We start from the raw sequence: 72089 nt of genomic DNA, 5'->3' as shown, positions 1-72089 counted from the left end.
CTTAGGTTAGTTAAGTTTAAGGAGTTCTTCGTCTAGGTGACTGATGACCTCAGGTGTTAACTGCCATAGTGCTTAGAGCCATTTGAACCATTTTTTGAACTGAATGTGTTGAATGGAATGAACAGTCTAATGAGTACAGAATATGGACTGAGAGTACATGAAAGAAAGATTAAGGTAATGAGAAGTAGCAGTAATGAGAACAGCGAGACATTTAACATCAAAATTGTGGAGCACGAAGTTAACGAAGTTACTGAATTCTACTACCTAGGAAGCAAAATAACCCATGATGGACGAAAAAAGAGGATACGAAACGCAGACAAGCACTCACTGACAAAGAGAAGTGTACTAGTATCAAACATAGGTCTGAATTTGAGGAAGAAATTTCTTAGAATTTACGTTTGGAGCACAGCATTGTATTGGTAGTGAGGCACTGACAGTGGTAAAAACGGAACAGAAGAGAATGGAAACCTTTGCGACGTGGTACTACAAAAGAACGTAGCAAATTAGGTGGACTGATGATATAAGAAATGAGGAGGTTCGGTTCTCCGCACAATCGGGGAGGAAAGTAACATAGGGAAAATACTGACAAGAAGAAGGGACAGTATGATATGAAGTCTATTAAAACATCAGGGAGTAACTTCCAGGGTATTAGAGGGAGCTGCAGAGGGTGAATACTATAGAGGAAGACAGGGATTGGGATACATCCAGCAAATAATTGAGGACGTAGGTTGCAGTTGTTACTCTGAGATGAAAAGATTTGCACAGGAGAGGAATTCGTGGCGGGCCGCATCAAACCAGACAGAAGACTGATGACACAAAAAAAAGTGATGCTTCTCCACGCGAATGAGGGGAGTCTCTCTATCATGTCCAGAGCGCTTTCCGTGGAGTTGTTGCTTTCTTGACTTGAAGCATAAGGTGAAGGCAAGCCCATCGAAGTGTGGGTGGTTATCTCCACTCTGTTTTCCTCAATGCAGTTTTATAATATATTCTGTCAGCGAATCCTTTTTAGATACAGTTGGATGTGCACTTGCGCCTCCAGAGGCAATAGCTATTGCTATGATTTTAGTTGGAGTGCAACCTGTTTTCCGCGAACATCAAACTCGGTTTCTTTAGACGAAAAGTTTAGAGTCTCACCGAGCGGTTCTAGGCGCTTCAGTCTGGAACCGTGCGACCACTACGATCGCAGGTTCGAATCCTGCCTCGGGCATGAATGTGTATGATGTCCTTAGGTTAGTTAGGTTTAAGTAGTTCTAAGTTCTAGGGGACTGATGACCTCAGATGTTAAGTCCCATTGTGCTCAGAGCCATTTTAACCATTTTAGGGTCTTAGATATATCTTTTAAATCGGAAACAATTTCATTTAGATTTTTTTTCCTTGTTAGTCCCACTGACTTATTTTGTTTGCAGAAAGTTGATAGCAGGCGAACTACTTGTTGCGTTACTTACAGTAGAATTAGTAGAAGCTTCGGTGCGTTCTTCTGTATCGTCATCGTTTGTATGAAGACAAATGTAAAAAGTGGTAGCATCTTATAAATACTACTCACATTACTACACATTGCTTCATGATTTCTGTGTAGAAGTAAATTGCGGGTATACGGAAAGCAAGTCAAAGTGTAGAGTTTCAGGAGAACCTTAAAATATTTTTTCTCACCCGATGATACGATTGGATTGTTTGAGGGAAGAGACCAAACAGCGAGGTCATCGGTCTCATTGGATAAGGGAAGGACGAGGAAGGAAGTCGACCGTGCCCTTTCAAAGGAACCATCCCGGCATTTGCCTGGAGTGATTTAGGGAAATCACGGAAAACCTAAATCAGGATGGCCGGACGCGGGATCACCCGATGACATCGCTAACGATTACATATTATGTTGATATTATAACAGTCATCGTAGCATAGAATATTAGGATCATACACAGCTTTATTATTCAGTGAATTGCAGGCCATACGAATCGACACATTGTTGTAACATGCTTTCAGGTTACTGATGCAACTGAGTGGATTACTACTGATTCTGGCTTTCGAAAACAATGGAACTTCTCCAGGATGCTGTGGAGCTATTGATTGGAAACAATTGTCGTTAAGTACCCTCCTGATTCACGAAGGTTGTACTTCAGCTACAAGAAATCAGTATCGTTTTAATGGGAGTTTTTGATCATAAGTAAGGTACTACTTCACTCACGTACACTTCAAGCCTGGCCATTCCTATTTTGTATGAGAAATTGTAAACAGAAGAAAAATTCATAAAAAAGGAGTCGTTTTACGGATAAAAAATACCATAAAATTCCAAACTAAGCTTCGAATATTATTTATTTAATTAAATGCTGTTCATTTTCACTTGCACAATGTGAAAGCCGAGTTGCGCTTTGAGTGTCACGAAATAAATACACTACTGGCCATTAAAATTCCTACACCACGAAGATGACGTGTTACAGACGAGAAATTTAACCGGCAGGAAGAAGATGCTGTGATATGCAAATGATTAGCTTTTCAGAGCATTTTCACAAGGCTGGCGCCGGTGGCGACACCTACAACGTACTGACATGAAGAAAGTTTCCAACCGATTTCTCATACACAAACAGCAGCTGACTGGCGTTGCCTGGTGAAACGTTTTTGTCATGCCTCGTGTAAGGAGGAGAAATGCGTACCATCACGTTTCCGACTTTGATTAAGATCGGATTGTAGCCTATCGCTATCGCGACATTGCTGCTCGCGTTGGTCGAGATCCTATGACTGTTGGCAGAATATGGGATCGGTGGGTTCAGGAGGGTAATACGGAACGCCGTGCTGGATCCCAACAGCCTCGTATCACTAGCAGTCGAGATGACAGGCATCTTATCCGCATGACTGTAACGGATCGTGCAGCCACGTCTCGATCCCTGAGTCAACAAATGGGGACGTTTGCAAGACAACAACCATCTGCACGAACAGTTCGACGACGTCTGCAGCAGCATGGACTATCAGCTCGGAGACCATCGCTGCGGTTACCCTTGACGCTGCATCACGGACAGGAGCGCCGGCGATGGTGTACTCAACGACGAACCTGGGTGCACGAATGGCAAAACGTCATTTTTTCGGATGAATCCAGGTTACAGCATCATGATGGTCGTATCCGTGATTGGCGACATCGCGATGAACGCACATTGGAAGCGTGTATTCATCATCGCCGTACTGGCGTATCACCCGGCGTGATGGTATGGGGTGCCATTGGTTACACGTCTCGGTCACCTCTTGTTCGCATTGACGGCACTTTGAACAGTGGACGTTACATTTCTGATGTGTTACGACCCGTGGCTCTACCCTTCATTCGATCCCTGCGAAACTCTATATTTCAGCAGGATAATGCACGACCGCATGTTGCAGGTCCTGTACGGGCCTTTCGGGATACTGAAAATGTTCGACTGCTGCCCTGGCCAGCGCATTCTCCAGATCTCTCACGAACTGAAAACGTCTAGTCATTGGTGGCCGAGCAACTGGCTCGTCACAATACGCCAGTCACTACTCTTGATGAACTGTGGTATTGTGTTGTAGCTGTATGGGCAGCTGTACCTGTACACGCCATCCAATCTCTGTATGCCTCAATGCCCAGGCGTATCAAGGCCGTTATTACGGCCAGAGGTGGTTGTTACGGGTACTGATTTCTCAGGATTTATGCACCCAAATTGCGAGAAAATGTAATCATATATCAGTTCTAGTACAATATATTTGTCCGAGGAATACCCGTTTATCATCTGCATTTCGTCATGGTGCAGCAATTTTAATGGCCAGTAGTGTATATTTAACATATCATGTACATATAGTTTATTGGTTATGTCGCAGCAAACATGTAACACAGTGACATGACTAAGTCGAGCTGTTGATCTGTTGATCTTAAATAGATTTTGAGTCGACGTAAATAAGAAAAACATCATCCATTATAACTTGATGATCCAGAAATCATAATAAGCATACTAACATAGCGCTTGTCTCTGGAATTACTTCATTTGTCCATTCATATTTGTTAAAAGCTCCACAAGTTCCCTCAAGTATCCTAACTGCTCATTTTATCTCTTCAGTAGTTACAAAAGATGACGTCTACTCTATCTTCGCGCCAGTCGCATAAGAGTGGCGGTAGTAGTACCACAGTGAGGAAGCAAATCAGGTTTGCTTTAAATACATCCTGTAAGGGTCGTGAGCGTTAGTTACCTTGGAGACTGGGCATGGTGAGTTGATGTTAGTCAAGAATACATTTAAGGCAACAAAGACCCCATTATCAGCACCTAACTGAGTTTGAACACAGTCGTGTAATAGGGCTACGTGAAGTTGGATGTTCCTTCTGTGATAATGCAGAGAGACTTGGCAGGAATGCAGCCACCGTACACGACCGCTGGCAGCTGTGGTTACGAGAATGTACAGTCACAAGAACACCAGGCTCCGGACGGCCACGTGGCCCACTACTCCCCATCGCACCACCCTCAGATTCAGTTATAAGTTGGCACAGTGGATAGGCCTTGAAAAACTGAACACAGATCAATCGAGAAAACAGGAAGAAGTTGTGTGGAACTATGAAAAAAAATAAGCAAAATATACAAACTGAGTAGGCCATGCGCAACATAAGCAACATCAAGGGCAGTGTGAGAACAGGAGCGCCGTGGTCCCGCGGTTAGCGTGAGCTCCTGTGGAACGATAGGTCCTGGGTTCAAGTCTTCCCTCGAGTGAAAAATTTATTTTCTTTATTTTCGCAAAGTTATGATCTGTCCGTTCTTTCAGTGACGTCTCTGTTCACTGTAATAAGTTTAGTGTCTGTGTTTTGCGACCGCACCGCAAAACCGTGTGATTCCTAGACAGGAAAACACGTCTGATACTTTCTATACGACACTGGTGACGGCATGTGCGTCACATGACAGGAATATGTTGTCGACCCATCTAACTTGTACACTTGGCGAATGGGTAAAAAGATTCTTCTACCTTGCCCGATTTAGGTTTCCTTGTGGATGTGATAATCACTCCCAAAAAAGTGATGAAAACGTAAGAGTTTGTCACATAAACTGCAACAAATGAATGCAACAGTTTCACAGTCGCACAGTTTTCCCTGTCATCTGTCAAAACATGTTTTTAACGTTTTCAAATTTTTCTGTGTGTAGACCGTCAATTCCTGCATATGTCCAAGCAAATTTTAACATGTCCTGGAATTTTTGAGAGCGAAGTTGATTATTTGTGAGTGCCTGAACTTTCATAATTGACACACGATCACGTAAACAATACTGCTCTGTGTACCTGTGCAGCTTCGCAAAATAATTGTCTGAAAAAAAAATTTTCACTCTAGGGAAGACTTGAACCAAGGACCTCTCGTTCCCCAGCTGCTCACGCTAACTACGAGACAACGGCTCTCTTGGGCTAACATTACCCTTACTCAGTTTATATATTTTGCTTATTTTTTTCATAGTTCCATACAACTTCTTCTTGTTTTCTCAAGTGATCTGTGTTCAGTTTTTCAAGGCCTATCCACTGTGCCAACCTATAACTAAATCTGAGGGGGTTGCGATGAGGAGGTTCCCTTGTGAGAGGGAAGACCATCGTGTTCGGCTTATGGCTCTGGCGCATTGTACTGCATCTGCAGCAGCAGTTTGTGCCGCAGGTGGCACCACAGTGACACAACGAACTGTCAAAAATCGGCTACTTCAAGGACAGCTCCGAGCCAGATGTCCTGTAGTATGGATTCCACTGGCCCAAACCACCGCCATTTGCGAGTTCAGTGGTGTGAAGCGAGAGCTCATTGGAGAACAGTAAGGCGATCTGTTGTGTTTCCTGATGACAGCTGATCCTGCCTCGATGTCAGTGATGGCCGTATGTTAGTTAGAAGGAGGTCAGTTGTTGGCCTGCAAACAAACTGCCTTCATACTAGACACACTGTACCTACAGATCGAGTTTTGGTCTGGGTGCGATTTCGTATGACAGCAGGAACACTCTCGTGGTTGTCCCGAGCTCCCTGACTGCAAAGTTGTACGTCAATCTGGTATTGCGCTGCCATATATGAACAGCATTCAGAGGGTGTTTTCCAACACAATAATGCTCGACCACCTACCGCTGTAGTAACCCAACATGCACTACAGAGTAGCGACATGTTGCCTTGGCCTGTTGATCGCCAGATCTGTCTCCAATCGAGCACATGTGGGACATAATCGGACGACAATTCGAGCATCGTCACAACTAGCATGAACCGTCCCTCTGTTGACCGACCAAGCTTAACAGCCATGGAATTCCATCGCACGAACTGACATCTGTCACCTGTGCAACACAACACATGCACGTTCGCATGCTTGCATTCAACATTCTACTGGTTACACCAGTTATTGATATACCAGCATTTCACATTTGCAAAGGCTTATCTTGCACTTACATTAACCTGTGGTCTTGCAATTTTACCCGATTATCTTTTGGTGCTGTGAGTTTTCTTCTGTGTGTGTGTGGGAGGGGGGGGGCGGGTGTAGAAAAGATACCCTGTTTGAACAACAGCTATATAACTAATTGTTCAAAGCTTTCAGAAATGTTAGCCATTTTTGTGCATCAAAATGAATCAGTCTAATAGGTGAAAACTTGTGCCAGACCACTTAACACAAGCAGTCACTTTAGCCACCTCAGCCATCCAAGCATGCCTCTGCTCTGACTCAAATTCCCAGTCTGTTACACACTGCGTATGTAGTGTCACCTAGCCATGAACCTCTTACTCAGTGATCCATGATTCCCATAAGAGATCAGGCACAGTGTGCTTCTGTACTGAAAGAAAGGGTCTTTGGACGTCTTCACCTTGCTGACATACATACATATGTGGGGTCTGTTCTTCCAGACATGTTAAAAAAGACAGACACCTTGTTTGACCATGCATAATCTCTTAAATCAGTAATGCTGTATCCTTGCCAAACTGAACCCCTTTTTCGTCAGAAGTTGAAACTTTGCATCATCAGGATAGGCAGCTCTGGTGATATATATATATAGTCCTCCTCACACAATGTCTCAGCAAGTTTCTGAAGAGGCATGTGCATGAAGTGAAGCAAATCCAAGGATTGGAGCGATATTCTTGGTGTTATTCTCTTGGAAAAAAGGACTGTTCAAAGGTACCAGGAGTGACACCGAGTATATCATCCTCCAAACCGAAGCGCTGAATGAGAAAATGAGCACCATACCCATTCAAATTGTGAAAAAAGACAAGTAGGTGCCATGGCAGATGGTAGTTCAAGTTCCATCTATTCTGGTCTGCATTGCGTTACTTCCTCTTTAGATGACAGTGGTCTCTACATAGAGGTTCCACTTCAGCATCCAATGGTAGCCCACAAATATTACACTCAATTGCCTGTTCATACATCGTTCTCCTGTGATTCGGTCATGATAAAAGAGCCAAGATCATGGTAGCCCACATTTGAGTTATCAGTGAGGACTTGTGAGATCCTGTCCCCATAAGCGTCTGCAACCACAGCAGTCCAGTGTGTCTGCAGGACTTGTTTGGTGATCAATAATAGAAAGGGCAGGGGTAGTGCTGCTGCTGGTGTTAGCCCCAGAGTGATGTTGAAGAGATGTTCAATACCATGAAGGTCGATGATGATAGCAAGATGATCCAAGGCATAGCTGCAATGGCAAAGACGCTGGTATCATCAATAATGCCCGCCCCCGGTAGCTGAGTGGTCAGCGCGACAGAATGTCAATCCTAAGGGCCCAGGTTCGATTCCCCGCTGGGTCGGAGATTTTCTCCGCTCAGGGACTGGGTGTTGTGTTGTCCTAATAATCACCATTTCATCCCCATCGACGCGCAAGTCGCCGAAGTGGCACCAAATCAAAAGACTTGCACCCGTCAGTCACACGACATTTACATTTTTTATCATCAACAATATCACATTGATGATGATGATGGATTCGGCTGCGGTGATGGTGTTTGTAGATGCGATGAGTACATCATAGGCAAACTGGTCTGTATGTAAGCGTAATGTAAGCAGTCTCTTCAGTGACCTGTTGCATTTTCTAAGTGTTCGTGGGGACATTGTTATCACAAATTTCATCAGTTTCCCATGCAAGATTTTCGAGCTCAGCAAGCACCACCCTTGGAAAATTATCCCCAATGTAGGATGTTTGAATCTGTTGCGGCTAGAGTCATACAAGCATACAGCTTGATACGATATCATATACAGTATGTGTCATCGTGTGAATGTAGTATGGAAGGCAGAAGGGTTGCCCCCTCAACTCACCACACAAAAAGTAGGAGGCACTCGAAGTTTGTGTATCCAACAAACGGACATCACTCCAGATGGTGGACACTCTGAAACCTTACGAACTTTTTATGCATTTCCACACATACTGGTTCCTGGCTCAAGCAGTCAATGAGGTGCCTTTCATGAACGCTCCCATGGTATATGAGTTGAGGCGTCTATGGCAAAATGCTGTTTATATTCTTGTTTCCTCAGCTGTGCCGAAAAGAACCAGGACACGCTTTCCACTTACATGTAGTGTTACTTCTGGTCCTCAGAGAACAACAACAAACCAACATGTTTTGGTCTAAATTACTTTTTGCTTAACTTCTTTGTTCAACACAGTGTGCTCATGGTCGTCTCCTGGCTTATCATCATCCAGGATGTATACATAAATTGAACAATAAGGGTCCAGTATCTCGAATTTTCGTAGGTCCTGGGGTTGTATAAGGAATTACATGCCTTGAAAATTGCATTGCTCTGCTCAGGATGACCCTATAATTTCTATCGCTAGCCAGAACAGACCATGCAAAGCAAAATATATCTGTCTCGTCTAAATCCTGGACTTTAATGCATGCCTGTTTAGTAGCAATATCTTTCAGAAGAGGGATAAAACTGGACCCCCCCCCCTCCAATAAGTGAATCGTAGACAGGCAAGTATATATCGAAGTAGAGTACATGGCTGAGTACCTCACCAGACCTTCTTTCCTACAGGTTGCAAAATGTCTGAGTATGGCAATCTCGACAAAAGTTCTGAAACACTCTGCAATCAAATTGCCCTGTGACATCACAACAGTTCTCCCCAAAATTTGGACGATACTCTTCTGCTTGTCAGAATCACTGTCCTCTTTCAGGTTTGGATGAGTGCGCAGTGTAGGGCTTTCTTACAGTTAATGGAAGCATACTGTGAGTTGTTGACAATTTTGGGGATCATCCTTTCCAAAACTCCTTGTTAGGCATTGAGAAAAGTGGGAGGATCTTGGTAGTCTGCATTTGAGTTATCAGAGAGGACTTGTGAGATCCTGTCCCCAAAAACGTCTGCAACCACAGCAGTCCAATGTATCTGCAGGACTTATTTGGTGATCCATAACAGAAAGGGCAGGGGTAGTGCTGCTGCTGCTGTTAGCCCCAGAGTGATGTTGAAGAGATCTTCAATACCATGAAGGTCGATGATGATAGCAAGATGATCCAGGGCATAGCTGCAGTCGCAAACAAGCTGGTGTCATCAGCAATACCACATTCATCATGATGATGGATTGGGCTCTGGCGATTGTGCTTGTAGATGCAGTGCGTACATCAAAGACAAACTGGGCAGTATATAAGCGTAATGTAATCAGTCTCTTTAATGACCTGTTGCATTTTCTAGGTGTTCTGCCAATAACTCACAGTCTTTTATTAGCTTTCCCCACAGCATTATGTACACTGCCAGAAAAAAAAATAGTACACCCTTTTAGACGTTTCCAATTCACTCAAGATCTATTGTTGCAACAGTGCATAGGAATACATGAAATGATTACATTTTCAGGGGGTAGGACGTCAAACGAGCCGACTTAGAACAGGACAGGCACCAAAGGACATTTTAAATTCCACTGTCTATACTTTTGCACAGCATACAAATCAAACTTACAGGTGTATGAAACTCTCAAATTTATTTAATTTGTGAAAAATGAATGAGCTGTTACATTTTAAACTTCATATTTAGAAAAAACTCAAATTTTATAGTTAATTATCTCAATTTTACCACAGTTTTTACTAGATTTGGAAAATTCTAGAGTTCCATACACCTGTAAGCAGGATTTGTATGCTCTGCAAAATTAATCGAAGAATCTCTCTTACGTATGAAGAAAAGTCTACCTACAGCAACAAATGCAGCAAACAGTAAGTAAAAAAATGATGAAATTTCACATGTAAAAAAATTTATTTTGTTATGTTTTTGAACTTCCACTGCTATGAGTGTGAATCCTGAAGCCTTCTTGGTCATGCTGACAAAGTTTTATGAATTTATTTGTAAAAGTATAGACAGTGGAAATTAAAATGTCCTGTGGCACCTCTCCTGCTCCAAGTCGGTCCGTTTGACGTCCTACCCCGCTTAGATATGTCACAGTAAACGCATGCGGCTAATGCTATACGAAAATTGGAGCCTCTGGATATTGCAGAATTAAGGTTATAGTCAAAATGCCTTATGTACGTCAAATTCCCCCAATTTCCCCTACTTTCAATTTGATAAGAAGTCGCTTGTGAGTAACGTTGTAAATAGTCTTTTGGAAATAAAAAAAAATGTGAACTGAATTTGGCGTCGTCTGTCGATAGCACTCATTACTTCGTGAAAATAAAGAACTAGCTGTGTTTCACAAGAACGATATTTCCTGAATTCGTGTTTGCTGTTTGCCAGTGAATTATTTTCTTCGGAGTAATCCACAATGTTCGAACATAGTATATGTTCCAAAATACTACTGCAGATTGACGGTAGTGATATATGTCTGTAATTCAAGATTACCCCTATTTTCTTTCCTAAGTATTGGTGTGACCTGTGCAACTTTCCAGTCTTTAAGAATGCTTCTTTCGACAGTTGAGAGACTATATATGATTGCTGAGTGTGGAGCTATGGTAGAGTTTTGATAGAACTTCGTCTTCCGATCTCATGGTGATGCCCACAGGCTCGTATTCAGGCCCTGTACCATAGCAGCTGCCCAATACCTCTGGACGTTGTGCAAGGCCCTCGCTGGCAGATTAAAAAGATTATGCTATCTTCCATTACTATCATTATTATTATTATTGTGGAAGTGGGCACGGAGCGATGTCTGACGTTTACAGTGATGGCTCTCGCACCAGCGAGCGTCTGCAGAAGGTGTGTAACTAAAATATGTATGGTATACTTTGACAGTGGCGCCTGATGAGTGGTTAGTGGGCTACAGACAATGGTCGAGGTGCGCAGAGCTTCTCAAAAGCATCAGTAAATTCCTCTTCTGACTCTGAAGAGCAGAAGCGGCGTTTTAGGGATGGATCATCGTGCGTACATGCATCGAAATACAGGGCGAGTCAAAAGTCCTTGGACACCTTTATAAGTTGGAAGATTAAAGGGAAAATTGAAAGGTGATGATGGGAACATAGGTTTGATGTGGGGCCGCAACTTTTCGAGTGAAAGTCATTCATGGCCGCCATCTTGAAATCCGCCATTCTGGATTCAAGTCTTTTTTTTTTTAATGGCAAGGGGGGGGGGGAGGGTGTATGACACATCAAATAACACTCGCTTGAGCTCTGGAATTTAGTGGTGTAATTTGTTTTTGTCTATCTTGTACAGTTTCGATGTTTATTAACGTTCACCTTATTAATGATCACCTGGAACAAAGAGAGACATGAGTCGGTATCAAGGTAACTTTGAATATTAATAACTTCAAAACTGTACAAGATAGACAAAAACAAATTACACCACTCAATTCCAGAGCTCAAGCGAGTGTTATTTGACGTGTCATACACCCCCTGATTTCAAGATGGCGGTCATGAATGACATTCACTGCAAAAGTTGCAGCCCCACGTCAAACCTATGTTCCCATCATCACATTTCAATTTTCCCTTTAATCTTCCAACTTATGAAGATGTCAAAAATGTTCCCATGTGTGTGAAATCTTATGGGACTTAACTAAAATGGCTCTGAGCACTATGGGACTCAACTGCCGAGGTCATTAGTCCCCTAGAACGTAGAACTAGTTAAACCTAAGGACATCACACACATCCATGCCCGAGGCAGGATTCGAAGCTGCGACCGTAGCGGTCTCGCGGTTCCAGACTGCAGCGCCAGAACCGCGCGGCCACTTCGGCCGGCTGGGACTTAACTGCTAAGGTCATCAGTCCCTAAGCTTACACACTACCTGACCGAAATTATCCTAAGGACAAACACACACACCCATGCCCGAGGGAGGACTCGAACCTCCACCGGGACCAGCCGCACAGTCCATGACTGTAGCGCTCTAGACCGCTCGGCTAATCCCTCGCGGCTATGAAGATGTCCAAGGACTTGTGACTCTCTCTGTATAATCGATTATATCAGAATACCGGAGGAAGCGGTGTGAGATAGCCACCCTGCCTAAAACCACGTGACTAGAGATTAATATACTCGGTTCCTACTGGTTGAAATAAGCAAAGAAATGTGGCATTCTGCCACTAATGTGAGTTGTTTCGGCGCGAGAAAACATTCCAGTCCCAGACTTGCTAGCAGGAACGTCAACATTGCTGACAGTTAGCAGAGATGAAACGGCGTAATGGAAATGATGGTTCAACATCGATCCTGATTTGCTCCAGTAATACTACAATTATGTAAGTAGGATGATTTTATTTCTTATTTTTTCCCATGTTTGTGTGCGCTCATTGTAGCCGCAATCTGATGATTAATTTCTTCCTCTTAACAAATCTCTATTTGCAATGTGAATCGTGTCAGACATAGGGGATATAAAAATGAAAAAGCTGACATACTATGCTTACTTTCATTCCATAATGTCATATGGGACTATTTTTTGGGGTAATTTATCAACCCAAGCTAAAATTTTCCAGGTACAAAAACGTGCAGTAAGAGTTATATGTGGTGTGAATTCAAGAACATCCTGCAGAAGCCTGTTTAGGGAACTAGGGGTACTAACTACTGCTTCCCAATATATTTATTCCTTAATGAAATTTGTCATTAAAACTATATCACTTTTTCAAACCAACAGCTCAATTCATGGAATCAATACTAGAAATGAGAATAATCTTCACAAGGATTTAAAGTCACTTACTCTTGTACAAAAAGGTGTGCATTATTCAGGAATACACATTTTCAATAACTTACCAGCAGCCATAAAAAGCTTAACAGCCAATGAAATTCAGTTTAAGAGAACCCTAAGGGATTTATTGGTGGCCAACTTCTTCTACTCCACTGATGAATTTCTCAGCAGTACCAAGTGATTTGTGTGTGTATAAAGTAAAATCTAACTTCTGCACCATTTCAGTGCAATAATGTGTTCATTGTAAATAAGTGTGTGTGTGTGTGTGTGTGTGTGTGTGTGTGTGTGTAAGTACAATCTAACTCATGCAAAATTTCAGTGCAGTAATATGTTCATTGTAAAAAAGTATTGTAGTAGTTTTTAATTTTAAATTCAGTGCATTAATGCGATCTCAGTAAAAGAGTGTTTGTGAACTGATTCTGTCATATAGTGTTCATTAAAAAAATGACGATCATTACACTTGGGTCCTGTGGAAGGTATATTAGCTTATTTGTTTCAGTTGTAAATATTTATCATGTATTATTGTTTTTTTGACATTTTCTACATCCTGGAGGACATCCTCACTACGGATCAATTGGAATGAAAGTTAATCTAATCTAATCTCTTCTTCCTCTGTTGCGGATGTGATGGGCGTGTGCAGAGTCGGAGATGCACCAGTAACAACTATTCTACGACCTGGCAAGATGATGACGCGTTCATTACGCTTGTCCACCATGTTCTGGACTAGTGCTGTGCTGCGCAGGATCAGTACCAGGTAGCGCTGGTGGAGTTTATAGAAAAAGTTCAAAGAGAGGCAGGTCGTTTTGTACTATCGAGAAATAGGGGAGAGAGTGTCACAGGCATGATACAGGATATGGGGTGGCAATAATTAAAACAAAGGTGTTTTTCGTTGCGGCAGGATCCTCTCATGAAATTTCAATCAGTAACTTTTTCTTCAGAGTGTGAAAATATTTTTTTGACGCCGACCTACGTAGGGGAGAATCATAATAAAAAAAAAGAAAAATCAGAGCTCGCAAGAAAAGATTACAGTGTTCGCATTTCACGTGGTGTTCAAAAGTGGTTCGATGAATCCCCTGCCAGGAAATCCACAATTGTAGATGTAGTATATGATGTAACTAGTCGGCACGTTGCATATTTTTCGGTGAGAAAGTGTACTAAAATTGTGAACCTGACTGATTTCACAAAATAGAGAGACGTCGTAGTTATGATTCACGAAAAAATGTGATTTACTAACTACACTACTGGCCATTAAAATTGCTACACCACGAAGATGACGTGCTACAGACGCGAAATTTAACCGACACAAAGAAGATGCTGTGATATGCAAATGATTAGCTTTTCATAGCATTCACACAAGGTTGGCGCCGGTGGCGACACCTACAACGTGCTGAAATGAGGAAAGTTTCCAACCGATTTCTCATACACAATCAGCAGTTAACCGGCGTTCCCAGGTGAAACGTTGTTGTGATGCCTCGTGTAAGGAGGAGAAATACGTACCATCACGTTTCCGACTTTGATAAAGGTCGGACTGTAGCCTATCGCGATTGCGGTTTGTCGTATCGCGACATTGCTGGTAGCGTTGGTCGAGATCCAATGATTGTTAGCAGAATATGGAATCGGTGGGTTCAGGAGGGTAATACGGAACGCCGTGCTCGATCCCAACGGCCTCGTACCACTAGCAGTCGAGATGACAGACATCTTATCCGCATGGCTGTAACGGATCGTAGAGGCCACGTCTAGATCCCTGAGTCAACAGATGGGGACGTCTGCAAGACAACAACCATCTGCACGAACAGTTCGACGACGTCTGCAGCAGCATGGACTATCAGCTCGGAGACCATCGCTGCGGTTACCCTTGACGCTGCATCACAGACAGGAGCGCCTGCGATGGTGTACTCAACGACGAACCTGGGTGCACGAATGGCAAAACGTCATTTTTTCGGATGAATCCAGGTTACAGCATCGTGATGGTCGCATCCGTGATTGGCGACACCGCGATGAACGCACATTGGAAGCGTGTATTCATCATCGCCGTACTGGCGTATCACCTGGCGTGATGGTATGGGGTACCACTGGTTACACGTCACGCTCACCTTTTGTTCGCACTGACGGCACTTTGAACAGTGGATGTTACATTTCAGATGTGTTACGACCCGTGGATCTACTCTTCATTCGATCCCTGCGAAACCCTACATTTCAGCAGGATAATGCACGACCGCATGTTGCATGTCCTGTACGAGCCTTTCTGGATACAGAAAATGCTGGACTGCTGCCCTGGCCAGCACAGTCTCCAGATCTCTCACCAACTGAAAACGTCTGGTCAATGGTGGCCGAGCAACGGGCTCGTCACAATACGCCAATCACAACTCTTAATGAGCTGTGGTATCGTGTTGAAGCTGCATGGGCAGCTGTACCTGTACATGCCATACAAGCTCTGTTTGACTCAATGTCCAGGCGCATCAAGGCCGTTATTACGGCCAGAGGTGGTTGTTCAGGGTACTGATTTCTCAGGATCTATGCACCCAAATTGCGTGGAAATGTAGTCACATGTCAGTTCTAGTATAATACACTCCTGGAAATGGAAAAAAGAACACATTGACACCGGTGTGTCAGACCCACCATACTTGCTCCGGACACTGCGAGAGGGCTGTACAAGCAATGATCACACGCACGGCACAGCGGACACACCAAGAACCGCGGTGTTGGCCGTCGAATGGCGCTAGCTGCGCAGCATTTGTGCACCGCCGCCGTCAGTGTCAGCCAGTTTGCCGTGGCATACGGAGCTCCATCGCAGTCTTTAACACTGGTAGCATGCCGCGACAGCGTGGACGTGAACCGTATGTGCAGTTGACGGACTTTGAGCGAGGGCGTATTGTGGGCATGCGGGAGGCCGGGTGGACGTACCGCCGAATTGCTCAACACGTGGGGCGTGAGGTCTCCACAGTACATCGATGTTGTCGCCAGTGGTCGGTGGAAGGTGCACGTGCCCGTCGACCTGGGACCGGACCGCAGCGACGCACGGATGCACGCCAAGACCGTAGGATCCTACGCAGTGCCGTAGGGGACCGCACCGCCACTTCCCAGCAAATTAGGGACACTGTTGCTCCTGGGGTATCGGCGAGGACCATTCGCAACCGTCTCCATGAAGCTGGGCTACGGTCCCGCACACCGTTAGGCCGTCTTCCGCTCACGCCCCAACATCGTGCAGCCCGCCTCCAGTGGTGTCGCGACAGGCGTGAATGGAGGGACGAATGGAGACGTGTCGTCTTCAGCGATGAGAGTCGCTTCTGCCTTGGTGCCAATGATGGTCGTATGCGTGTTTGGCGCCGTGCAGGTGAGCGCCACAATCAGGACTGCATACGACCGAGGCACACAAGGCAACACCAGGCATCATGGTGTGGGGAGCGATCTCCTACACTGGCCGTACACCACTGGTGATCGTCGAGGGGACACTGAATAGTGCACGGTACATCCAAACCGTCATCGAACCCATCGTTCTACCATTCCTAGACCGGCAAGGGAACTTGCTGTTCCAACAGGACAATGCACGTCCGCATGTATCCCGTGCCACCCAACGTGCTCTAGAAGGTGTAAGTCAACTACCCTGGCCAGCAAGATCTCCGGATCTGTCCCCCATTGAGCATGTTTGGGACTGGATGAAGCGTCGTCTCACGCGGTCTGCACGTCCAGCACGAACGCTGATCCAACTGAGGCGCCAGGTGGAAATGGCATGGCAAGCCGTTCCACAGGACTACATCCAGCATCTCTACGATCGTCTCCATGGGAGAATAGCAGCCTGCATTGCTGCGAAAGGTGGATATACACTGTACTAGTGCCGACATTGTGCATGCTCTGTTGCCTGTGTCTATGTGCCTGTGGTTCTGTCAGTGTGATCATGTGATGTATCTGACCCCAGGAATGTGTCAATAAAGTTTCCCCTTCCTGGGACAATGAATTCACGGTGTTCTTATTTCAATTTCCAGGAGTGTATATTTGTCCAATGAATACCCGTTAATCATCTGCATTTCTTCTTGGTGTATCAATTTTAATGGCCAGTAGTGTAGCTTCAGAATGATCTTGTATGCCTCAATGTAAAAAAATAAAATACAACAAAAAACATTTTTGTGGCGAGTTTGGCGTATTTAACCTATAACTGAAAATGTTTCAGATTTTTTTGACTTATGCCCTATCCACGAGAATTATTACACCTAGGATCTGTGGAAAGAACATTAGCATATCCACTTTTTTGTAAACACATGTGATGTGTTCTTGTTTTATAACATGTTCTACATCCTTGAGGATCTCCTCACTATGGATGTGGCAACAAAAAACTTTATTTAATCTAATTCATTAGCGTGCGCTATCGCCTACAAAAATATTGTATCTCTTGCACAACTGCGTCTTCCCTTCTCTCCATTGCGCCTTTCCCCTCCCAACAGGCCACCCCCCCCCCTGCAATGCTGATTATCCAGCCCCCAACTTCCCTCCCCCTCCCCACCCCCCTCGGCCAGCGAACATAACCCCCAACTATCTGTGAGAACGGTATTCTGCAGAAAGCGGTACACGCTTCCCTGTGAGTAACGAACTCAATTGGCTTTTATTAAATCGGACGGCCGATACACACACACTCACATACACACACACACACACACTCATACATACACACACACACACTCATACATACACACATACACATATATATATACTAGCTTGACGCGAAAAAGGGCTGAAAGGCACACGCTGCTGGCGCATGGTGTTGTCCTGCTACCCGGAAAAAAATATAAAAAGTTAAATAATACTGAGTTCGAATTTAATAAAGCCGGGGTCTAGTGTAATTAGCAGAGAAATCCTTTCTCCCCTTGCGAGGGAAAAACAATAGCCGGGAAAACATAACAGAACAAAGATGAAAACGAAACTCGCCTCTATCACTGAGGGAAAATTAATTACTGCGTCAGGAGGGTAGCTTGTTGTGCCGAGGAACTGGGTGTTGGGCGAGCTGGCGGTGGAGGGAGAGGGGGAGAAGAGGGGGACGGGCAGATTGCTGAGGGAGGCACGAATTTTTCGGACATTCGAGCCAGACGTGTGGCCCCTCGGTAGACGCACCACAAGCTTCGCGGAAATGTACGCATCTTCCACTGCGTCCATTCTAGCTGGTAAATAATTAAGACATGGGTCCAAATTTCAGTGTGTTACACTCTTCAAGTTTAAATGCAGCCCAGTACAGATCACTGGTCGTCTTAGGTTTCAGCTACAATTATTTTTGCATGTTCCCTACGCATGTGTCCGCATCCTGTAACTGCATTTTTTATCTTTCTGTACAATGTATTTGTAGAACCTGTTCTGCAAAGAAGAAAGACAAAAGACAGGCAAATAAAACACACCCTGCTTTGTCCAGTGGCCTCGATACTACCTGGACGCAGAACTCTGATTTCTGGGCACAGAACTTACACGTTCTTGTAGATTCCTGTGCTTTGCCATACCGAGTGAGGTAGCGCAGTGGCTAGAAAAACTGGCATTGTATTCGGAAGGACGACGGTTCGAATTCGTGTCCTGCCATCCAGATTTAGGTTTTCCGTGAGTTCTCTAAATCTGTCCAGCCAAATGTCTGGATGATTCCTTTAACAAAGGGCACGGCTGATTTCTTTTCCCATCCTTGAAAGATCCGATCTCGTGCTTCATCTCTAATCACGTTGATGTCGGTGGGATATTAAATCCTAATCTCCATTTTTTTTTGTCTGCCATATCGTAGTTGGGCAAAAACATTCCATCGGTCTGTACGTGATTAAGGATTGAGATTATAAACTCTGTGTCATGGACTATAACAGTAACTAAAGCAGGCAAATATCAGATTAGCAGGATTAGACTTTTTACGTGAGAGGTTACCTGAACAGGGCTGCTACTCAAAACTCGGAGCACTAATATTCACTTTTTACAACTGCTACGGCGTTACGATTAACCCCATATTTAACAATCAGCTCTACTCAGTTGTCGGCAAGTCAAATCAAACTTTATTGGTGCACAGATAAATATACAGAACCATTGAAAGCTGATGTTTGTAATGCGCCAAAAATTTTTGTTACGATTATTTCGCTTCTCATTATGTAATAGAGCCGACTCAACTTAGTCTCGACAAGGAAATGGATGTTGAAACTTTGTAAAAGATATGTCTTAATGTGTATTCCTTTAACATGTTATAGTATCTAAAGACCGAGCGAAAAATCTGACGAAAAGCAGGTCGCAGTCAGAGATTGGAAAAGAGCACAGGTAGTCCCAGCCTACAAGAAGGGTCGTCGAGCAGATGCGCAAAACTATAGACCTATATCTCTGACGTCGATCTGTTGTAGAATTTTAGAACATGTTTTTTGCTCGCGTATCATGTCGTTTCTGGAAACCCAGAATCTACTCTGTAGGAATCAACATGGATTCCGCAAACAGCGATCGTGTGAGACCCAACTCGCTTTATTTGTTCATGAGACCCAGAAAATATTAGACACAGGCTCCCAGATAGATGCTATTTCCCTTGACTTCCGGAAGGCGTTCGATACAGTTCCGCACCGTCGCCTGATAAACAAAGTAAGAGCCTACGGAATATCAGACCAGCTGTGTAGCTGGATTGAAGAGTTTTTAGTAAACAGAACACAGCATGTTGTTCTCAATGGAGAGACGTCTACAGACGTTAAATAACCTCTGGCGTGCCACAGGGAACTGTTACGGGACCATTGCTTTTCACATTATATATAAATGACCTAGTAGATAGTGTCGGAAGTTCCATGCGGCTTTTCGCGGATGATGCTGTAGTATACAGAGAAGTTGCAGCATTAGAAAATTGTAGCGAAATGCAGGAAGATCTGCAGCGGATAGGCACTTGGTGCAGGGAGTGGCAACTGACCCGTAACATAGACAAATGTAATGTATTGCGAATACATAGAAAGAAGGATCTTTTATTGTATGATTATATGATAGCGCAACAAACACTGGTAGCAGTTACTTCTGTAAAATATCTGGGAGTATGCGTGCGGAACGATTTGAAGTGGAATATATATACCAGGTTGAGATTCATTGGGAGAGTCCTTAGAAAATTTAGTCCATCAACAAAGGAGGTGGCTTACAAAACACTCGTTCGACCTGTACTTGAGTATTGCTCATCAGTGTGGGATCCGTACCAGATCGGGTTGACGGAGGAGATAGAGAAGATCCAAAGAAGAGCGGCACGTTTCGTCACAGGGTTATTTGGTAAGCGTGATAGCGTTACGGAGATGTTTAGCAAACTCAAGTGGCAGACTCTGCAAGAGAGGTGCTCTGCATCGCGGTGTAGCTTGCTGTCCAGGTTTCGAGAGGGTGCGTTTCTGGATGAGGTATCGAATATATTACTTCCCCCTGCTCATACCTCCCGAGGAGATCACGAATTTAAAGTTAGAGAGTTTCGAGCGCGCACGGAGGCTTTCCGGCAGTCTTTCTTCCCGCGATCCATACGCGACTGGAACAGGAAAGGGAGGTTATGACAGTGGCACGTAAAGTGCCCTCCGCCACACACCGTTGGGTGGCTTGCGGAGTATAAGTGTAGATGAACATGTAGATGTAGATGCTCCATCACCAGAACGAGTGGGTAGCAGCGCGAGTCAGCAAAGCTACAACTACTGCAGCTGGCCACCAGAAACGTTACCGAAGGCCACGAAGAATGAACTAAACATCTACAAGGGATAATCACCGTTCTAAGATTGTTCGAAAAATGCTTCTTAGTTCGATCCTCGATGAAAGAAGAGTAAGTAGTAGCTAGACGGGTAACGGTCGGTCGCAGTGGTGCTTAACAGGAGACTGACGTGTCATAGTTTGTTTCTGAATTCTCGCTCGGCATCAGTAATAATATACTCAGACTAGTTAATTGAAATTAATTTGTTCAAGATTCGGCAGCAAATCTTGAGGTCGGGAGATTAATCGACTGGATTTGTGCTGGTGTCTGGGTGGTAGCCCAACATGACTATTATAAGAGCGCTTGATAATTTATATTCGGAAGATAGTTAGGTTGGCGTCCGTGTAACGCTACGCACTGTGGATTATAAGTACGGAAATACCGTACGCGATTACATGGTAGATCTGTTGATAAATTTTGAAGAATAGTTGGTCGTACTGGTCATTAGATGTTGTGGAGATTTCTTTTCTTTGGTTAGAGATTTATGTGAATATTGGAGAATTCATCCGTTAACTATCCAGTATTTTGGATAGTTGGAGTATTGATCGCGTGCACTATGGAAGGTGTGGGTGTAAAGGAATACAGGGTGAGTATTGGCCAATTAGGATTGCTATTATTGCGTGTTCCAAGGTATTTGAACAACGCTTGAGAACGCCTCGACCACTTACTGAGGTGAGACTTGCAGTTTTGAGATCCGAACGGCGCAATTTTACGTCACTGTACGTTAATATACTGTACCATATATCGCGATTGTCTTTGGAAACAGACTATCTTCCTATATTCTGATGAGTCAAGGCAGAAAATGATCCAATCAAGAACCATTTAAAGGAGGGACGAACGATGATTATCTTTTACGATTCAAGTGTTGTAATTGATTTAGTAACTTCAAGGGGTAGTGGGTAAGCGAATGTCAATGCGTGACGAAGTCTGAATTTTGCTAAAATCTTAAAATAGAATACAAAGTGGAGGTGACACTTTAGTTTTTTGTTTATGTGTTTTTTCTAGTTTGTTTTCCGATTCGAAGGGGAACAGTTTATAAACAGCACTTGAACCAACAACTGTATTCCGTGACCACTGAGATTTTCGAAATAAAAATAAAGTTGTTTAACTATGTAACAGTTTAAAACTCTATTCTGCATACGTAACTTCTAGTACAGAGAAAGTACTGAAGAAAGTTTTCTTTCTTTTAATAAAGAGGAAGAACGAGATAAAGAGGCTAAGATAAAGAAAGAAAGAGAGGGAAAAGGCGATTTTTTCAGAGTTGCTTTAGGGAAAGTTAATTAAAATAGAGTTAATCCCATTTATTGGACTTGGCAAGGGCCAAGAATATAATACAATACGTAAACGTAGAAAACCAAAGATTTAGCTATACCTTATTTAAGACATATACAATAATAACCACAGTCTAACATATCAGTCGTGACACTCACTGCTGTAACAGTTATTACCATTTGACAGCTGGAGTGACACTAGTGCTCCAAGCGGCGAGAAAGGAGAACTTCAGATACGTCGTAACCTTAACGTTTGTTTTGCATCCCTTTCCTACTTCATTTACGAAATACTTGAATTATTTTTTTGCCTCCAAGAATCTGTTTATTATCAGAAGACACAGATGTTTCTAAAAATGATTCTAAAATAAGTGCAAGTAGGGATAAAAATCATGAATCCAGTGGTAAATTACAACAGATTCGTGAAGAAACACCTGTAACGTTAGCTAGAACTGCAACTTACCACATTGATATCAACGGAATAGAAACAAATATATTCACACATAAAGAGGCACAGACATGTACCTCTATGTGCAAAAGCGATAGACGCCCCATTTGTTGTTGGATAGGCCTACTGTGCTTTAGTCATTGTCGCCTGTTGCCACAAGTAAGGCCATCATCTTTGTATTATTCTAAGTGGGACGAGCAACTGCCAGATAGTAGGAGAAATATACTCTGAGTGTAAGCCCCAAGTCCTCAAAGCCAATAACACTGTCAGAAGTGCTGTCACATGTTATGTTTGCCATTAGAGACTTTTCATCCAGTGACATATGCACTAGTTTATCAGCACTGGCGAAATTCTGTACCTTCCGCACTGAAAGATGGAACATATTGTCACTTATCCCAAATTTTATTTTTATGCCTTCCATATACCTTTGTAATGCACGCACTGATGGAAATATAAAACAGCAAACAGCTTATTTTTGTCTTTCCATCTTGCGGATGGCACACTAACATCACTTAACAACAAGTCAAGGGCATCTTTTTTTAAAAAAAAAAATCGGGATCACATAGTCTTCAAAATTTGTTTGTCCTTCTCCACTTGATCCTTCTGATACAGTTTCTGTTGCTATCTGCACTTAAAATGATAGGCATTTTCCTTGTCCCGTAACAGTTTTGTACGAAGTCTTGCGATCTGCATATTCTGATACTCCACACTCTTTTTCTAGACACAAATAACCACACTTAATTTTACCACTTCATCGTCACAGCTGGTCTGTGTTGGCGATTCAGATGAATCTAGCACTGATATATGGAGAGTTAAAATGGCTGCTTCTGTGCCATAGGGGCGTTGTACAGCTTTAGACGGATTGTCTAACCTTTGTGGCAGTTTCCTCTTCATCATCAGTTGAGATGGCTTATTTGAAATGTCAGTGTGGTTAACTGCATTCCACGTGAGTTTATTATTGCCTGCATTCATGAACTGGTTTTGTTCGACGTGTAGCGGACAAAACATTATTATAAAGGTAAACAGGATCTTTCTTCATAAGGTGTTATCGTCTGCTATTCACTATCCATCTTCTACTCCTAACACGAAACATTAATCATCAATATACACGTAGTTTGCAAGCGAATCCTGACGATACAGTTTAGTAACATGATGGTATATACCTCTCAGGGTTCTTAGGAAACCTAAAAAAAAAGAGAGATTTGGTATCTTCTTCTTGTTGTTGCTGCAATTTATTGCAATACGCTACAATTCCATTTGTTAAAATCATTGTACAAAACAAAATAAACAACTACTATTCGCTTTCGCCGAACTCAACAGTTTAACTTGCTGGCCGCTTGGCACGCTTCTGGAGCAGTAGGCAACAAAATCGAGACGAAGTGTTGCGACTGTTATGTTAGACTGTGTAACAACTGTATTGAGTCAAACTTGGCCAAAAGAACGCACCAGACCAATTATTATTTTTGATGCAAGTACAAATTACTTGCAGTAACATAAAAATATATAAAGTTATTGTTTTTATTTTGTTCTCAATAGAACGTTATTAATCATGATAAAGTGTAAGAGTTTCTTTTTATTATTTATAAACGCGAAAGTTGTTTATATATAACAGAAACATGTTTTATATAAGTTGGACGAAGTACTGAAGAAGTGTTTGGTATATTGTTGTTTTGTAATTGTTTTATTTTATATTTTTGTTGAGGAAATTGCTTCTTCTAGTACTATGCGATAAATCTATATTGATTCTTTTATTTTTACAACAACATCACTCTGTTTCGCGTTATAGATGAACAGTTTTTCGTTGCTCTCAATACTCTTTATTTTTAAATAATAGACAGGAGGGTAACTTTGTAGAACAAAAATGTTCTGCAGATTAGCCGGCCGTTTATATATCCTCACTCAGTTTCTAGACGATTCAGTGCTGCCGGCTTTAAGGCGAATCTAGCAAGACACTTACCGCATCTGTAAAGAAAGAGATCGTTATGAGGTAACGCCCGGTAAGTGTGCAACACACCTGGCATACAGATAACGTTGGTATTATATTTTCCCTGTTTCACACTGGAGTACTGTAGACTGTCATACGTAAGTGTAGGCTACAGTTTAGACTGACCACAGCTGCTAGGGGGGGGGGGGGGGTTGGGTATCAATGATCTGCTACTAAACATGACAGTGACTGGCCAAATATCTCACGAAATAAACGTCAAACGAAAAAACTACAAAGAACGAAACTTGTCTAGCTTGAATGGGGAAAGCAGATGGCGGTGTGGTTGGCCCGCTAGGTGGGGCGCTGCCATAGGTCAAACGGAAATTAACTTCGTTTTTTTAAATAGGAACCCCCTTTTTTTATTACTATTCGTGTAGTACGTAAAGAAATATGAATGTTTTAGTTGGACCACTTTTTTCGCTTTGTGATAGATGGCGCTGTAATAGTCACAAACATATGGCTCACAATTTTAGACGAACAGTTGGTAACAGGTAGGTTTTTTAAATTAAAATACAGAACGTAGGTACGTTTGAACATTTTATTTCGGTTGTTCGACTGTGATACATGTACCTTTGTGAACTTATCATTTCTGAGAACACATGCTGTTACAGGGTGATTACCTGTAAATACCACATGAATGCAATAAATGCTCAAAATGATGTCCGTCAACCTCAATGCATTTGGCAATATGTGTAACGACATTCCTCTTAACAGCGAGTAGTTCACCTTCCGTAATGTTCGCACATGCACTGACAATGCGCTGACGCGTGTTGTCAGGCGTTGTCGGTGGATCACGATAGCAAATATCCTTCAACTTTCCCCACAGAAAGAAATTCAGGGCCGTCATACCCAGTGAACGTGCGGGCCATGGTATGGTGCTCTGACGACCAATCCACCTGTCGTGAAATATGCTATTCAATACCGCTTCAACCGCACGCGAGCTATGTGCCGGACATACATAATGTTGGAAGTACATCGCCATTCTGTCATGCAGTGAAACATCTTGTAGTAACATCGGTAGAACATTACGTAGGAAGTCAGTATACATTGCACCATTTAGATTGCCATCGATAAAATGGGGGCCAATTATCCTTCCTCCCATTACCCGCACCATACATTAACCCGCCAAGGTCGCTGAAGTTCCACTTTTCGCAGTCATCGTGGATTTTCCGTTGCACAATAGCGCATATTATGCCGGTTTACGTTACCGCTGTTGGTGAATGACGCTTCGTCGCTAAATACACTCCTGGAAATGGAAAAAAGAACACATTGACACCGGTGTGTCAGACCCACCATACTTGCTCCGGACACTGCGAGAGGGCTGTACAAGCAATGATCACACGCACGGCACAGCGGACACACCAGGAACCGCGGTGTTGGCCGTCGAATGGCGCTAGCTGCGCAGCATTTGTGCACCGCCGCCGTCAGTGTCAGCCAGTTTGCCGTGGCATATGGAGCTCCATCGCAGTCTTTAACAGTGGTAGCATGCCGCGACAGCGTGGACGTGAACCGTATGTGCAGTTGACGGACTTTGAGCGAGGGCGTATAGTGGGCATGCGGGAGGCCGGGTGGACGTACCGCCGAATTGCTCAACACGTGGGGCGTGAGGTCTCCACAGTACATCGATGTTGTCGCCAGTGGTCGGCGGAAGGTGCACGTGCCCGTCGACCTGGGACCGGACCGCAGCGACGCACGGATGTACGCCAAGATCGTAGGATCCTACGCAGTGCCGTAGGGGACCGCACCGCCACTTCCCAGCAAATTAGGGACACTGTTGCTCCTGGGGTATCGGCGAGGACCATTCGCAACCGTCTCCATGAAGCTGGGCTACGGTCCCGCACACCGTTAGGCCGTCTTCCGCTCACGCCCCAACATCGTGCAGCCCGCCTCCAGTGGTGTCGCGACAGGCGTGAATGGAGGGACGAATGGAGACGTGTCGTCTTCAGCGATGAGAGTCGCTTCTGCCTTGGTGCCAATGATGGTCGTATGCGTGTTTGGCGCCGTGCAGGGGAGCGCCACAATCAGGACTGCATACGACCGAGGCACACAGGGCCAACACCCGGCATCATGGTGTGGGGAGCGATATCCTACACTGGCCGTACACCACTGGTGATCGTCGAGGGGACACTGAATAGTGCACGGTACATCCAAACCGTCATCGAACCCATCTTCTACCATTCCTAGACCGGAAAGGGAACTTGCTGTTCCAACAGGACAATGCACGTCCGCATGCATCCCGTGCCACCCAACGTGCTCTAGAAGGTGTAAGTCAACTACCCTGGCCAGCAAGATCTCCGGATCTGTCCCGCATTGAGCATGTTTGGGACTGGATGAAGCGTCGTCTCACGCGGTCTGCACGTCCAGCACGAACGCTGGTCCAACTGAGGCGCCAGGTGGAAATAGCATGGCAAGCCGTTCCACAGGACTACATCCAGCATCTCTACGATCGTCTCCATGGGAGAATAGCAGCCTGCATTGCTGCCTGTGAACCTGTCAGTGTGATCATGTGATGTATCTGACCCCAGGAATGTGTCAATAAAGTTTCCCCTTCCTGGGACAATGAATTCACGGTGTTCTTATTTCAATTTCCAGGAGTGTAGAACGCGTGCAAAAAATCTGTCATCGTCCCGTAATTTCTCTTGTGCCCAGTGGCAGAACTGTACACGACGTTCAGAGTCGTCCCCATGCAATTCCTGGTGCATATGGTACGGGTGCAATCGATGTTGATGTAGCATTCTCAACACCAACGTTTTTTGAGATTCCCGATTCTCGCGCAATTTATCTGCTACTGATGTGCGAATTAGCCATGACAGCAGCTAAAACACCTACTTGGGCATCATCATTTGTTGCTGGTCGTGGTTCACATGTGGCTGAACACTTCCTGTTTCCTTAAATAACGTAACTATCCGGCGAACGGTCCGGACACTTTGATGATGTCGTCCAGGATACCGAGCAGCATACATAGCACACGCCCGTTGGGCATTTGGATCACAACAGCCATACATCAACACGTTATCGACCTTTTCCGCAATTGGCAAACGGTCCATTTTAACACGGGTAATGTATCACGAAGCAAATACTGTCCACACTGGCGGAGTGTTACGTGATACCACGTACTTATACGTTTGTGACTATTACAGCGCCATCTATCACAAAGCGAAAAAAGTGGTCCAACTGAAACATTCATATTTCTTTACGTACTACACGAATATGTAATAAAAATTGGGGTTCCTATTTTTAAAAACGCAGTTGATATCCGTTTGACCTGTGGCAGCGCCATCTGGCGATCCAACCATAGCGCCATCTGGTTTCCCCCTTCAAGGTAAACGAGTTTCGTTGTTTGTAGTTTATTCGTTTGATGCTTATTTCTTGAGATATATGGCCCGGTCACTATCAGTGGAGCATCCTGAATACACCATGTAGCCCACGCACGCCGCCCTCCGTTGACATTAGTTAATCCCAGGTACTAAGGTGCTGAAAGGTTTGGCTAAGCAGAACAGTGAAAGGGACTCCACACCACCAGGGAGAAGACACTACTAAACGTTAAGACCAGCGCTTGAAAACAAATCCTTTACAGCTATAACTGGTGCTACAGCTCATCGCTTGCTGTAGGACAAGTGTTGGATTCGGTTCCTGGGCTTGCGAAAGGTGTCTGTGTAGAAGAATGTTTGTCCTTCATCAAAACAATACGCAGAAGGTCCAAGGCATATTAATTATCTGTTTCGAACCATGTAAACATACGACAGCTAATTCGTTAACAACACATGATGCACCAATTCGTGCTTCACAATTGTCTGCATAACATAAATGGTATAATATCTTCGATTGCAATGAAGAACAATGAATGTAATGAACATAGTAAATGATGTTACTTCAAACCTATGTTATAGACTGACAGAACTTTGTAATTTCATTATTCAAACTGCACACGTTCAAATGCATTTCCACCTTGTTGGGGGCATTGATGTAAGCGCTTCTCGGTGTTAGGATAGACATCTCTTAACATTGCTGCAGATGCTGTACAAGCATGGCGTATACGTTCTTTTACACATCTGGATTTTCCGGTTCCGTTTCGAAACCCATAAGAAAAGATAGAAGAGTGTTAAATCAGAGATCTCACTGACCATCAAATGCAACCACCACGACCTATCCATCGTTCAGGGTACACATTGTTGAAATATCCCCTAATCCCCCTACAACAATGGAGTGGTGCGCCATCACACTAAACCAGTGCCTCACACTAGCTGAACTTCTAGGACATGCCCAACATACAGCTCATTCTGTAGGAATTGCAAATACAGCAGACTAGTTAGTCTGGGAGCCAAAAAAACTGGTCCAATGATGTGGTCTCCTAGAATGCCGCACCGTACGTTAACGTCCCAGCGCGCTTGCGTGTGATGTGGTCGCAATCAGTGAGGATTTGCAGGAGAGCATTAATGTAGATAGAGTCTATTGACAGTGCCGTCATTCGCAGAATAGCATTCATCTCCACATAAAATCTGCCTGATGAAATCCGTATTTACGGCTACTTTATTTAGGAGGCGTCTGAAGAACGATATCCGAGTTTGTAAATCGTTTCCATATAGCAGTTACTGTAGGTACAGGTTAAAGGGATGCCATTTTCGATGCTCCAGAGTCCTCTGTACCGAAGTCCTCGGTATTTCCAGGTCCGCTGCACCTCTTCTTTGTCCTAATTACGATGAGAGATAGATACCGCTGGGCGATAGCTAATGACTTTCATAATATTACAAATAATTACCATAATACTGTTATTGTTGTTATTATTATAGGTATAAATAATACTGCAACCTGAATACAATAGCACGATAACAATTTCGTTTATACTACACTGTACGTACGCGTTATTTTCATTTACGCTATGCTTACCGTGCAGAGATGTGTTCCAAAATAATCAGTATCGTACCAGGTAATATCGTGTGCGCCGCGGACTGGTCTTTCCACGACACGTACCTGGAAAGCTCCCTCGGTTCTAAAACGCATCTCTGTAAGTCTAAAAATAAGCACAGAAGGTAGATATCGCGTTGGAAAACGTGGGTACAGTGTTCGGGCCTCAGCTGCAGTAGCATATCGCTGTAGTCTTCGCTGGAGTACATAGCAGTTGTTACCTGTTTGACTGTAAGAACTGACCCGAACTACAAACAGACGGCCACGCGGCCTTTTCAGACAGGAACCAGGAGAAAAACGCACGCAGATGGCGACTGTGCTCGATGGAGGTTCGCTTGTGAGTGCACTTCCCCATTGGGCAGCAGTTGTGAGGCAACCCGTCCTGCGCTAATGTAAGCACGAAACATAAAACTACAGAGGACAGCTTACGTGGGCCACCTGGGGATTCTTTGTTAGCTGTTGTGTACATAGTTCCGCGTAGTCAGCGCGTACACAACTTTCCCACTAGAGCGCGCCCCGCTAAGCACAACAGCGCAGGCGCGGCGCTCGTCCGTCTCCGCACTACGATATGGCGCTATCTTAGAGACGGACCAAATTCTGCTTCCGACAATCCGCGTATTAATATGTCACGCAGCCAATGAGATTGCTGCTAACGTAGAACCTTTTCTCCTTGCGGATCACACTCGTGCAGTGATACATGAACACGCGAGGTATTATAACGAGTGTACAGACCTCCGATTAGTCAGTCTGCAGTCAAGTTTCGGTCTGCGCCTAAGAACATTATCGTATTCCTGTACATAGCCATGAAGAGAAATGTATAGACACTTTGTCAAGTATCAGAGATATGTGAGAATAAGATTAACGTACCAAGACCAAAGGAACTTCAGATTGTCAATTGTAAACAGCATCCAGAATCAAGTTACGTAATATCTATGATTTTTATTATTTTAATAAATGTGTGTGAAAATTAATCAAGTTCTGTTTAAAGTTGGTCACCGTCAATCTGCTACTCTAAGCGTGCAAGTGGCATTTCTATCGTCTGACCTAACGGCAGAAGATAAACACGCCACGATAAGACCACGAGACATATTGCTGACACTCGCCTACTTCGCTAGAGCGACAAGTCAAATAATCTGACGGTGTGTGTATCGAAGGTCTTACAGTACGCACACCACATTATCAAAAATTTCATGTACGTTTATTCAAAATCCTTAACTCTCCAAAAGTTCTTCGCCGATTCCATTGAAATTTTGACACAACGTTGTATTCAAATACGCGCGTTTGTATGTATGTAGGGGAGCTGCATACGGAATAGAAATATTGTAGCCTCCCCACAACAAAATTATATAATCACCTCCCAACAGTAAAAAATATAATTATATAATTCACACAACCGCTACGGTCACAGGTTCGAATCCTGCCTCGGGCATGGATGTGAGTGATGTCCTTAGGTTAGTTAGGTTTAAGTAGTTCTAAGTTCTAGGGGACTTATGACCACAGCAGTTGAGTCCCATAGTGCGCAGAGCCATTTGAACCATATAATTCACATTCAGCGTAACACAGTTACAAACACCTCCCAACAGTAAAAAATAAGTATGTTGCATTCACATTTAGCGTAACCTACCAATAGATAAATTCCGTAACCTACCAATAATAGAATGTGACTAACCCCCTAATAAAAAAAATGACTCATATATAACGTTTCAATAATTATCCGACTGTGAATCTAAACTGGTAAATTTGGACGTCAGCAGTGCTGCGTCATGGCCCTGAAAGATCTTACTGAATAAATTCTAAATTCTTACCTCAATGAAGTTGCCGGATAACGCGTATATATCTGCCCCTATAAGAAATTTTTCTGGCACAGCCCAGTGCAATACTGGCCGATAGATTTGTCATGTATGAAACAATTGATTTTTCTTTACAATAATCGGGATGACAATGGATTAGAGAAATTAGTAAATTCTTTAAATTGAGATGAATGATTGTCAAAGGTTAATTTTTATAAGAAAGATTATTATTAAGATATTTTTTTAAAAAACATTTACATGGGACTTGATATAACAATAGTACATAAGCGCGAGGGTGCTTTTACCTTATGCTACAACGATCAGGCACCGCCATCGCTCCCCACGACCGGCCCAGCCAACTGGATACACTAGACTCCTAGCTACTACTTACTCCTACAGCCACACAGTTCGTACTGCATACAGCACTGCTCTCTGGTCTGAGATTCTCTTATAGCTTACTATCGCAGGCAGCGCGTCAGCAATCCATCGAAGTTACATCTGCTCGAGTGCGCTAGCAATAAACTCCTTCGTCATGGACCTCTTACAATAGGTATATTACATTTTTGTTATATATAATCCGTGTGTGTGTGTGTGTGTGTGTGCGCGCGCGCGCGCGCGCGCGCGTATGTGTTTAATCAAAATTATGGGAAACCTAGCTGAAAATGACTTAAAAGTTCGTGGCACCCTCCATTGTTAATGCTGGAATTCAGTATGGTGTTGGCCCACCCTTAACCTTGATGACAGCTTCCACTCTCACAGGAATACGATCAATCAGATGCTGGAAGATTTCTTGGGGAATAACAGCCCATTCTTCATGGAGTGCTGCATCGAGGAGAGGTATCGATGTCGGTCAGTGAGGCCTGGTACGAAGTCGGCGTTCCAAAACATCCCAAAGGTTTCTATAGGATTCACATCAGGACTCTGTGCAGGCTAGTCCATTACATGGATGTTATTGTTGTGTAACCACTCCGCCACAGGCTGTGCATTATGAACAGGTGTTCGACTGTTTTGAAAGATGCAATCGCCATCCCCGAATTGCACTTCAACAGTGGGAAGCAAGAAGCCGCTTAAAACATCAATGTAGGCTTGTGCTGTGATAGTGCCACGCAAAACGACAAGGGGTGCAAGACCCCCTCCATGAAAAACACGACCACACCATAACACCAGCGCCTCCGAATTTTACTGTTGGCACTACACTCGCTGGCAGATGACGTTCACAGGACATTCGCCATACCCACACCCTGCCATCGGATCGCAACATTGTGTACCGTGATTCGTCACTTCTTACAACGTTTTTCCACTGTTCAATCGTCCAATGTTTACGCTCCTTACAACACGGGAGGCGTCGTTTGGCATTTACCGGCATGATATTTGGCTTATGAGCAACCGCTCGATCATGAAATCCAAGTTTACTCACCTCAGCCTAACTGCCATAGTACATGCAGTGCATCCTGATGCAGTTTGGAATTTCTGTGTGATGGTCTGGACAGATGCCTCTCTATTACATAATCCTACCTTCTTCAACTGTCTGCGGTCTCTGTCAGTCAACAGACGAGGTCTGCCTGTACGCTTCTGTGCTGTACATGTCCCTTCACGTTTCCACTTCACTGTCACATCGGGAACAGTGGACCTAGGGATGTTTAGGAGTGTGGAAATCCCGCGTACATACGTATGACACATTGGAAGTCCGTGAGTTCCGCGGAGCGTCCCATTCTGCTCTCTCACGATGTCTCATGACTGCTGAGGTCGCTGATATGGAGTACCTGGCAGTACGTGGCAGCACAATGCACCTAATACGAAAAAGTATGTTTTAGGGGGTGTCCGGATACTTTTGATCAGATAGTGTATTTTGATGTAACATATATCTCATGACATAATATGCACTGATGAACCAAAACGTTATGACCACGTGTTTAATAGCTTGTTTCTCCGTCTTCGAAACGAAATACGTCACTGATTCTGTGTTTCAGGATCCGACAGTCTGTTGACAGCTTTGTGAGGTATGTGGCATTAGATGTTCGCGCATAGGTCATGCAGTTCGCGTAAATAACGGGTTACTGATTTGCGTATGTGGTGATGGTACCTGTTAGCGATCCATAAGGGGTCCATAGGATTTACATTAGGCAAATTTGGTCGCCGAGATATCAACGTGAGTTCGCCATAATGCTCCTCAAACCACTGTAGCATGGTTTGGGCTCAGAGACACGGACAATTATATAGCTGAAAGATGACATCTCTGTCGAGGGAGGCATCAAGTATGAAGCAATGCAAGTGGTTCACAGCTGTCAGCGTGTCTTCAAGCGCAGGAGAATTTCTCAGACAACGTAATACTGCTCCCACGGCCTACAAGGGGCGTTTGAAAAGTCCGTGCAAAAATAAAACCTACTTACGTGTTTGGGGTAAATCTTTTCTATTTTACGACATAGTGTCCTTTTAGACTTATACATTTCGTCCAACGCTGTTCTAATTTGTTGATCCCTTACGAATAACAGGAATTGTCAAAGTCTGCAAAATCGCTATTAGTTGCTGCAAATACCCTTCTCGTTTGAATAAAATCTTTGTCCTGCCAGCCATTTTTTCAAATTGGGGAACATTTAGTAGTCTGCGGGAGCCAAGTCTGGAGAATAGGGAGGATGTGAAACGAGCTGGAATCCTATTTCCATTAATTTTGTGACCACAACTGCTGAGGTGTGTGCTGGTGCATTGTCGTGATGGAGAAGGACTTTTCTGCGGTCCAATCGCCGGCGTTTTTCTTGCAGATCGGTTTTCGAACGGTCCAATAACGATGAATAATATTCATTTGTAATGCTTTTACCCTTTTCCAGATAGTCGATGATGATTATTCCTTGCGAATACCAGAAGACAGTCGAAGGAAAGCCGAAGGAATTGTCTTCACCTTTTTTGGTGCATATTCTCCCTTGGTAACCCATTGTTTAGATTGTTGTTTGGTCTCAGGAGTATACTAATGTAGCCATGTTTCATCCATAGTGGCGAAACGACGCTTAAAGCCGTGTGGATTCTTCCTGAACAGCTGCAAACCATTCTTGCAACACTTCACACGATTCTGTTTTTGGTCAAGTGTGAGCAATCGCGGAACCGATCTTGCGGATAGCTTTCTCATGTCCAAATGTTGATGCAAAATATTATGTACCCTTTCATTCGAGATGCCCACAGCACTAGCAATCTCACACACCTTAACTCTTCTGTCATCCATCACCATATCATGTATTTTATCAATGATTTCTGAGGTCGTAACCTCCACAGGGCGCCCAGAACGTTAGGCATCATTTGTACTCATATGGCCACTCCGAAAATTTTGAAACCACTTATAAACCGTTCTAATCGAAGTTGCAGAGTCACCATAATGTTTATCAAGCTTCTCTTTAGCCTCCTGAGGCGTTTTGCCTTTCATAAAGCAATGTTTAATCACGACAAGAAATTCTTTTTCGTCCATTTTTTGACAATCACTCGATTTCCTTGATTCACACAAATGTCAAACACAAAGAAATAGACCAATATGGCTGAAACTTGGTGTGCGTTCTTTCCAAAGATGCTACTAACTAAACATAACCTCGATATGCGCCGGTTGTGCCATCTCTCGGACTTCGCACGGACTTTTCAAACGCCCTTCGTATGTCCGTGCCGCGCTGGACGTTTCGAGCGCCGTTCACCTCAATGACGGCGTCTGTGGAGACGACAGTCGATCCCGTGTAGCAAAAATCGGATTCACCCGAAGAGTCGACACATTTCCATTGATCGACGGTCGAATCGCAATGGTCCCGTGACCACTGCAATGTAATTAACGATGTCGTTAGGTCAACACATGAACACGTAGGGGTGGTATGCTGCGGAGCTCCGTGTTCAACAATGTACGATGAATGGTGTGCTCTGAAACACTTCAGCTTGCACCAGTATTGTGCTCCTTCGACAGAGACGCCACAGATCACCGTATACCTCACTTTACAGAACAGACAAGCCTTCGAAACCCACGTTCTGTCAAGAGTCGTGGACGCGCAACCATTTAGCGTCTAATGGTAGTTTCATTGTACATCTACCTCCTTCGATAAATTCTGACAACAGTAGCACGTTAACATTCGACCAGCTTCGCCTTTTCGAGATAGTCGTTCACATGGTCTGCGTAATAATAATCCGTCCTCTGTCAACGTCGCTTATCTCAACAGACTTCCCCATTTGCAGCCCATATCTTCGCTAGGGTGATCCCCCGTCGGTGTCTGCTTCACTTACGTACTTTTTTTACTACGGCACGTGACCACAACGTCACCAGGCAGCATCCACCATCGCCGTGGGCAGTGGTTCAAATGGCTCTGAGCACTGTGCGACTTAACTTCTGAGGTGGTCAGTCGCCTAGAACTTAGAACTAATTAAACCTAACTAACCTAAGGACATCAGACACATCCATGCCCGAGGCAGGATTCGAACCTGCGAGCGTAGCGGTCGCTCGGTTCCAGACTGTAGCGCCTAGAACCGCACGGCCACTCCGGCCGGCGTGGGCAGTGGTCATAATGTTTCGGCTTGTCAGTGTAATGTTAACGCTGCGAAGTAGAACCTCTTCATGTTTACCAGCAGAAACAGAGACTGTGTATTCCACAGTAACTGATGAAATCTTTTGTTACTTGACCAGTGGGAGCGTCGTCTTGAAGGAACACTTCAACGAAATTCCTACTCGTTATCTTCAGCTGAAGGTGAGTACGAAAGTCGTCGTAACATTGTTTCAAAATGAAGCTGCCACTCGGTTCATAGACAGAGAAGATTTCACCTGTGATGTCGCCGAGAAATGTTATATTCTCTTATCAATAATTATCTTCTATTCTATTAGTCGACTTGCAAGACCACCGTCACGCGATTTTTGCTTTTCGGTATCAAAGACGACAGATTGTTGCTGAGCACTATTAGGAAAGATATTACATTTGAACGTTGTACTGCAAAGCTACAGAGTAAAAGTCATCTTTGGTAGTAGCCCAATCGCGGAAACATAGTTCGGTTCTGAGGTGAGGAGGGATGAGATGGGGGGGGGGGGGGAGGGGAGGGGAGGGGACTTTTTAAATTCCTTCCCTTCCGCTGTAAGGAGTACAACCACGGGCACCCACAGTTGGGCAAGAGTCTAAAACTACCATTTTTGACATAAATGACGTGGTTAGTTTCAAAATGTGTCATGCCATAAGAAATAAATTTTGCAGTTGACACAAAAAAGTGAATCCCAGTGAGTCACAATTCGTAGTAATTGACGGAAAGTCATCGAGTAAAACAGAGGTGATTTCTGGCGTTCGCCAAGGTAGTGTTATAGGCCCTTTGCTGTTCCTTATCTAAATAAACGATTTGGGAGACAATCTGAGTAGCCGTCTTCGGTTGTTTCCAGATGACGCTGTCGTTTATCAACTAATAAAGTCATCAGAAGATCAAAACAAACTGCAAAACGATTTAGAAAAAATAACTGAATGGTGGCGAAAAGTGGCAGTTGACCCTAAATAACGAAAATTGTGAGGAACTCGTTAAACTTCGGTTACACGATAAATCAGTCTAATCTAAAAGACATAAATTCAACTAAATACCTTGGTATTACAATTATGAACAACTTAATTAGGAAGGAACACATAGAAAATGTTGTGGGGAAGGCTAACCAAAGACTGCGTTTTATTAGCGGGACACTTAGAAAATGTAACGGACCTACTAAGGAGATGCCTACACTACGCTTGTCCGTCCTCTTTAAGAATACTGCTGCGTGGTGTGGGATCCTTACCAGATAGAACTGACGGAGTACATTGAAAAAGTTCAAACGAGGGCAGCACGTTTTGTATTATCGCGAAATATGGGAGAGAGTGTCACAGAAATGATACAGGATTTGGGCTGGAAATCATTAAAAGAAAGGCGTTTTACGCTGCGACGGAATCTTCTCATGAAATTCCAATCGCCAACTTTCTCCTCCGAATGCGAAAATATTTTGTTGATACCGACCTACATAGGGAGGAATGATCACTGCGATAAAATAAGGGAAATCAGAGCCCGTACGGAAAGATATAGGTGTTCATTCTTTCTGAGCGCTATCGAGATTGGAATAATAGAGAATTATGAAGGTGGTTATAGAAAACCCTCTGCCAGGAGCTTAAATGTGATTTACAGAGTATCTATGTAGATGTAGATGAATTAATACTTATCCACTCAGTTCTTGGAGTGTTTGAGAATTCTGTAATTAATAAGAACTCTAGAGTCCAGATTCCAGTGGGAGTACATGAGTGCCCCTCTTGCCTTCCCCTTCCCTCCTTATGAACGCCTCTGGGTACTACTAAGTACTGTCCGTAGAGGTATAATGTAGCACAAGGGGCACTCATAAAGTTTTCTTATGAGGGCGCTGCTGCAGTTTGTGCGCAGCGTAGCGCGACTCCGATGCGGGTAAACAAGTATCGACTTGAAGGCAAGAGATTAGTGTAGCATTCGTGCCTTTCCAACGTGCGTGCGGTAAATGCGGAAACGTGAACTAAGATGACATTGTTACCAAATGCATCCAAATAGGATCAACGTGCTGTTATTCTTTTTGTGGCTGCCAAAGGACAAACACCGACTGACATCCATCGTAGAATGAAGAATGTGTACAGGGGAGCAGCAAGTCTGTCGAAAACCGCCATTGTGGAATGGTGCGCCAAGTTCCGTGCTGGTCGCAATTCTATACAAGGCTTCGGTCGATGTGGGAGGCCAGCGTTATCCGTTATGCCAACTCAGCTGGGAGACTCTCGAGCTCCCGCCCTGTAGTTCTGACCTCTCCTCATGCGACTATCACGCCTCCGGTCCCTTCACCCGCTCACTACTGGGAGAGAGTTCTTTAGGCCCATCATTTGAAAAAAAAACTGTGATCTAGTCAGTTAGTTTACATTTCAAAATTTTGAAAAGCTATTTATTGTTTTTAATTATTTCTTCTATCGCATTCCATTATATTTTAAATTCTTCAGTTAAAATTACTCCAAAAATTTAAGTTTCTGTAGCAGAAGTTCAGGGCCTCAGTTACACATCAAAATCTCTGTAAGAAGTATATCGAAAGTAATTTGTATTTTTAAATGTTTTTGTGATGGTCACGAAATCGGAAGAACAGGTAAATTGAAAGTGCATTGATATTGCTAAGAGGGTACTAAAAGGTATGTTCAGGTTCTGCACAATACTTACACGTTAGTACCTTTTTATTAAGTACGTTGCAATATAATACGACAGCAATTAACGAATTTTTTAAAAAAATTTCTCGCATGGACATTAAGTAACCTGCCCTTCGTAATGTGAGTCATAAAAAATACGAGGGTGAGTCAAATGAAAACCTTAAATTTGTAATAACAAATCGATATTTCGCGCCGTTATCCTGTAGGTAGGTAAGCGTGCTACAAACAGCGTGCAGAATGGCCTGTAGGTGGCAGCATAGTGCAGATGCACACATACCGTCGCAGTATCAGTATAAAGATGGCTGCCCCACTTGCGAAGTGCACAAGGGAAGAACAGTGTTCTGTTATTTGGTTTTTGCTTAGTGAAGGTGTAAAACTTATTGAAATTCATCGATGAATGAAGGTTCAGTACAGTGATGCATGTTTGTCACAGCAACAAGTCTACGAATGGAGTAGGAAGTTCCCAAATGGTGTGGCTTCAGTGGAAGATGCTCCTCGTCCAGGTCAGGCACAACGAGTTGTGACCACAGAACATTGCAGCAGTTGAAGCCATAGTGAAGGAAAACCGCCGAGTGACACTGAATGACATTGCAGCATGTTTACAGATTAGTCATGGGTCAGCATACCACATTGGGCATGATGTGCTCCAGTTTCACAAAGTGTCTGCAAGATGGGTACCACGGCAGCTGACTCCTGAAATGAGAGAACGATATGTTGATGCTTGTGAAGAACTTCTTCGGCGCTTTGAACGAGAAGGTGATGCCTTCCTTGATAGAATCGTTACTGGGGACGAAACCTGGGTTCACTTCCACCAACCGGAAACGAAGAGAGCGAGCAACCCAGACCTTGGCCCAAGTGATTCCCATATGTTTGGACCACTCAAAGACGCAATGGGAGGAAAGAAGTTCCGTTGTGATGAAGAGGTACGCCACGCGGTGCATGAGCGGTTGCACGGACTACTAAAAGAGTTTTTTTCTAAAGGAATTTATGCACTTTGTAAGCGCTGGAGGACTTGCATTGAGCGTGGGGAAGATTATGTTGAAAAGTGATACATCTTTATATGACTTCTACAAAATAAATTATATTTAAACAAAATATTTAAGGTTTTTATTTGACTCACCCTTGTACACTCGGGTTGCTAGGGTTAAAAAAGGCGTTGAAGGTTCGACTATTCCTATTGGACGAAGATGTGCAGCAGGAAGTCACGGACTTCTTCACGGAGCGGGACATGGTGTTTTACGAAACACTTATCTTCAAACTGGTGCGTCTTCGGCATGATGGTCTCAGTGCTCATAGCGGTTTTTCTTGACTGACGTACCGCTCCCTGTCAAGCGCACCGTTGACGCGTCGTTGGTTGCCTGAAACTTTCGGGACTGCGCACGCCTTATCTCCCAGCAGTAGTATTGTATCACAGTTTTACGTTCAACGATGCCGAAGCGCTAGCGACCACGTGATACGAGGACGTACGACGGAGTCGTCGTTTGGGTTTCGCGCGGAAACATCGCGCGAAGTTACGTCGCAACAAATTTTTTGTACTAAATTTCTGATGTTAGAAAATCTAAACTTGGAATGTTTTTCATCGAATGGTGTGCTAACAGTTAGCGAATATACAGTTTGTTCGTGGAGAAAGCGTGTAATCGCACGTGAAATCAGTGGATAAAACAATATCGTCTTGCTTAGCCCGCAGCATCTGTTGGCGGCACATGATTACTCGAAAAGTTATGAAGACCGCTGTGGACTACCATAGCGTGAAAGACTGATTTGGAAAAGCTATACAGGACCGGCAAACTTCAGTGTGAAAGGGAAATTAAAATTTAACTGTTAATACGAGTACGATTGGGTGTAGCAATTTTAGAACTGTGCAACTGATGAAGTCAAATAAAATGGTATGGACTGTTATCCTTCCAAAGCGACAATATTGCCCCTGAATTTGAGGAACATAAGTATTCATAATGTAATGAGAAATGTTTTCGCATTAGCCACCAAGTTCAGATCTAATTAGCTCTGTGTTAACCTTCCCATATCAGTGTCCGCGCGAGGGCTTGCTATTCGGCGAAGAATAGTCGAAACAGTGAACATTGTAACGTAATACTGAGGAACCGATAACAACAACAGAGTTACGAGCCCCTGTGCAAAAAGGAAAAAAAGCGTGACGTGTGGGCCTCAGTATGTAAACCCCGACTGTACTTAAATTTCTTCTAGAAATTACGGGGAAGTAGCAAGTCAACCCTCCATTACTGTAAGTAATGTGAGAGCTCTGTGGTCTTCAATGTCTGAGCTTTGACTTAATGACAGCCATGTAACAAAACATGTTGATACTGGTAATGTTTTACGTTTTTAAACACATGTTTATACGAAAAGGACATAAGCAGATTATCTAATAATGTGTGAAATACTCTTCACAACAGTTTAAAAATTTTATTTATTTATTTACTTAGTTACTTTTTTTGGCGAAAAAATAAGAAGAATCCAATTTTCGTTTGTCTCATTTATGGTGCTACAGCCTGCACGGTATCAAAGTTCCCACTCACTCTCTGCAATCGAATAGTACATGGCATTGAAAATTTTATATTAAACTTCTTAACTAAGCTTTTTTTCTTCGAGGAAACGCTATTTTTATTTTATGTTGGAACAAAAGGTGCATTTGCGGGTAGACACAACAATAGTGTTCACACAAATGACAACACACCACATCAACTGCCAATAAGACTACTTAAACTTTGTAGTCTGTCTTCTCTGCCCACAGAAACCGCTAAAATATTATAAGAAGAAGTGGGTTAAGAGTCGATCCAGCACACCTCACTGCAAGAAATTGCAAAGATTATTTGCTTTTTAAATTAGAAAGACAGTGTCAAGAATATTCAGAACATATTTACGTCCCAGTTAAAATTCCGGAGACGCGGGAAACAGAAGCCAAAAAAGGGACTGTCCCGTTTTCTTTACGAGACGAAATCCAGCCGGCAGGTGTGCTTCTACTGTTCATTGACAACAGAGAAATAGGCGACAATGAAATTAAATTAGTCTGCATTGTCGTTCTTTCATAGCACAGTTACGTCGAGTAACCCGAGTTGGTCAGTTCATCGCTCCGTGTTTAAAGGAAAAATCTTTGTGCTCTTGTGCCATGTTTAAAGCTTTGTGCTCATGTGCGGTGTAGTATTATTGGAACTGGATACAGTCTTTCTTTCTTTCCTTTTACATTTTTTTCTTTTGTTTTGACTGTTGGTTGACAATTTTGTAAGTGCCTTAACATGAATAGCAGTGAAAAAAGCAAACGTGCAAAATTAAGTGTGGCAGCATTTCGGAAATTATCGAAGGAAAGGCGAGAATGAGAAGCCAATGTTCTAAAAACGCCTAACCGAGTAGATAAATTTTTCGCAAAAATGTTGCTGGTTCGACTTCGAGTTCAAGTAGTATGGATGATGTTTCTGGCACTGCATCTGTTGTAAAAGAAGTAAATACAAACGAAACAAAAGTTGAAAATGAAGGAAAGCAAATCATTCCTGATTTCGAGTTTCAAGAAAAACTAAATGTCGAGTCAGACACCTCAAAAACAAATAACCTCGTTAGTGATGATCCTGCAGAGTGGTGTGTCAATGAATCAACAATCGACATTCTCTTACAACGTGGCATTAATCAAAATTGTAACGGTGATTTTTCTAATTCAATAAGATCAATAGGCGATAAAACCAGATATTTGAACAAAAATGTAATTTACCATAAACTTTTAAATGGTGGATCAGCTTTGCGTGGTTTTCTTGTGTACTCCTGTAGCACCGGTGTTGTTTCATGTGCACCAAGTAAATTTTCGGAGGTAAGGCTGCGATTGCTACTAATGGTATTGCAGACTGGAAAAATATTTCTGATATTTTATCTCATCATGAGAATTCATATGTTGAGACAGAAAACATGTACTGGCGCAGTGTGTTGAAACGGGTGTTTGCAGTAGTGAAGAAGAACTACTAAGATATTATCAACGAGTTCTCTGCCGTCAAAGCAAGACGCAAACTTTGCTGACTGGTGAGTTTTTATTTTTTTTTATTTTTTATTTTTTTAACAATTGCCGATGGCAGAACGTGGAACTAAACCTCGTTTACGTGCAGAAGTGACCGAAGGCGCCCGATAATACTACACAAATAAACCATGACCCAGGCCGCTCGGCGCTGTGCAGTGAAGTCATACTGATACTGTAGTACGATGCTTTTTCTTGGAGTCTGCTGAAATGTATAGTTATCGTGGAAATATACGTTATCGGAGAGTACGCTCAGATGAAAAAGTGATAATAAGTAACGTAGTTTAGTTCTGTAGATAAATACGAAATAGCTTTGCTAATACCGTTAGAAAGGGCTATGGTGAGAGCAGTAGCTATAGTACAAAACTGTTCAGCCCTTACATGAATTAAAGGTATTGTATACACTTATCATACAGCATCTATCTACACAGACCCTAATGCTATACACGTTAGCCGCGCGGGATTGCCGAGCGGTCTCAGGCGCTGCAGTCATGGACTGTGCGGCTAATTCCGGTGGAGGTTCCAGTCGTCCCTCGGGCATGGGTGTGTTTGTATATCGTTAGGATAATTTAGGTTAAGCAGTGTGTCAATTTAGGAACTGATGACCTTAGCAGTTAAGTCCCATAAGATTTCACACACATTTTGAACTTTACACGTTAACTATTAGATTATAAAAAAAATTTGATTTTTCCACAATTGTCTGTAAAATTATGCAATAGCAAATCCAGTTGTTCGTCTGTATTTAGTTATTAGTTCGTACACTGAAATCTCTATTTCATTTTCATTTCTTCCTGTTTCCTATAGATTCACGTATTAATACCGAACGTGTTTTTTTTATTTGCTGCACATTCAAGATATTAGATCGTAAAACGACATTTTAATTTTAAACGCATCCCTGTAAAAGTATGTATCAATTTTGAAGCGTCCCCTTAGAAAAATTTATGAATTACTGTGCTGATAAACCTCTTACACTATTTGATTTTCAAACAACTGAGCAGAACTGAACGTACTCAGACATTTCGCTCTTTACCTATTCTGATCAACACTAAACTGACACACAATATTTTTAGCGCAACGCAATCTGACTTTCAATAATGCCTACAAAAGAATGGCCCTGACTAACAATAACCTATACCTCTCATGAATCACTTACCTCACAAAAATCTTCGTTACTCGAACTACTGCAATACAGCGAGCGCCACTACTGCCAGCTAAATAAAAGATTCTAACTACTGATGGGCATAGTTAGCAAATGAAAGACTTTGATAGAGAACAAAAAACGTTTCCAGAATGAGATTTTCACTCTGCAGCGGAGTGTGCGCTGATATGAAACTTCCTGGCAGATTAAAACTGTGTGCCCGACCGAGACTCGAACTCGGGACCTTTGCCTTTCGCGGGCAAGTGCTCTACCATCTGAGCTACTGAAGCACGACTCACGGCCGCTACTCACAGCTTTACTTCCGACAGTACCTCGTCTCCTATCTTCCAAACTTTACAGAAGCTCTCCTGCGAACCTTGCAGAACTAGCACTCCTGAAAGAAAGGATATTGCGGAGACATGGCTTAGCCACAGCTTGGGGGATGTTTCCAGAATGAGATTTTCACTCTGGAGCGGAGTGTGCGCTGATATGAAATTTCCTGGCAGATTAAAACTGTGTGCCCGACCGAGGCTCGATCTCGGGACCTTTGCCTTTCGCGGGCAAGTGCTCTACCATCTGAGCTACCGAAGCACGACTCACGCCCGGTACTCACAGCTTTACTTCTGCCAGTATCTCGTCTCCTACCTTCCAAACTTTACAGAAGCTGTCCTGCGAAGGCAGAAGTAAAGCTGTGAGTACCCACTGTGAGTCGTGCTTCGGTAGCTCAGATGGTAGAGCACTTGCCCGCGAAAGGCAAAGGTCCCGAGTTCGAGTCTCGGTCGGGTACATAGTTTTAATCTGCCAGGATATATCAGTTCATGACATCGAGTCTTAGAAATTTACTGTCTCTGATGGACGTTTAAGACCGTAATTTTTCAACAGTTTCGTGTAAAAGAACATATTAAAAGCGAATCTATGACAAAAACCCGTTGTCTCCTACACTCTTAGCTGAATTCTTAGGCCAAAAAGAAAAGTTATTCTCCTTGTGTTCCTTTCTGTGGTCTTTCGACAGAAGAATGTGTTAACACAATGCAGTTTTAAGTTAGTTTTACCCGCTGCCGTACACTAAGTACAGTTCAGGAATCATATTACATTTTGAGCGAGCGCGCCTAGACCGCTGACGCGCCCTTCAGAACAACGAATAGCAGAGTACGGAAACAGCTCACAGCACTCCCACCCAAAACGGCAATTGTGAAGTGATCGGGTAATAGTTATTATTTAAAAAGTGTTTCTTTGGGGGGGGGGGGACATATAATATGGTGTGCCTAAGGGGACAAAATTTTTTAATCCGACAGTGATTGTATAGATATGTTGTCTGTTCTTTTGGAAATGTCTGAAAGAACAGACATCACTTTTATGTAACTATCATTAAGGTACGACTACCGAAGACCCATTTTTTCAATATGGATGCAAACGAAGACCGATATCTTGCGGGAATCTGAGTTGTCGAGTGAGGGGTCCATTGGCTCGTGAAGCTACGCTAGTAGTGAGGAAAGGGCTCGGTATCTGGGTTGGATGGGAAGCGGGCTCCGGTGGCCGAGCTGTTAAGGCGATCGCTCGCGTTAGGCGGAAGATCCGGGTTCGAGTCCCAGACCGATGAAAAATTTTCACTTGTAGCCTTGATTCGTTTCAGTACCCAAAAGTGACTACTGTCACTGAATATCTTTGAACAGATGTCGTTATTGTTTTATTTTGGAATAAATTGAAGAGAGTTCGTTTTTTATTAGCCTATATTTTCCGGAAAGAATAGCGGAAGCAAAACTGAACATAGTCCATAATTATGACGTCAAGGTCAAAAATCTAAATGAGCTCAGACGAAGCAACCACACCAAATGACTTGAGTGCGGAAAGTCAGGTAGCTGAAGTCTAACCAGCTGGTTCTACAGAGTACAGAGGGAACATGAAGATAAATCACAGACCAACCACCGACCTAACAGGAATGAAATAAGGATCTGATAACCCAATCGACTGCTAGCTGAAACGGTAGCCCACAACGTGAATCTACGATTGCATCAATTGTCGAATCGATCGTGAGAAGTCGAAAACAAATTAAACGTCGAAGCATACGAATCTATAAACAGAATAAATGATTCACAATTTTTACAGATGCGAGAAAAACCTTTCCAAATATATGAAAGATCTTCTGAAAGAAAATTCTCAAATAATTAAGGTTAAAAGAACACACACAGTCACGGAACAAAACTGCTTTGGGACAGCATTTACTTGAAACTGGTCATTCCTTAGGGAGCACTGATAATTGTATGCGAATTCTTCACAGAGTGGAAAAAGGCCATGCTCTTAATTTGTTAGAGGAGCTTGAAATTTATAAAGCAAAAAATAAAGAACCAAAAAACTGCTGAATAGCAGAGTCTCTTTATGCCCAATGCCTAGTTTGCTTTTTTTTTTTTTTAATACACAAATGGATAAAAGGAATTTTTCGATGACTGTCGTCTCGTTGCTGTTTTGTTTCTGTTGTTTGTTCAAACTCATAAAAAAAGGAACTGGGAAGAGGTACTATGATTATCTTCTCATGTCATCGATAATCCAGCTGCGAGGCGGATTATGGAATGCGCTCCAAACAAAATTAGAAAAATATTGCCTATATTAAGGGTTCTTGACGATCGCACAATGTCGTTCCTTGAGGTAAAACCAAAATTCGGGTAATGTGTTCTCACCATTACCGAATAGGTAGGGAACAGCATGGCCGCCGCTCTACATCACAGAGCTATTTGACAATGTTTTACCCTAATCACTGCTTTTTTTTTCTTTATTGTTATTTTCAAACCCGTACAAACAGGCAGGCTGTCAGCAGCATGGTACGCCGCTCTTCAGCCGTAGAGGAGATAAAGAAAGAACAGAAAGAATACACAAATGTGACATAACGGTGGGTAATAAAACAGTAGACACATAAAGACAAACACGGAGCCGTTCACACTCGACGATAATTCACTACAAACTGTTGTCACGACGCACTAACACTGAAGATGGCGATTGCACAGGTGAACGATGGAGTATGACGGGAACACTGAACACGAAACACAACGGCACTCACGAGATACTGATGGCGATGATCTCCGGCGCGCGAATGTCCACTCAGCGTGTACGAGTCCGGGGACCTGCCAAGAGAGGAGGTGGAGGAGGAGGAAGGGGAAATGGGAGAGGGGAGAGCAGAGATGCCATGGGCAAAGGAGAGAGGGGGAGGGAGGAAGGGGGAGGGAAGCCCGGAGGAGAGGGTAGGAGGGAGGGGGGAAAGGAAAGAGAAGGGAAGGGAAAGGGGGGGAGGGAGGGTGCCTGAAGGAAAGGACACAGGAGGGGGGGGGAGGATCAAAGTTGATAGGAGGGGTAGATGCAGGGGAGGAGGACATCATCAGGGAGGGGGAGCTGGCGGAAGCCACCTTGGGAGAGGGTAAGGAGGGTGGAGAGATGGAGACCGGGTGGGACATGGGAGTACAGGCGCGGCAGCGGGCGGGGGTGGGAGAGGATCGGGGAGACGAGCGGGTGAGGTGGATCGAGTTTACGGGAGGTGTATAGGATTCGTATCCTTTCGAGGAAGAGGAGGAGGTGGGGGAAGGGGATAAGGTCATACAGGATCCGCGTGGGGGAAGGGAGACGGATGCGATAGGCAAGGCGGAGAGCATGGCGTTCAAGGATTTGGAGGGATTTATAAAAGGAAGGGGGGGCGGAGATCCAGGCTGGATGGGCGTAACAGAGGATAGGGCGGATGAGGGACTTATAGGTGTGGAGGATGGTGGAGGGGTCCAGACCCCACGTTCGGCCGGAAAGGAGCTTGAGGAGACGGAGTCGGGAACGTGCCTTGGCTTGGATTGTCTGGAGATGGGGAGTCCAGGAGAGGCGACGGTCGAGGGTGACACCAAGGTACTTAAGGGTGGGGGTGAGAGCGATGGGACGGCCATAAACGGTGAGATAGAAATCAAGGAGGCGGAAGGAGGGAGTGGTTTTGCCTACAATGATCGCCTGGGTTTTGGAAGGATTGACCTTGAGCAACCACTGGTTGCACCAAGCGGTGAACCGGTCAAGATGGGATTGGAGAAGGTGTTGGGAGCGTCGCAGGGTGGGGGCAAGGGCAAGGAAGGCGGTGTCATCGGCAAACTGGAGAAGGTGGACGGGGGGTGACGGCGGCGGCATGTCCGCCGTGTACAACAAGTACAGAAGGGGGGAGAGGACGGAGCCTTGGGGCACACCGGCGGAGGGGAAAAAGGCGTAGGAATCGGTGTTATGGATGGTGACATGGGAAGGACGGCGGGAGAGAAAGGAACCGATCAGACGAACGTAGTTAATGGGAAGGGCGAAGGTTTGGAGCTTGAAGAGGAGACCAGAATGCCAGACGCGGTCATATGCGCGTTCGAGGTCAAGAGAGAGGAAGATTGCGGAGCGACGGGAATTGAGCTGTTCGGAAAGGAGATGAGTGAGGTGAAGGAGAAGATCGTCGGAAGAGAAGGACGGCCGAAAGCCACACTGGGTAACGGGGAGGAGGCGGTGCTGGCGGAGATGCTGGTGGATGCGGCGGGTGAGGATAGATTCCAGGACCTTGCTGAAGACTGAGGTAAGGCTGATGGGACGGTAGGAGGAGACGGCGGACGGCGGTTCACCAGGTTTGAGGAACATGAGGATACGGGAGGTTTTCCACAGGTCGGGGTAGTAACCGGTGGACAGGACTACATTGTAGAGCCTGGCCAGGGTGGAGAGAAAAGAGACAGGAGCTTCACGAAGGTGACGGTAGGTGACACGATCGTGACCAGGAGCGGTGTTGCGTTTGGTGCGGAGTGTAGTGATGAGATCCTGTGTGGTGATGGGGGCATTAAGGTCCGTGTGTGGAATGTTGTCCAAGTACTGGAAACCAGGAGCGAGGGGAGGGACAGAGGTGTCAGTTCGATCGCGGATATCTGGAAAGAGGGAGTAATCGAACTGGGGATCATCAGGGATGGAAAACACATCGGACAGGTAGGAGGCAAAGTGATTGGCCTTACTAAGGGCGTCAGGGAAGGGGTGATCATCGTGGAGAAGAGGATAGTAGGGGGAGGGTTTAGTTCCGGTAAGGCGACGGAAGGCGGTCCAGAACTTGGATGAGTTTATAGGGAGGGTAGCATTTAAACGGGTGCATGTCTGTCGCCAGTCCCGGCGTTTCTTAGCCGCGAGCAAATTTCGAATGTGTCGCTGTAGTTGCCGGTGGCGTCGTAGGGTGTCCGGGTCACGCGTGCGGAGGAAGGCACGGTAGAGACGACGGGATTCACGGAGGAGGAGGACGGCCTGTGGTGGTAAGGTAGGACGGTGGGGGTGGATGGCAACAGTAGGGACGTGGGCCTCCACGGCCTCAGACAAGGTCTGCTGGAGAAAGGAGGCGGCATGGGTGACATCATCGGGACGGCGATAGGCGAGAGGGTGGCTATCGACCTGAGTGGAGAGGGTATCCCGGTAGGCATTCCAGTTGGCACGGGAATAGTCATGGATGTACTTAGGGGGAGGGTCATGACGAGGGTCGGGGCGGGGGCGACGGCCGTCTGAAACGGTGAGGAGGACAGGGAGATGGTCGCTACCAATAGGCTCCAGGACATCCACCGTAATGCGACCAAGGAGGTTGGGGGAGGAGAGAATAACATCGGGAGTGGAGTTGGATTCGGGACGGGTGTGCTGGGGGATGGGGATGAGGTCGCCTTGAAGGGAGGAGAGGAACCGATGCCACCGCCGTAACTGGGCAGCGGAGCGACTATGGATGTTGAGGTCGGCGGCGATCACATAGGAGGAGAAGGTACGGTCGATGTGGGAGAGGAAGTCGAAAGGAAGAGGGGCGTTGGGGCGGACATAGATGGTGGCACAGGTAATGGTAAGGCCGGGGAAGAAGAGACTAAGGATCAGGTGTTCGGTGGGGTCGGGAAGGAGAGGTTGGAGCCGAACGGGGATCTGGCGGTGGTGGCCAATGGCAACTCCGCCACGCGCAACTGGGAGGGGATTATCGGAGCGGTGGAGGAGATAGGGGGAGGTGTGGATGGAGTGGTGGGGTTGGAGGAAGGTTTCATTGAGGAGGAAGGCATCCACACGGTGGGTAGCAAGGGTGTGCAGGAAGAGGTTCTTGTTGGCGGGAAGGGAGCGGATATTTTTGAAAAGGATACGATGCTGTCGCGCCATGATAAGGACTTATACGAGGGTGTCAAGGCGGGAGAAGGTGAAATGGGCCTGGTTATTGGAAAAGGTGGCGTACATTTTAAGGTGGAATATGGAACGGGCGGCGAGGGAGATCTGTTGTAAGGTGTGGGGGCGCTGAAAGGGATGGACGTTTTGGAGGACAATGGTGAGGAACCTGATGATGTCCTCAGTAGTGGGGGGGGGGACGAAGGGAATTGCCAGGAGGGGTGGGGGCGTCCAGGGGACGGACAGGTACGGTGAGTTCAGGGGTGGTGGGAGGGGGTCGGGCTTTACACTTTTGGGAGTAGGTGGGGTGGGGGAGGCTGCAGGTATTACAGGAGGGAGGGGATTGGAGGTTGGGGCACTGCCGGAGGAAGTGCGCTTGCCGACAATGCGGGCAGGTGGGGGCCTCGCGGCACTCTGCTGTTGGATGTGCATTGTAGCGCAGACATCTCTGGCAGCGCAGGGATTGAGGGGGGGAACGGGAGGCGTCGACCTTGTACCGCTGATTGAAGAGGAGGGCACCCTCCTTCAGGAGACGGTCAATGGAGGGGGCGTCCTCAGAGAAAACCCGCATAAGGCGGGTGGGGCCGGTCGCGTTGAAAATGCGACGGACTGCCCGCACCTCCAGGGTGGGATGGGCCTTCAGCTCCGCCAGCACCTCCTCCTCCGTGATCGACGGGCTAAGCCGAGTGATCACGGCGGTGAGGGTCGGCGGACGACGCGGGGGTTGGGGTTGGCGGATAGGAGATGGGGAGGGAGCAGGGGTGAGGGAGGCGTGAGGACCAAAACGGGTGATGAGGAGGCGGGAGAGGATGTCAGTATGGAGGGTTGGGCTGGGGGAGGAGATAAGAACAGAATCCCGTCTGGGAGTAAGGAGAGAGATGGGGGCGCCAGGGAAATGTTGGCGGAGGAGGAGGGAGAGATTCCGGGCCTCGAGGAAGGAAGGATCGGGACGGGACAGGAGATATTTGTAGAGACCGGGTGGGGAGGAGGAGGAGGAGGGAGCGGGGCCTGGTGGGGAGACGTCCATGGCATTTTGGGGTGGGGATGGGGGGCGGGGTGGAGCCTTTTTAGGAGCAGAGGAAGTGGAGGCGCCACTAGGGCGTTTGACAGCGGCAGATGGGCGGGTGGTGACATGAGGGACGGGAACGATGGGGAGGTGGTGGGAAGGGACAGGTCCCGGCACGGACGCAGCAGTCGGCGCCGGAGATAGTGACTGTAACGGTGCAGGCGAATGTGGCAGTGATGGTGATGGCGACGATGATGACGGTGGTGGCGGTGGCGGCGGTGATGGCGATGGCGACGGGGAGAGCTGGGCGTGGGCAGTGGCCCGACGGGCCACCACCCTAGCCGGAGCTGCAGTGACAGGCTGGGGGAGTGGGGGGAAAGGATCAGAACGAGAGGAAGAAGCGGGAGAGGGGGCGACAAAGAGCGAGGGCGAAGGGATAGAGAGGAGGGGAGGGATGGAAGGAGGGGGGTGGGACTGGGCACACCAAGTGATAGTGGTGGAGGCGGCGGAAGGGGACGTATACACGATGGCGGTGGTGGTAGTAGTGACGGTGGTGGTGGGGGCGGACATGACGACAAGAAGAAGAAAGAAAAACACAGCACTAAAAGGACAGGACACACACTGGGAGACGACGGACGGCGACGGACAGCGACGGCGACGGCGACGGCGACGGCGAGAGGCAGGGACGCTGCTGCCGCGGACGGGGCCGGGGCGGCGGCGGCGGCTGCTGCTGCTGCTGGCTGGACTGCTGCTGCCACCGGAGGGCTGGCTGGCTGGCTGGCTGGCCGGCTGGCTGCGGGACCACTGCTGCAGGCCGGGACCGGGAACTGCTACTGCTACTGCTACTGCTACTGCTGCTGCTGCTGCCCCTAATCACTGCACGCCATTGTTATATACAGTGTGTTGATAATTTCACCTAGTATTGAGTGTCTCATATATTTACTTCGTTTTCGTACGTTTTACGCATGACTCTAGTATGTTCTTGTTCCTTCTCTGTTCATTTCCAAGACTGCATTAACCAGATAATGTGGGTCATCCACTGTTACGGAATGTTATCATTCTTTTCTTGCAACGGAGCACCGCAGGGTTGGAGGGGCCCCCTCTGCCGGTCACGTTCCTCAACCACTTCCCACCTGTGCGGAATTCTGGCGTTAGCGCTAACAGGGGGCGCTGATTATGCGCAGAATTATATTTTCTTTCATTTGTGGCTCCTTTAGCGATTTGTTTTATGGCTGTTTAATATTATCCGGTGCACTATCAAAGGTGTTTAATATTTATGTCATTATCTAGAATATTGGCACTAGAGCATATGTCAACTACTGTTTCTTAACTCTTCCTCTTTTTAACAACCTTATTTTTGTCGTGTTCTTTTTATTGCTCTTTATTACTGTAATGCCTTTTATACGCGATGAGCTCATTACAGACTTCAACTATTGTATCCCCCTTTATTCTCGCTGTTCAATTAAGTATTTAAGTATTAAAAACTAGTGTATGCCGACATTAGCGATATCTGGTGAACTTACAACACAAACATCTTGTGGTTACTGTACGGCAGCTTGTTTTGAACAGTAGTGCTACTGACAACATGACTCGTGCATATGATGTTATTTATATATATATTTGACGAAGCTTGTGCTGATTCTGCATTTAACATTTGACGATGCCACTATGGCTGCAGTACATCAGGACGTTATTTTTATTAAACAGGTATGCCTCTTCATACTTTAAGCGCACACATGCATATATTGTCAGTAGTACTTTTCATTATGGTCTATGTATTGTTTTTAAGCTGTATTTATGTTTTTTTCTCATTTTTTGCTGCAGATCTGATGATGGTCATTATAGACCGAAACCGGTAATCTGTTAACAAAAAGTTTGTGACCATAGACGTACAGTAAAGGAAACTTATGCTCAAAAGTTCGTGCAAGTTAAGAAAGTAAGGCAAAAAGTGGCAAATGGTGAACTTTGTATTTCACATCGAAACTTATCGATTTAAAAAGAGAGTTGAAAACAATACAGCGAGCGTATGTCGAAAGAAAAGAGAAGAGGCTAATAGAAAGAATGAATGCTAGCAAAAAATTAATCCTTCGACAATGTGGGTTAGGTTAACGATACGATAGCGGGCGTTGGAGATCAGCCGAGACCGCTCTGGACACAGTGTTCAGCGAGGGTGGGGGGGGGGGGGGGGGGGAGGGGAGGCTGTTAAGGTCTGGGACAGGACAATCTTGTTCCAGGCTTCGGTAAGGATAGACGTTTCTGCTAGAACGTGGATCTAAGTGTTAATTCCGGTTGAAATCTAGTTAACTTGCGTTCAAAACTGGTGCCATCAGCACCACCAGGAGTGGGCAGAGATTCACTATATTCGTTTTGAGTATCGCTAGCATATTTTAATCATTTCGAGTGAACTTTAAGATCGAGGATGTGGGTCTTTAGTTAGCTACGGAGCATCCATGTAGTCATGTTATGAGGTCAGTGAAGCGTGTCGTACTGACTCTTTCCTTTCGTTTCTCAAATGGGGTTAGAGTTGCGAAGCATTCATTCTGTAATATTTCTACAAATAATGTCATGTGAGTCTGTACTTCTTGTAAGATGGAATCGATCGCCACGTGGTCAAGAGACGCTATCATAACGGACGTAGTTCGCGCTGTTAAAGTGTGCCTTGGCTTGCCAGTTTAAAGAATGACGTCTTCCTTACGCCAAATAGTTTATTCACAGGTTCATTTAAGTCAGTTGGAGATAGCGATGAGACCGTTTGCAGTCCTAGTCATGCCCGTGTCTGTTACATTGGTAGTGTGCATTCCCGGTTCCCTATCACATCACAAATCTAAACACACCTTCGGAGTGAAATGAGGCTATCCCGCAGTGAATTCTCACAAACAAAAAAGAAAAGCACCTGTTCATACATAAGGGACCATAGTAGGTAACTGATATTTAACATGGGTAGCGAATAACGTTACCTTTCTGTAAGCGAATTATTGTAACAAATGGTTAGGCGATTGAATAATTTTCCACCGAGTTCGTTCCACATTCCTTTCTATAGCAGAGTAGCCAACCTCCTCTGGTGTTATATTAAAGAAAATGCACACTGAGTTAAATTCGTCACTGCACGGTTGTATTGGCTTGTAGCACGGATACTAGAATACACGGCAGGGATCAAGAGGCGTAAGCACAGTAGCAAACCTTGCCGCTGACGTCAAAGTGAATCAAACCTGCATCAACAGCTCGCAGTTGCCATAATGCATTGTGTCGTAATTGCTTTTACGAGCGGAAACGAGATTGTTTACGGCAGCGTGAATTTTTATTAGTGACTGGCGATTCAGTACATTATCAGTTCATTGGGGGATTTTTTAGAGTACGTTCTTAAGTGAAAAATAATGATTTGCTGCGCGATCGTCAGTTGTACTAACCACAGCAGACAAGTAAGTTAGATATCAAGTTTCACATATTTTCTAATAACAATGACACGGGGGGAGACAAATATATGCTTGTAAACGAGCAGGTTCGTTTTCAGTTGAAAATACTCGCGTCTACTAATTACATTTTATCGATTCGGATTATGAAAGTGATTTGAAAAGTGAGCTGTCAAATAATCCGACGAAACAAAAGTTGTAGACTGATGCTGTTCCAGCTCCAAAACTACAATCCCACAGTGCTGATTTATGGCGTAATAATGGCCTATTAATGAGAGAAGTATGCGGACACAAAAATGAAGCTGCAGTAAATAAGGAGATATTCTGTGGGCAGATATATTATCAACTAATGAATAAATTAGTGTCAGGATAAACGTTAACCGTGAAAACAAACGCTGCTGCGAATCCGACAATACGTACGTAATTGGAAATTGTGGAAACAGAAATCAATGGCCTTGTGGACAGGAATGCAGATTTACAAGATCGTCTGTCGATGTAGCGCTGAGATACTGAAATTAAAACATGTTTAGAAAGTGATTCAGGGATATTTTTATGTCTGCCAACAGCAGGTGGCTACGAAAGGACTATGTGGTCATCTGAAGATATTGCAAAGGTTGGGACTTTACGTTGCCTGTCTACGGCATGGGACCCTTACGTGGCCTTCATTTATCGTTAATCTCTCAGCACAAAGCCCCAAGTGACAGAAATAAAAACGTAGGTGACACCAGTATATAAAAAGGGTAAAAGACGGACCCGCAAATTTACAGATCAATATTCCTAACTTCGATTTGCCGCAGAATCGTAGAGCATATTCTCAATTTCAATATAACAAACTTTCTTGAGACCGAGAAGCTTATGACCACGAATCTGCATAGTTTTAGAAAGCATCGCCCGTTAGAAACTCAGCTTGCCCTTTTCTCACATGATATACAGCGAACTATGGATGAAGGGCAAGAGGCAGATTCCGTATTTCTAGGTTTCCGGGCAGTATTTGACACCGTGCCCCATTGCAGGCTGTTAACGAAGGCTCGAGCATATGGGATAAGTAGACAGATACGTGAGTGGCTCGAAGACTTCTTAAATAATAGAACCCAGTATGTTGTTCTCGGCCGGCCGGAGTGGCCGAGCGGTTCTAGGCGCTTCAGTCTGGAACCGCGCAACCGCTGCGTTCGCAGGTTCGAATCCTGCCTCGGGCATGGATATGTGTGATGTCCTTAGGTTAGTTAGGTTTAAGTAGTTCTAAGTTCTAGGGGACTGATGACCTAAGCAGTTAAGACCCATAGTGCTCAGAGCCATTTGAACCATTTTGTTGTCCTCGACGGCGAGTGTTCATCAGAGACAAGGGTATCGTCAGGAACCACCACCACCTAGAGACTTTGACTTTACAGTTTCTTCATTGTCATGGTATATGAGATATCAACCACTGTGGGTGTTATTATGCCAGCACATATTAAAACTGTGTCATTGCAGGTAACGCTGAATAAGGGTCTTGAGATAGCACAAATTTCATGTTTGAATAGAAGAACAACCACAAATGCATGCCAAATGCAAAATAAAGTTGAATAGATGCCAATATAAAGGACACAACTCAATAAGACAGTGATGACCAACCAACTGGAAGTATGTTATCAACTAAACATTCCGTACCAAGCTGTGCTGTATGAACTAAGGGACACTTGACATGTCGATTAACCTTCTGGGACATTTAAGATACCGGACAGATTAAGTAACCGGAAGCGTTATTAACGAGAATACCGTTATATGAGGCGGCTCAAGTGATACAGGACGCCACTGAAATCTGGTTGTGATGACACCTATTCTGCAGCGTAACCTGAAGTGCAGGCTAGGTTGAAAGATGATTATTTGGTCATGAGTTGGCGAATGTCTAATAATGGGAAAAACTAACACATGGAAAAACAACACAGATATGCTTCATACGGAGAGATCGCTTTTTAAACATGAAAACAGCAGTTTCAACATCAGTCAGCACACATGCTAACTAATGCGAGAGTGAAAAACAACACCCACTCAGAAATAGAGAATAAAACGTACCGGTAATGTGCAACAAAATAGAAATTGCAGAGAAATTTAAACACGAATAAAATGTAACACGAGCCACACATATATATTTCGTTTTGGCCGAGTGGTTCTAGGCGCTTCAGTCTGGAACCGCGCGACTGCTACGGTTGCAGGTTCGAATCCTGCCTCGGGCATGGATGTGTGTGATGTCCTTAGGTTAGTTAGGTTTAAGTAGTTCTAAGTTCTAGGGGCCTGATGACCTCAGATGTTAAGTCCCATAGTGCTCAGAGCCATTTCAACCATTTTATATTTCGTTTTCAAAATCAAAATAAAGCCACTTGAAAACGAATGCTATTTACTGCGAACCTTTGCTCACAATTTTAGTCAAATGTATCCAAAATTTAAGATATTCCACTAGAAAAAAATAATGATTGTACTAGTTGGGTAGTTTTCACACGCCTTCGTGTGCTCAGTGGGTTGGAAATTGTCCCGATGAATCGCTGAAAGCCATTTCCGACGCAGATTCGCATCTTTCGGAACGGAAAACGACATTACTTTCGGTCCAGTTGCGTAATTCCCACGACACCTTGGCACACATCATTTGTAAACAATGTTCACAGTAGATTCACTATAATCGCTAGTATTAAGCACGAATGTAGTACTCGATCCAACAAACGTGTAGATAAACAAACGCTTCGAAACACAAAATGGTGGCCCGCTCGGAGTGACGTCACGACCTGTTATGTATTTCGCGCCGCGGCCTTGTCTCTGTGGGTGGTGCAGGAACTCGCCGGGGAAGTTTGATAGGACCACTGTTGTTCTCTGTGTCATAAATGATTTGGCTGACAGGGTGGGCAGCAATCTGCGGTTGCTTGCTGTGATGCTGTGGCGTAGCGTAAGGTGTCGAAGTTGAGTTGAGAGGCACTGTGGCATCAAGCAGTCAGGCCTGCAAGATGAGTGGTCTGCCAAGCGAGTGGATTCATTCTTATTTATCGAGTAACATAAACTCTAGTACTCACAAAATGGTTCAAATGGCTCTGAGCACTATGGGACTCAACTGCTGAGGTCATTAGTCCCCTAGAACTTAGAACTAGTTAAACCTAACTAACCTAAGGACATCACGAACATCCATTCCCGAGGCAGGATTCGAACCTGCGACCGTAGCGGTCTTGCGGTTCCAGACTGCAGCGCCTTTAACCGCACGGCCACTTCGGCCGGCTCTAGTACTCACACTTAAGTTACAAGTTATCCTCCTATATGATTAATACGCAACGGAAACACGCATCTGACTATCAGTAATTTACAGAACTCTGACTGTACACTACGCACTGGCAATACCACATTTTCTTTTTGTCTTTTATTTAACGGCTTTTGTCAGCACGTGGCCACCGCACTGAATATGAATGGCACACACATTATAAATTCGGGACATTATGACAACATACAATTCGAAGGAAAAATCCACCAATCTTTTTCTTTTCACTATCTTATTTATTTCGATAAATTCTCTAACCTAAACACACAAATTCTACAACCTACAACAATAACACATGAGAAATTCCGCCCAGTGGGCATGGCTTTACAATGGTGAATCTCTATATTATAGTCTCGTAATTATTTTTAACACTACAGTGCACTTTCTGGATAGGATGGTGGATCTTTTATTATACCTCACACTTCGACTCTCACAATCATCATCACGAAACTTTCCTCCAGACCGAGCGGTACCGAAGGAACAAGCATAACCCACAAATCTTTTGAAACTACCTCGCTACTCTCCCATGCAAACCACACATACCCAAATTACATGACATACATCACACTGCAATAAGAAATATAAAACACTAAATAGTCACAACACTATCACTTTCGGCTTTCCCACTTCAATTAATATTTATCCCAGTTTCACACGACACTGCCCCACTTCGTAATTCTACTTTCCTGCTATGAACTCTGGAGACATATGCACGTCTTCCTGTGCAATGCAAGCCAAGTGGCGTTGCTGGATAGACGGCCGACTCACCTTGCTTCTCTCTCAGAGTTTGAATCTAGCGTCACACGGAATTATATCACGCAAGGTAATTTTAAGAACGTATTCATCACACACGCGAGTCCTCAACTGATACCATGGACGAGTACTTCTCTTTATCCTTTGTCTCATACACAGATTGAGACTCACACAGTACTCACCACGTGGAAGTACTCGTCTCTAATTTCAAGTCCTGCACACGCCATTTCTTAAATATTTCAACTTATGGTGCACACGCTATTTCTTAAATATTTCAACTTATTGTACACACTCTAGTAATTCAGCTTAACTTAAGCACACGGAAGTATTTCAACTTATTGCTACACGTGGTTTCATTGTGACCGTTGGTCACTTCCGAAGATTACTACAATCCCTTTAATATTACCTGCCTGACATTTAATTCTCCCCACAAAAGTTCCTGAAATAGAGAAATTATTATTTCAAACTAATCTTAAATATTCCACATGCATACCATGTCTCCACTCTTTCATCATTACGAAGCACAACTAAAACAGGTCTTAACAGCACAAGATCCAGCGGCAGAGTGCTGAAACATGGCCGTTCTCTAGGTCCTCTCACACCTCTGTCGAAGTGGGGAGGCACCTTGCTACCCTATTGGTCAGCCACATTTCAGGTGCTCAAAGCTCAGGTAAATTTCATGTCTTTGGTCCCACCAAAGGTGGCCAAAGGATCGACTCAAAGATGATCATATATTCACATTCACTATCTGCGGTTAGCAGACGACCATACATTCATTCATTTCACAGATCTCACCAAACTGGATGTAGGGATTTACTTTGTGGGAGTGCACATGTGATCAATTAAATAAATAAGTTGTCATTCCTTCCCACACTGGTATCCGGCTTCGCTGTATTAATTGAAATTGAGTTATTTAAAAAAATGTGTTGTGTGTTGTTCTGACAAAAATGATGAAGTATGTTGTACCTATTTTCAATGTCGGGCGGTACTGTACCCTTTCAGAGCGACTGTAGAAATATGGAAGATGACTTACACAAAATTTCTAGTTTTTGTGATGAATGGCAGCTAACTATAAACGTGTAAAAATGTAAGTTAATGCAGATGAGTAGGAAGAGCAAACGTGTAATGTTCGGATGTAGTACTACTAGTGTCCTGCTTGGTATAGTCAAGTCGTACGAATATCTGGGCGTAACGTTGCAGAGCGATATGAAATGTAACGAGCATGTGAGAAGTGTGGTAACAAAGGCGAATGGCTGACTTGGGTTTATTGGGAGTATTTGAAGAAAGAGTGGTTCACTTTTAAAGGATATTCCATACAGGACGCTGATGCGACCTGTTCTTGAGTACTGCTCGAGTGTTTGGGATCCGTACCAGGCCGAATTAAAGGAGGACATCGAAGCAATTCAGAGGCGGGCTGCTAGATTTGTAACCGGTAGGTTCGAACAACACGCAAGTATTGATGTTTCGGGAACTGAAATGGGAATCCCTGGGGGGAAAGCGACGTTCTTTTCGAGAAACACTATTGAAGAAATTTAGAGAAGCGGCATTTGAAGCTGACTGCCAAACGATTCTACTGCCGCCAACATACATTGCACTTAAGGAGCACGAAGGTGAGATACGAGAAATTAGGCCTCATAAAGAGGTATATAGACAGTAGTTTTTCCATCGCTCTGTTTGCGAGTGGAAGAGGAAAGGATATGACTCGTAGTGGTTCAGGGTACCCTCCGCCACACACCGTATCTATGTAGATGCAGAAGTAGATGTAGATGTACATCTCTATGACTACTCTTTGTCTACCACCGTACCCCAAAGAATTAAGTCCGTGATTTTGAGCCGTAGTGCAAGCGTAATCAAATCATGTAGTACGTGCAAATGGCTCTGAGCACTATGGGACTTAACATCTGAGGTCATCAGTCCCCTAAAACTTAGAACTACTTAAACCTAACTAACCTAAGGACATCACACACACCCATGCCCGAAGCAGGATTCGAACCTGCGACCGTAGCGGTCGCGCGGTGCCATACTGAAGCGCCTAGAACCGCTCGGCCACTCCGGCCGGCCAGTATGTGCAAGATGAGAAAGAATTGCTACATTAAGTTCTAAAATATTGGCGGATAACTCTAGCTACGACTGTAGAACTGTCATCTTCTGAGAAGCGAGACACATTGTCTACAGGAAAATGAATGCGGCAACAAGGAAGTTGAAGAGGTTGTTCCAGAGATGGGAGAAACCTTTTAGAATTGCACCGAACACAAAGGGGGAAAATGTTCCAGATTTGAAGGAAAATGCTGAGCAATTAGAGTATGATCGCAGGAAATGTTGCTTATAGAGTTAAACGCAAACATAGCGAATTAGCACATTTGAATGGTAAACTAACTGATCACGTACATGTTTCAGGAAAGAACTGGTTGCAAACAATTTCTAGTGGATCTTTTATGGAGCAAACTGAAAATGTTATGGAATTCACTTTGAAAATGGAAAGTGAAATTCAGTAATCCCACAGTAATTCACTGATCGTAAACCAAAAGTTTTTGTAACGTTAAAGGATATAATAAATGAGAAGTATACAGGAAGGGGGGACTTCCCTGCCATGTGTTTCGTAAGAACGAGCACTTTCATAAGAATTGAAGATACAAAAAAAAAAAAGAAAATGGTAGTAAGCAAAGTGAGAGTAAACAAAGACAAAATTTGAAAAAAAAAGTAAAATGGATCAAGTTGTAAGATAACTTTTCAGAATAGAAAAAAACCTGAAAGAGTTGAAAGTGGCACTATAGGTGGTTTCTCCGTACTACAGGTCTGTGTGGTCCAAGTCTGTGAGAGCCTCTTCCCCAGAAAAGAAAGCAGTGCCCCCTGAGATGATGAAAGGGGCTGACGTCCTTTGGAAACGTTACCCTATCATTTAAACGATCACGGAAAAGTGTGGTCTAACTAACATAAAACTTAGTAATAACAACAATAGTAATAATAAAAATACACTAAAGAATGAGAAATCTCGATTACGTCCATACCTGCGTATGAGTTAAAGATGTGTGCGGCGTGTGCCTATAAGCTTCAATGGAGTGCGACGTGGCGAGACGGTTCGCGGTGACGTCACAGCTTGCATCCTAACCGCGCGTGACCCCCACCGTGTGTTCTAGAATCTGTGGCTCGTAGCGCTACCGTTTCAGAATTTATTCCTTTTGTCTATAAGATTTAAAAGAGAAGCGTGGGATCTTATGTCTTATATTATTCAGTCAGGACTAAGTACAACTATTGTACATGTGTAAGTAACGGTTCACCCACCCATGCGGCGAGACTTGGCTGGTGAGATCTTTCTTTGCAGGCTAAGCAAAATTAAATTCCCTCCTTCACACCGTACGCAATCGCCGAAGCCACGGGCATTGAGCAGTTAAATTAACAGACAAAAGAACAGTACCCCCTATGATTGCAAGACAAGAGAAAGAAGAATATGAAGAATACTCTACTCAGTTAATCACATGTAACAAATTATGTCCATAAAATATTTCAAACTGTCAGTTAACATGAGGCGTCATCACAACGATGTAAGGGCATACAACAGTATGCTGTTTTTAACTACCTGTATGTGCTTCAACAGGCAATCTCCTAACCACACCTCCTGCGTGGGCGGGGTCAGTTTTGTATTTTCAAATAGGAACCAATCATTTTCATTGCATATTCGGATTCTACTCCAAAAAAATACGTACTGTTTACTCGAACCATTGTTTCCGATTCGCGGCAGATGGCGCTGTAATCGACAAGTATGAACTGTGCCTGTTTTATTGCAGTTAGCAACCGACGCACTTGATTCTGCAGTTCATTTACAATGTCAATTTAAAGCTTTGTGTTCTAACGGTTTATATTGTTATTGAAACATTACTTTAATGTCGCAAATTTGATTATTCAGTGCAATATCGTCAGGCGTTTCAGTGTTTGGTTAGACACTACGTTTAGCCTGATGCAGGAGCAACGGCGTGGATGTAATAGTTTACTGTTCCCATCGAGATGCTTGATACGGGTGAGCCCCTTGCCTCTCACAACAGGGGTGCCCGATTTCGGCGAGTATTCGTGGAGGTGCGCCTGTCACTAACATGTCATGGACATTTTATCTTATTACAATTATTATTTATTATTATTTGTATTTCACTGGTAGCTGCGTAGCGGCCAGCGCGTAAATTTACGGCGGTTGAATGGAAACACACACCGAAATCGGTCACCCTTATGACGGGTTTCAAGGGCAGCCGCTGAAATCAAGCATTCCGATGTTTTGCGGACTCGTCCCACAGGAAACAGAAAAATACGTTATCATAGAGGTAGCTTATTTGGCGGAAATGTTAGTGTCCAGCCATATTATTTGTGCTGTACAATCACAGTTGCAACACTCAAGTAATGTTGGAACACCTATATTAACCATTAGAACTCAAAGGTTTACATTTACATCGTAAATGAAATGTACAATCAAATGTCTGGGTTCTTAATTTCAGAAAACAATCACACCTGATTTATATCGAGTACAACGCCATCTGCCACGAAAGGGAACCTGGTTATGAGTACAACGAAAAACCAGCATAAGTTGCAAATTTCACTTCTTTTATTCACTCGACGACTAGTTTCGGGCTGGGAGCCATTTCCAAACAGTTGGAACAGACAGTTGACCTGGCATTTCCGGAAGTGCAAAAACCATGTCAAAAATGCATACGTACTATGAAGTGCAAACGAACAGTTACAGCTTGTGCGTATAAATCTTACATATATGCGCTTCAACTGTTCGTTTGCATTTCGTAATGCGCATACATTTTTGACTTGGTTTTGCGTTTTCGTAAATACCTATTTGACTATCCGTTATGATGATTTGAAAATGGAACCCGGCCCGAAACCAATCACTGAGTGAATAAAAAAAGTGAAATTTGCAACTTTTTCTGGCTTTCGTTGTACTGGTTAACAGAGGTTGCTGACCTACAATTATTCCGGCATGCTGGAAACTCGTAACAATGGTTTGAGTAAACGGTAAGTATTTTTTGCCGATGAATCCGAATATGCAATAAAAGTTGGTTAAGAGCTGGCCAGTTGTATGGTAACGCAGGCTGATGCACCCTTTACTAACGTTACCTCTTGATGCGTCGTTTTCGAGATATTTAGTTGTCTCAAGTTGAAACAAACTTGAAAAAATTCCTAAACCTTGGGTGGTCTCTACGTTTCATCCACTGTAATCACCGGATCTGACACCGTCAGTTAATTACTGTTCCCCGTAGCTGCACAATTCTTTGTGGTGTGTATTAATAAAACAACAGTAATAAATTTTTGATCGTGAATCGTTAAGACGAAAAAGCAAAATTTCTTAAAACGAAACAGGAATTTTCAAATAATGGACAACATATTATGGCTAGAACTTTCTCTGTGTGTCAAGACAATTGCGCGTCGGCCAAAAGGAATGTTCGTCGTTGCAGAGAGGATAAAATCTTGTAGCGAAAGGGTGGTTTCCTTTTAATCAGAATTTCCGCCGTTAATTCTCGAGGCGGGGGACAGCGAACGAAGGAAAAGCGACCGAGGAAGTGAGGCAAGAAGAGCGGAATAAGATCGTCTTAGAAACGAGCTCCGTAAACGGACGCCGCAAATTTTGTAAGGCGGGCACGTAAAGCGGATATAACAAATGGAAGGAGATTACAGGCGCGCCCCCGATATCCGCAGCGCTGGCCTCTTAGCCAATCAGAGGCGGAGTTCTGAAGAAGCAGCCAATTAGAGGCGGCTCGTCAGTGGAAACCCGGCCGCCAGGAATTGAATTAGCCTTTCGGCGCGGCAGAATGAGGCACGCAATTAATGCTCTGATAAGGAAACAGCCCGCCGCTTACGCTTCTCCACCGCTCTCCAAACTCGCCCTCTAGTATAGACGTTCTCTTCACTCAGCGAGACGCTCTCGTGGGATATTAATGTCATTTACTTCGGCTTACCTCCGGCCGTAGTTAAGCAGATCAGTCTACGATGAAAGACAAAGTGAACCATTATAAGGAAAGCATCATACCGATAGGAACGAAACCAAACGACTCGCGGGACTAACTTTTTAAGAGTATGTCAGCAAGATATTTACAAATTTTGGAGGTAGGTTTCTCAAATCAAGAAGAGAACGACATGCATATAAAAATACACTGAAGAGCCAAAGAAGCTGGTATAGGCATGCGTGTTCAAATACAGAGATATATAAACAAGGAGAATACAGCGCTGCTGTCGGCAACGCCTATATAAGACAAGTGTCGGGTGCTGTTGTTAGATCGGTTACTGCTGCTACAATGGCAGGTTGTAACCTCCCCCTCACTTATCGAACTCAATGACAGCGAAAAATTAAACCGCGTGTACCTAATGGAAATTTGGGAAAAGCAATCGTCACCGAAGTTAATCTGTCGGTAAAGAGGGAGGAAAGGGTTACATCTAAATGTACGGAAAAATGCAAATGAAATTGGTGAAAATTAATTTTGAGAAAAGGGTAAAATTAATAAAGAAAGTAAATGTGCGGTCGTTACGTTAACAATTAATTGGCGTTAATTAGATACTTGAGATTTGGAGAAAATTATGGTCGCCAGTCCTATGGACAACTACGATAATAACTGAAAAAGAAAGGTTATTGCACATATAATTAGCACTAAAAGTGTGGCAACTGAAGGTTGTCACGTGTTGTGTAAAAACTGAATGTTTGTCAGAAGTAATAAATTTCGCTACAAAAAAAATGGTTCAAATGGCTCTGAGCACTATGGGACTCAACATCAGTGGTCATCAGTCCCCTAGAACTTAGAACTACTTAAACTGAACTAACCTAAGGACATCACACACATCCATGCCCGAGGCAGGATTCGAACCTGCGACCGTAGCAGTCGCGCAGCTCCGGACTGAGCGCCTAGAACCGCGAGACCACCGCGGCCGGCAAATTTCGCTACACTCTGTCTTAATTTAGCAAAATAATTAATAAAACCGGAAAATTGAAAGTTAATTTAGTGACTGAAATTAATAGTGAACTTTGTTTCTGAAAGCGCTACGAAATTCAGTAAAATAAGGTTAGTCTTGGGCTACCTCAACAATCATTTCAAAAGCTACTTGAATCTACGCAATTTAGAAATAGAGATTTAACTTGAATTAAATGATTCTGAACAATTAACAATAGTAAAATTTAGTACGTACCAAACTGAGCTGCAGTCACAGTTAAGCTAAACTATGGCAACAAAACTCGCACTCTCAATTTGTGCTTGTGTAATCCAAATATTGTAGCCAGCTATGAATACCTTAACTGAACTTTGAAATTAAAGCAGTGAAATCGAATGATATTACTTTAATGCTGGCGTTTAATTTCAATGACACTCGGGTTCATTCCAGAAAAGGAAGGGACCCTGCTTGGTAATGCAATTGGGACAATGAGCAACAAAGGTTCATGCTACGTTGCTGTAATTTAAAGAGGCAAATGGAACAATTTTAAAAGCTGAGGTCTGCCATACAGTTCTAAAACTTCACGTGCTTCCAGTCTTCCTTGCTGGTTGATTGAAGGTTTGAAGTGGAGGTGGCGACAGTCACTGTTGCAGAAGCTGGATGTTGGCACGCCTTCTTCTCGACATGGTCACCAGGCGAAACAGGCTGTTGATGTGCGCCAGCTAATGCTTCCCGTCTGCGACACCGTGTCAGAAACTATCATAGCAAGTCAAGCACAATTACATGCTGCCAAACCCCGAAAGCACGGCAACTCGCGGGAGCGTCACATAACACACCTGCTCCACCGCCCTACTCCAGCCAGACTCTCTCTGCCCGCGATCCATGCGGCAGAGTTAACACTACCAAAGATCCTAAACACTTTGGTTCTCCACACGACCTATCGATGTAATCGTTCGATAGCATAGTTTTCCCTAGGCCAGACCCAGCGTAATAATACAAATAATATTTACAAAACAAACCAATTATACATCGACATAAATGCATAAATATATATATATATATACATAGTAAAACAATTACAATATATAAAGACACAGAAATGTCATATCTTCAGGTAACAAAATAAGGAAAAAATTTATAGTAGAATAGATGGAAATAGGAGGATATGCATTTCCGGCGTTACAAGGTTATCAAAATTTAAGTGAGTTTGAACGTGGTGCCATAGTTGGCGCACGAGCGATGGCACGCAGCATCTTCGAGGTACCGATGAATTGGGAATTTTCCCGTACGTCCATTTCCCGAGCGTACCGTGAATATCAGGAATCTAGTAAAACATCGAACCTCCGACATCGCTGCGGCCGGAAAAAGATCCTGGAAGAACGGGGCCAACGATGAGTGAAGAGAATCGTTCAGTGTGATAGAAAACCCTTCCCCAAACTGCTGCAGATTTCAATGCTGAGCCATCAACAAGTGTCAGCGGGCGAACCATTCAACGAAACATCATCGATATGTGCGTGTATCCTTGACGACTGCAGGACACAGAGCTTTACGCCTCGCCTGGATCCGTCAACACCAACACTGGACTGTTGATGACTGGAAACATGTTGCGTGTCGGACGAGTCTCGTTTCAAATTGTATCGAGCGGATGGGCGTGTACGGGTATGAAGACCACCTTATGAATTGATGGATCCTGCATGTCAGTAGGGGACTGTGCAGGCTGGTGGAGGCTCTGTAACGGTGTGGGGCATGTGCATTTGGAGTGATATGTGACCCCTGATACGTCTAGATACGACTCAGACAGGTGACACGTACGTAAGCATCCTGTCTGATCACCTGCATCCATTCATGTCTATTGTACATTCCGATGGACTTGGGCAATTCCAGCAGGACAATGCGACACCCCACACTTCTAGAATCGCTACAGAGTGGCTTCAAGAACACTCTTCTGAGTTTAAACACTTCCGCTGGCCACCAGACTCCCCAGACATGAACATTATTGACCATATCTGGGATGCCTTGCAACGTGCTACTCAGCTTCACCCTTCATACTCTTAAGGATTTATGGACAGCCGTACAGGATCCGCGGCGTCAATTTCCTCCAGCACTATTTCAGACATTAGTAGAGTCCATGCCACGTCGTGTTGCGGCACTTCTGCGTGCTCGTGGAGGCCCCACACGATATTTGGCAGGCTTAGCAGTTTATTTGGCTCTTCAGTGTGATACAGCTTGTTAAAAGTAGGATCACACATAGAAAGCACTTCGACAGTATAGTACAGAAGCTAAGTGAAACAAATACACAATATGACCTGCTGAAATTACATTTTAATTCAAAGATAATAGCTACACTAAAGTTACCGCGATTTTTGATGGTGCCCTAGACATTACAGGAAGTGGGACATGATTCTTAGCACGGTGTGAGGTCACCACGGACGCCTGTACATGCTCTGCAACGTTCTCCCGTGCTGGCGACGAAGTTGGTGAGGAGTTCTTGTGGAAAAGCGCTCCTTTTCTCAACCAAAGCGGTCGACAACTGTTGGACGGTAGTTGGCGCATGTGGACGTGCTGCGGTACATCCCTCCAACGACTCCCACACGTGCTCGACGGGATTTGACTCGGATGAACGAGAAGGGCAAATCCATTCTCTTAATATCCTCTGATTCATGCAGCCCTGAAAAGAAGGACGTGGGGAAGGTGTACAGCTTAGTAATAAAGTTGGCCAGGGCGTATACCCTGTTAAAAGATTTGGAGGCCGCTACAGCCACGCAATATTATGCCTCCCACACCATAACACCTGGACAACCGAAACGATCGTGTTCGATGACGTTCCTGGATGAATTACGTGCTCCAACCTCTCGCCATATGAAGCTGCGTCCAACGTCGTCGAACATGATCGTTTCAACGGTCCAGACGTGTAGGTGTGGGGAAGAGTAAAGTTGCACCAACGATCGTGCAGCAGTTGTCAATCACACTGGTGGAGGAATGGAAAGCTCTACGAGAAGAACTCTTTACCAATCTTTCGGCCGGCGTGGGAATGCTTTCTGGAAGAAGTACTGCCGTCTTTGGTGGTCACACGCCCTATTAAGAACCATACCCCTCCTTATGTCCAGGGAACCATTATAGATCTCGTAATTACAGTTTTTGAATGAAATCTCATTGCCATTCGTCTCATTGCTGATTTCTTTCAGTTAACTTCTACTGCTATACTGCAGAAGTTGTTCCCATGTATGGCTCAAGCTTTGCACACTAGTGTGGCTTAGTTGTTAGCGAAAAACTCTTTTACAAAGTTCTCTACATCTACATCCGATCGTCATCTTAGGGTGTGTGGCGGAGGATACTTTCCGTACTACTGTCACTTTCCCCCTTTCCTGTTCCAGTAGCGTATCTTTCGTTGGCAGAAAGATTGTTGGTAAGCCTCCTTGTAGGTTCCCATCTCTTTACTTTCATCGGTCTGCGATTTTGGCGAGATATACGTAGGAGGAAGCGAAACTCTGACTGACCCTCCCAGGAACGCACGCTCTCGGCAGTTTAACAGTAAACAACAGAGTGGTGCGCGACGACTCCCTCGTGTCTCGTCTGCCGCTGTAGTTGGCTGAGCATCGCCGTGACGCTTGCGCGCTTACTAATCGAACCCATGACGAAACGCGCTGCTCTTCTTTGGATATCCTCTATTTCATCTGCCGCCTCTTATCACCAAGCATCAGGCACAAGCTCAAACTGCGCGGAATCGCCTCTACTCGTGCTGTGGTGCACCTATTAATAAGCCTGGCGGTGTCGCCGAGTGGTTCTAGGCGCTTCAGTCCGGAACCGCGCGGCTGCTACGGTCGCAGGTTCGAATCCTGCCTCGGGCATGGATGTGTGTGATGTCCTTAGGATAGGTTTAAGTAGTCCTAAGTCTAGGGGACTGATGACCTCAGATGTTAAGTCCCATAGTCCTTAGAGCCATTTGAACCATTTTAACCTATTAATAGACCACCGTAATATCCCAAACATCAGCATCGAGTGTGATGTAGAAACACACCAGTCTGTGAACGTGGAAGATAAGGCTCCGTTGATCATGTCTGTGCCAGTTCTCTGGCGCGTTGCGTATCCGGCACTATCGATAGCCACTTGTATTTCTGTTTCCGTCTGGTTCGGCCTGCGCAGGCGCTGAGGCGGCTGCTGCCCTCTGGAGCGTTTCTCGCGGAGGGTCGCGCGCGCTCGGCTCGGCAGTTGGATTCGCACCGAGCTGGCGGATTTTTGCCTTCCACCCCGGCACGGAGGTGTGGTCTCGTTGTTGGCGGGCCTCGTTGATTTGGGCATTGGGCAGTGTGCCGTGTTGATGATGTGGTGTAGTGGACAACTGATGGATTCCCGCACGAGATCGCTCGAGGTTCTCAGCCTCTGAAAAGGGTGCCGCGATATCGCTTGGGTTTCCGCACTCGACAGTTGTAAGGACTGCAGGGAAGTTTTGTGTGTGTTTGCTCTGTCCGGTCTGCGTGGCGGGGTTCGTTTCACCTTACTTCAGCTTGTTCATATTTTCTGCGTGCTGCCGTTTTAGCCGGAGTCGTGTTTTCTGCTGATGTGTACCCGGTCGTCGTCCCCGTTTTCCCGCTCGGGGGGCAGCCATATCTGTTGGTGGGAATTATTTAGCAGCGTGTGTTTTGCGTAGACCCGGTGTGCTCACGCGCCCTGATTCTGAGTTTAAATTACTGTGGTTAGGCTGGCTCGGTTGCTGGAGTGTGTGTTATTGGTTTTCTGGATTGCTGGGGACTGCGCGCGCGCCTGTTCCGTTTGTGATGTGGCAGCAGTCTGATATTTTTATGTGTGCTTGTTAACTTGCTAGCAATTGCTTTTAGCCTTGTGCTTACTTACTTTATTTAAATTGCTGGGCATTGTCATTTGCTTGTTCTTTTACTCTTATTTATTTGTTGTGGTAGTTAGCCCTAAGATGATGTCAGATCTTGGTATCTGTCAACCTTATTTTGGTTACTAGCGCTCAGGTGCAAGATTGCCGGGCTTATCCCGGATTTGTCATTAATTGAGAGCTTTTTATACTGTATTTTTAGTAGTAGGTTTGGCAAGTGCACCTGCGTATGGTATTTATTGTGTTTACCCCTCCCCCCCTTCTTCCTCCTTCGTGTAAACTGATTTGGCAAGATTGCAAGGTGGCCTGTGTTATTACCTATGTAAGTTTGCCCGCTGCCGTAGTCGTAACTTGTTTTGACCGGCAAGCGGCCCATGTTGGCGAAAGTTTGCATGTGTTTGCGCTGTTAATGTTGGGCCTCGCCGTACATATATTTACTCATGTACGTGTTGTTGTGTTAAGGATTTTAGGGCATTTTTAGCTGAGATACCTGTTGAAAATTTTATCACTCTTTTAAAGAAGGTATAGGAAGGAGTACCTTCAACTGCAAATTTAATTGTAAATTATACATTTGTGCTTCACATTCAAAAATTTAACTGTATTAGGTGAAAGTGTGTAGTTTAATGCACAACGATTATTTGTCAAAGTATCAAATCGTAAAGGTTGTTTGGCAGTGATTCAAATGACACAGCCGGCCGGTGTGGCCGTGCGGTTAAAGGCGCTTCAGTCTGGAACCGCGTGACCGCTACGGTCGCAGGTTCGAATCCTGCCTCGGGCTTGGATGTGTGTGATGTCCTTAGGTTAGTTAGGCTTAATTAGTTCTAAGTTCTAGGCGACTGATGACCTCAGAAGTTAAGTCGCATAGTGCTCAGAGCCATTTGAACCAAATGACACAAATAAGTTTCTCTGTTCACATTTCACATTTCTATTACATCATATTGTAAGCAGTTTGATTGTTTGTGTCACTGTAATTTGTAAACCATAGTGTAATTCATTACAATTAATTAATTGTTTTGGGTAAATAAACCTTGTATTGTATGTCCCCTTTTCATTAACCGAATCCCATCCAAATCGTCCGCTCAATGTCGTTCTCAGATGCCCCCTTTTTCAGGTAGAGAGGGACTGCAGACAGTTTGGCTGCGATCTGTAAACAACTGTAAGTTACCAAAACTAGTCTACTACAATTAATACGATCTCACACAGAATTTCTAAAAAGCAGTTGCTTAACTTTCTCTATAAGATAAAGTGGACGCTTTGAATATCTTAACAATGTCAACCAAGGAGCGTTTCCTCCATTATAGATAATGATAGGAACCCATAAGTTTAATTAAGAGAAGCTTTAAAATACAGGTATATGTAAATAAATAAGGAATTTTTTTAAAAACAAAGAAAAGAAAAAAAGAAAGAATACTGTGGCCACCCACTGAGTATGCATAGACTGGAGGACTGCCGAGGCAGGGACTTACCAGTGTGGGCAACGTACGAAGTGTAATAACAATAGGTTTCAAGCAGGTATAGTTGCAGTTAGCCGACAAACGTCGAGGTATTCCGAGGCTGTCAGTAACATATCTAGTAATATAAGCTGGAACTTATTTACTTGGAACTTGGCTTAATTCCTTTTACTTTATATTTTTATTTTCTGTTTTATTTTTACATTAGCATTACAAATGGTTGCTGTTAATTTTAAATTAACAAAGCCTCAGTTGCAATGTTTACCTACATTTACCTAGGTTTCAGTTGGAATAACCTAACCTTCTTCAGAATAAAAAGAACTACGATTTGTCCGTAATGGACAACGTCAAAAACTAAAAACTGTACTATAGTAATACATCGTCATATTGCAATAACTTACCTGGGAAACAACCTCGGCCCCACTTCGCGACCGCAGTACGGCAGCAACGGATCTTGTACTGGAACTGGCTATAACCTCGAGAGCGCATCCGCGATAGTGTGTCATGTGTACTTGTTAACACTGGTACCAACATGTACTCCTAAACTTAAAATTTTTATGAATAACCAGATGCGGCTAACGAAATTGACGTATACGTTATCCTGTAAGGCACAAAGATATATCGACTGCCTTAACATTTGTAAAAATTTATTGGACGTCAAAAGTGAAGGGAGGAATGCGTTTACTATTTTAAGCCAACCTAGCATATTCGGGCTAATCATCGAACTTGACCGTATGCGGATAACTACGGGTTTGAAATACCAGATAATTCCAACTATTCAGCAAACGGGAGTGCTAAAAACATGTTGACAAGGGCATAATGATTACTCCCTAAAATTATGGCGGAATGGAATAACGGTTTTTGTTTCGCAGCTGCAGCTAGTCGTTAACAAGGTTATTTTTGTCATATAGTAAGTGTTAAAAAATTTGCATTTCTT

The sequence above is a fragment of the Schistocerca piceifrons genome, chromosome 8 (genome assembly GCF_021461385.2).
Source record: "Schistocerca piceifrons isolate TAMUIC-IGC-003096 chromosome 8, iqSchPice1.1, whole genome shotgun sequence".
NCBI lineage: Eukaryota > Metazoa > Arthropoda > Insecta > Orthoptera > Acrididae > Schistocerca > Schistocerca piceifrons.
The sequence above is the reverse complement of the archived record's forward strand: the minus strand, read 5'-3'. Positions refer to the sequence as shown.